The sequence below is a fragment of the Cebus imitator genome, unplaced genomic scaffold, assembly GCF_001604975.1.
Source record: "Cebus imitator isolate Cc_AM_T3 unplaced genomic scaffold, Cebus_imitator-1.0 Scaffold221, whole genome shotgun sequence".
Lineage (NCBI taxonomy): Eukaryota > Metazoa > Chordata > Mammalia > Primates > Cebidae > Cebus > Cebus imitator.
In genome coordinates, this window is record NW_016107536.1 from 2844126 (window position 1) to 2916214 (window position 72089).

General features: G+C 41.7%; 2 protein-coding genes across 3 annotated transcripts; one reads left to right on the forward strand and one right to left on the reverse strand.

Moving 5' to 3' along the window:
- The first annotated feature begins 18900 nt into the window (after nucleotides 1-18900).
- On the forward strand, nucleotides 18901-26482 carry NEFM (neurofilament medium). 2 transcript variants are annotated; one of them, XM_017549768.2, is made up of 3 exons: nucleotides 18901-22358; nucleotides 23085-23209; nucleotides 24633-26482. In XM_017549768.2, the coding sequence occupies exons 1-3, from the start codon at nucleotides 21279-21281 to the stop codon at nucleotides 25987-25989; spliced, it is 2562 nt and encodes an 853-aa protein (XP_017405257.1). In that variant the 5' UTR covers nucleotides 18901-21278; the 3' UTR covers nucleotides 25990-26482. The 2 variants fall into 2 exon arrangements, with proteins under 2 accessions (XP_017405257.1, XP_037602057.1); XM_037746129.1 differs by lacking the exon at nucleotides 18901-22358 and adding an exon at nucleotides 22432-22777.
- A 26361-nt stretch (nucleotides 26483-52843) lies between these two features.
- Nucleotides 52844-58740, reverse strand: NEFL (neurofilament light). Its single transcript, XM_037746130.1, has 3 exons — nucleotides 57332-58740; nucleotides 56102-56226; nucleotides 52844-55702 (listed from the first exon to the last, which is right to left on the reverse strand). Exons 1-3 carry the CDS (start codon nucleotides 58376-58378, stop codon nucleotides 55312-55314), a joined length of 1563 nt encoding a protein of 520 aa, XP_037602058.1. The 5' UTR covers nucleotides 58379-58740; the 3' UTR covers nucleotides 52844-55311.
- Nucleotides 58741-72089: the final 13349 nt, after the last annotated feature.

The following is a 72089-nucleotide window of genomic DNA, read 5'->3' on the forward strand; positions in this document are numbered from 1 at the left end:
ACACTCATCTGCTTTGCTCACCATTTCATCTTCGGTGCTAAGGCAGGTGCCTAGCACATATTGGACATGCAATAAATTATTGCTGTGTGAATGACTGAGCCAGACAACCCTCCTAAAATGCTTTGGTAGCCAGAGCGCTTTGATAAAGATAATAATCTCTCTTCAGTTCCTGAAGATTTGTCCCTGAAGTCAAGTCTTTCTGAAAGATTCATTCTGCAGTTCATTCTGCCCCTGACAAAGGGTAACTTTCCTCTCTGTACCCTCATTTTCTCAGCTCCTAGGATGCACAGATCTACCTGTTTCAAGTACTTGGACAGCATGAACAAGAAAAATCACTCACTTTGTTAATTAACCATTGAGGGTAACTTATGTTTTCACAATCACAGGAAGTATTTTTATGGTGCAAGAAGGCAGGTCATTAACAAAATCATCTAGATTTTTTTTTTCAAAATGCAAATCTCTATCTAACACCCTTCTCCCTTCTCCCCTGACCCCATCACACTGTAATGAACAAAGACAATATCTCTGATACACCCAGGGGAATGAAGCTTATTCAGAATATTCTTTGCAAGTCTGGTGAGTGATTCTGGTGAACATGGGTACACAGACACACACACACACACACACACACACACACACACTCATAAACACACATCCTACCCCTATTTCTAGCACACTGACAGCCATTACTATAAACCAGTGATTCTACCCATTGGAATCACTGGTTTATAGTACACATCAACATCACCCAGGGATATATTTACGATTATACTAATACCCAGGCCAAATCTTAGGCAAATTAAATCACAATGTCTCAGAGTGAGCCTTGGGCCTCAGGGATTCTATTGGACCACCAAGACTAAGAGGCCCCACTGTAGACACTTGGAGAATCCAATGTGAAGAGTCAGCATAGCCCCTGGCCACAGTACCTTCCAACCAAACGTGTAACACAGTAAGATTAACATGAAATTACAACCACCTGAAATGCCCCAGAATGCAGAATTGTGAGAAAAACCTTGGGCCCCCACAGTTTAGGAGAAGCAGCCTTAGATTTCTTACTCTACTGGCCTTGGCACCTTGGTCAAGGCATCATTTAAGGCATCATTTAAGGTCTCTGTGGCTCAGTCTCTTTATCTATGAAACAGAAGTAGTTAACATCACCAAGATGCTGAAAGGACAAAACGAAATAGTCAAGCAAGAATTCTTTGTAAGTTATAAATGATTATGCAATTGGAATGGATTATTACAGGGAAAGAGCAAATACATATTTTTAAACAGTTTTAAATAAGTCATTGTCCCAAAATTGACTCAATATGTTTCATGGCATCTGTCAGAAGATTCCCATTTTCTAGCATTTCAAGCTATTGCCAAGTTCGCAAAGGTTTCTCCAATGTCTTTTTTCCCCAACTGATGTAATCTTAATAATCATCATTACAATAGTCACTGGCATTTTCTCACCGAGCAGACAGAGTATCTGTCTCTTATCACTCTTTCATCCATGTTATCACAAATCCCTCCTGTTTTTCTTTAATAATATTTGCTACTGTTAAGTTGTTAAAGGTCGTTGAAGTACTTTATGCTAATAGCAGGCTTTTGAAGATCCTTTTATGGTCAGTTTCAGACCTCGCTAATGAGCCAGTCGGAAAGCTGTTTTCAAATAAAGATCTGTCCTTGACCTCACAAACAATGTCATTTAGGGAAAGCAAACCACGTACAGGGTAGCGGCTTAAAAAATATGGAATAAGCCGGGTGCAGTGGCTCACACATCTATCCTAGGACTTTGGGAGACTGAGGCAGGTGGATCACAAAGTCTGCGGTTCGAGACCAGCCTGACCAACGTGGTGAAACCCCGTCTCTACTTAAAAATACAAAAATTAGCCAGCCGTGGTGGCACGCGCCTGTAATCCCAGCTACTTGGGAGGCTGAGGGAGGAGAATCACTTGAATCTGGGAGGCAGAGGTTGTGGCGAGCCAAGAGCGTGCCATTGCACTCCAACCTGGATGACAGAGCAAGATTCTATCTCAAAAAAAAAAAAAAGACAGAAAGAAATTTGGAATAGGTCAGGCTTACCACAGAACCCACAGGTTGGCTTTGTCTTAAACAAGTTGCTTAGATTTAATTTTGAGACATTCAATTAATGTAAGCATTAATGAAACCAGCACTGTAAAGGCTTAGGCTATGTTGTACAGGTTTTTATTTCTAAGCTGCGGCTTTGCATAGATCACTTTTGGGGGTCCTGGCTTTCCTTAGTGACATATCAGTAAAATTACGTAAACTATAGGTGTGTAATGAGAAGACAGAAGGTAACTGGTTACTGTCTGCAATATGGGCAGTCAAGATAAAGTTTAGTGTGAACGAAATGAGCTAAGGAACTACTGATAATAAGGGGAATATTTGCCCCTTACATCTTTGACAGAGTCCCACGATGAAGCAAGCAACCTTCATCTCAACCCCTAAGACTCCTTCTGTGCTCTATCCACAAGGAAGAAAACCAATGAATAATTAAAGAGTTGTCTAGGTTGACATTATACACTGAATGTTTGTGCCCCCTAAAATTTATATGTTGAAATCCTAACCCCCAATATGATTGCATTAGGTGGTGAGGCCTTGGGAGGTGAGTAGATCTAAGAGTGGAGTCTTCATAAACGAGATCGGTGTCCTTATAAAACAGACCCCAGAGTAGCTCTCTCTTCCCTTTTGCCATGTGAAGAGATGGCAAGAAGACAGCTGTCTGTGAGCCAGGAAGCAGGCCCTCACCAGAGATCGTGATCTTGAACTTCCCAGCCTCCAGAAGCCACCAAGTCCACGGTATTTTGCTACAGCAGCCCAAACACACTGAGATATTTGGGTTAAGACAGAGAAGACAAGGTTGAAAGATGTTTGTTATCAATTATGTTTACGCTTTGATCTCCTCACAGTTTAAAGATACTCATTTTCTTTTCTTTTTTCTTTGTAATTGGAAGACTACATTTCACCAGAGTCATCCAACTTTCCAATGGTATAATTAAATCAGAAAGTAAATTCATTTGGAAAGTGGAATAAACCCTATCCTTTAAATCTAATTAAGTCTACTATTAAAATTGAGACATAATACAGGCATGTAAATAAGATCCAACTCAATTTCAAGAAACAATCAGGGATAAAGTAAAAAGCTGCAACTCTGCTGAATTAATTGGCAAGATTTAAAATGCAAGTGATTTTACTTTCCAGTGATACATTTTCCAGAGCCATGGTAGACATAAAGGGCATCTCTCTCCTCCAAATGGAATGGAGCCTCTAGGGTGGACGTGGTGACTCACACCTATAATCCCAACACTCTGGGAGACCAAGGCAGGAAGATTACTTGAGGCCAGGAGTTCAAGACCAGCCTGGGCAGCATCGCAAGACGTGGTATCTACAAAAAAATTAAAAATTAGCCAGGTGTGGTGGCATGCACCTGTAGTTTCAGCTATTTGGAAGGCTGAGGTGGAAGGATCTCTTGAGCCAGGAGCTCAAGGCTGCAGTGAACCATGATTATGCCACTGCATTCCAGCCTGGGCGACAGAGCAAGACCCTGTCCTTTAAAAAAAAATAATAAAAGGCATCTCTGGAGATCAAGAGACATCTTATTCACTTTATATCCTGTATAGCTCCTACTATCATCATTATTCAACATAGGCTGCACATTAGAAATTCCTCATGACCTTAAAAACAAAGTACAAACCGTATCCAGACCCCATGAAACTCTGCCTATGGGGACCAGGTGTGGGTTTTTAAGTTTCTCACATGATTTTGCAGTTTCTGAAAACAACTATTCAGCCATTTTCTCAGCCCACTTTGAGGTAAATAGAGTATAATGAAAAAAATCATGCAAGGAGTCAGGAAGCCTGAATTCTAGGTTTGACTCAAATATTAAGAAGCAAATTCTGGCCTTTTGGAAGACTGGAACTTTGCTATGCCCCATTTTTTTACCTATGAAATTATAAAGTTCAGACTAAATAATATATGTTAAAGCCCCTTCCAGCTCCCAGTTGTCATCTGTTCACTAAATGAGGCTTTTCACAAATTAAGATTTGTCTGTCTTCCGTGAGTGTGAGGAGAATGGGGACTAGGCTTTGAATTTTCTAGGGGTTGAGATGACTGTACTCAAGTCTCCAGCTCCAGCTCCTGTCACAGTACCTGGCACAGAGCTGATTCAATAAATATTTGTTAAATAAAGTGTTCCTATGGCTCTGATATTTATAGCCAAAAGAAAACTGAGAAAGCAAGCCTGGCTCTTTCCTTGTTTTTTAATACAAATGAGCAAACTGTCATTGGAGACCGTACTTACAGGGGACTGTACTTATAGCTGGGTGTGTGTAGCAGAAGAATGTGAATTCATACACCTCTGTCTTTCGCCCCACCACATACATGCCAGTTCTCTTCCATCACACACTGCACTGCACTCCCCGCACTGCAACTTAGAAGATAAACAAAAGAGGTGTGTCAGACAAACAAAGTCCCATCTCTGGAATTAGGAGAAAGGCATTTGAATTCCAAAATCAACTGTTCTCTAGGTAAATAAGACCGAACAAGTCATTTAACTTTTCCATTTTTCCATGTACAGACTGAGACCAGATGATCTTGAATCTATTTTCTTAATGCTGCCAAGAGCCTACCATCTGACAAGACAAAGCTAACCACATCTTCCTTGTCATCCAACATTTTTATGACTGACAGCATTCTGTGGGGATCAGAGGCAAAAATAGATAAGCCCTGCTAATATCAAGAAGAGGGATTCCCTGCCAAAAGAAAAAACCAGCAAACTCAGAAAATGTAGGAGAACATCAAGAAGTTGATTATTCAGGCTGTCTTTTGCATAAGGAGACTAGGAGTAGGCAGGTCATTCTCAGTCCCTGTTGACACAGATACTGTGGGTGGACTGTCTGACACACAGTGTGCTGGTCCCAAATCTGCCTTGATGCTGAGAATATTTTTATTATCTGACAGATACATCTTGAATGAAGTCTAGGAAGAAATGTTATCTATGTCATGACGGGACTGGACCACACATTTGGTAGTAGGAAAACTAGAAAGTGAAGCATCAAATATGACACCCAGATTTCAGGCAGGGATGATGGGAAAATGACGGTGGCATGAATAGAGAAAGGGAGAGTGTTGAGAGAAGACAGAGTTAGGTTTCAGATATTTAAGTGCTACTGATCAGCAGATCATCCTGGAGAAATCTTAGGCAGTTCAAGGTCAAATTTTAGTTCCGAGGGTCCATTTATCCATAAAGATGTAAAAACTCTTACAACTTAACGCTTTGAATTTATCATCTTACAAAATCAAAGTAGGCTTTGAGCTAATAAAGTGGATTCCAGAACATGCATTACGCTATGTGCCCTCTGTGTGAATCCTGTCTAACCAGGTACAGGTCTGTATTTTACCCATGTTGGTAGCCTCATCCTTCTCACTCAACATCTTAACCCCTTGATCACCTAAAAAGGAGAAGTCGGAGTGAATAAGTCTCATAGATTTGGGGGCTCATGCAACATAAGTGATTATTAAGCTCATCATGCTTTGGGAATTCTCGATCTCCCAGCCCAGTGACCCTCAGAAAACTAGTATAATCTTAGGACGAGAGAAGCAACATATGAAAATCACCAGATTTTCAGAACAAAACTGACCATGTGGGTCTGTGGCCAAATCACACTAAGCACATCACCCCAGCAGGCACAGGATAATTCCACCCACCAGCCTCCTCACAGCGACTGCAAAAGTGCAAAGGAAAAATGGCTTTGGTGAGGGAGGAATTGACATCCTCCAACAGATGAATGAGTGAAAGTAGCATTCACAGACTAGGGAATATCCCCACACACCTCTCTCCAGCCCACCCGTATATCCGCACCAGCCCCCAAATACACACTCGCCCATCTGATCATGTCACTTGATCCAGATAGAAGACTTGAGCAGGGGGCTGACCAGGGTTACAGGAAGGAACCAGGAAAACACAGCCTGTGTTTTATTTTTGTCATGCTAACTCCAGAGTATTCCCCTGACTGGTGTGAACGGAAGAATCCACAGGAAAAATCATATATGTGAGAAAGATGTGCTCCAGTTCTAGCTCTTTGGTTTACTAGCTGTGCCATGTTTCTTGAAGGTTATTTTCTAATCTATAAAATGGGAACAACAATACTGGCCTTATAACATCAATTGGAGGATTAAAGCAAATCTATATAAAGTGTGTCTCAAACACAATTGACCTTCCTATAGGATGGCTCTCAGCTAGAGTTCTCCACCTAATGATATTACAATGTCTGTCTCCACTGTGGTTTATTCAGAACAGAGGTTCAATGTTATTTGTTTCTGATTTTCCAATGATGACCACAATGTCTAGCATACTGTAAGAGAAAATGGGATAGCAGTTGCTTTGAACTGGAGAAGGGCTCTATACTTAGTCACTGTTACATTCTGAAAAAGAAACAACCCTTCATTCACAATCAGAAACTTGTCTGACGAGATTCAGAGTTGAACTTTTTAACTTCCGGCCCTTCACCCTAAGGCCTATGGGAAAAACCCATAGCTCCTGGCCCAACATATTAACCATTGTAGGACTCCAAGGAATGGTAACCGACTGTTTGATTGAATTAATAAATAAGTGAGTGAATTAAAAAACAACTATGTAAGGCAGTTTAAGATGAAATTGACAAAAATCAAGAAGTGATTTGAGCAAAGTGGTGGCTCAAATTACAAATAATCATAGGTTGGAGATTTTTATTTTAGTAACCTAATTGGTACCAGGCAAAGAAAAGGTTTAGACACTAGAAAAAAATGAGGAAATTTTTTAATTGTGAGAACTACAAGTTATCCCAAAATATTATGAACAATGACCAAAAGTGAAACCAGAGGAATAGTACATGAAAGGAAATAATTATCTTATTATAAACTAGACAGAAAAGAATGGGATAAATAATAGTGCTTTAGGATCTTTCATTAGATTCCAGGAAGAATGGTATCCGTGTTTCTGGGGATGAATTTTCTACATTGAAATTTTTAATGAGGTATTCAGCACTACCCCAAGAGATACTCCTGTATTTTTAGTAGCCTTTTATTCTCCCACTTAAGAAAATGCTTCTTTTTAAATCAAATGTAGACTTCTCCTCTTAATAGAGTGTTTTAGAGCAATGTAATTTTCATCTACCTAGAACCATCTTGTTGCCATTATGCCTAGAGTCAATTAACCTTTCAAAGGCCTTTTCCACATCCTCAGACTCTATAGTTTCTTTCACCCATTGAAGCAGAGCAAATCAGGAGCCAAGAAAAAATAGGACCCATCTGGGCACAGTGGCTCACACCTGTAATCCCAGCACACTGGGAGCCCGAAGTGGGTGGATCATGAGGTCGGGAGTTCAAGACCAGCTTGCCCAACACGGTGAAACCCTGTTTCTACTAAAAATACAAAAAAAAAAAAAAAAAAAAATAAAAAAAAAAAAAAAAGAAAAAAAAAAAAAAAAAAAAAAAAAACAAAAAAAAAAAAAAAAAAAAAAAAAAAGTGGGACCCAAGAGTAGGTTCCAATGCTGCTCACTCAAATCTCTTTAACATAGCATTAAAACACTTTCACCAACAAAAATCTCTTTAAGGTAGTGTTAAAACACTTTCGCCAATATGGCTTACAAAACCACTATCACTGACAACGAATCTGAGTGCTTCCAAATCACTTTAGAAATATAAAATGTGATGTAAATGCTTAATTAGAAAAAGTTACATGTGACACAGTTGCTATTTTTGCTACCTGTCTATCAAGAACCCACACAGATTTGTCTAAAATAACTGAGTTGCAGGCCAAGAAGAAATCAATCAAGATATCAAATGCTGCACTTTGATCTCAGAGGCAGGGCATGATTGGGACCCATTACAACTGCCCTTGACACCCAGGAATGGGGCAGATACCTTGAGGGAAACCACTAATTTTTAAGGCCTCCCTGCTTAGTCTTCCTCTGAAAGCTGAGGTTCAAGTTGCCCACAACAGCTCCCAGCAAACATCAACACTTACCAAAGAACTTCATCCCCTTTTCTCTTCCTCTGTGCAAATCAGCTTGAAGTTGATACAATGCATAATTTCAATTCCAGCTCAGCAGCAAGGGAAAATCAAAAGGGCAATCGATGCAATTGATGGGTACCCTTAATGCCCAGCATGTGGTATATAAAACTCCTCAAGATAACCCAATCCAAAAGGTCAAAGTCAACTGTTTTCTACATACTGATTGGAAAAGATCAATTACTTTCTAGTTTACCATCTGGCCACCAAACACTAATTGGCCATTGACTATGTAAATGAAATGTGGAAATGCATAATCATCCCCATCATTGTTTCCAGTCAAAATGTATTTTATAAAGGTGATGTGGCTGCATACAGCCTTCATAATATGGGGGATAAGCAGAAATACGGAGAGAAGTCAGAAGTGCCATTGTCACCAATTAATCCTAGTGCAAGCCACACACCTGCAGGGCCATAGTTCCTGGCTCTTGCCAACTTGTTTTTAGACTACCTGACCTACACTTTGGGCCTTAGGAAAGAGTTACCAAGTGATGTCATGGAGAAGTCTGATCAGGACATTAGGAGTCCAAAATTTAAACTTAAGCAAACCTAACCATATTATCAATAAAAAACAAGGAAAAGGGTCAAAACCCTTTGTTTCCTCTGAGTCTAGGAAACACAGCTCAGACATGCTCTTTGATTTTGTTTAATTTGAGATGTCTATTTATAAGACATGTTTATCACATGCTGTTGTTCCACACACCAGTGAGAAGAGGAAAGTGGAAAAGGATAAAGCAGCAGTGAGAAGAGTCTTTACCTTTAAAGAGCCTAAAGTTTCTTTGCAGGAACAAGATGTCTTTGCATGTGCAATACAAAACAATAGGAGCTGGGATGATTATCAAATCACGTGATGCCAACTACATGCTGGGAGAATTTATGAGAAGAGAGGAGGCAATGAAGTCTTCCTGAGAAAGCAGAAATGGAGCTGTGGTCGAGTGGGTAGAATTTGGACAGGGGGTAAGTAATGGATGAAACCTTCAGGAAGAACAGTGCCATATTACTGGAATTGTAAGCATGCCCTCTGTCCCAATCAATTCATTAAAATCTCATTTTCTGAACCCAGATACAGTGGATGCATTTCCAACTAGGACCCCAAATGACAACATAGTGCAAAACAGGCTACCTTCCCACCAAGATCAGTACACAGAAGTTTCTTTGTTCTTTTAGCCACTGTGATATTGGGTCTCTCAGCTTAGTCTTTTTACCTAACTAGTGCAAGATCTCACTTATTCTTTGAAAAAGTAGTCTTATTTAAGTAGAATAGATATCATCTCCATTACGCAGGTGAGCAAACTAAGTCCAAGGGAAATTCAAGGTAATCCAACCCTCTGATGTTGTTCTGATATTAGTCTTTGCCTTTGGTAACTTTGCCACGTCTTATTTCTGACACTGTGAACAGAAGAACCGTTTAGATTTAAGTGTTGATGGGAATTTGACAAGGTTGAATTTCACATTTCAAATATAGAATCATGAACCTAGATTTTAAATTAGCTGCACATAACAAGTCGTTTTCATAAGTATTGGTATTACACATTTGTTACCACTGCAAATTTAAAGGAGCACTGAAAGGTATCACTGCAACACACAGTTCTGGAACCCAGGGCAGCAATGGTTGGCATTGGGAGTAATTTACACCCATAATATAATTAAACAGGAGGTAATTTGCATTCAGAATTGCACATTACCATATTTTTTTCTGATTATAAAAATAATGAAAAAAAAACCTCTGGCAAGCACAGGAGGTTTTAGAGTGTTCTGACAACTTGTATTGTAGACAAATGACATTGAGAAAGAGGAATTTCTAATCCTTCTGGATGCTTAGCAGTTTGCCAAGAAAATAATAAACTGTCTGTCAGATATTTTAACATGAAACATGTTGTGATAAATAACTATTTTCCCTTCCACACTATTTTTGCTAAAATGTATTTATCATTTCTCTCTGATTCTCACCTATTGATAGGATCTGCCTATAAATAAGAGATCTGAGCATCAAAATCCTATCCATTTGAATCCTAAGCATTGAAAATGGATAAGAATCTAAGTGTCATATTAGCAAGAAAATTAGGATTTGGGTTATCAAAAAATTCATAGATTATACCCAATGCTGGTTACAGTATAATCTGTTGTCTATATCTTTCTGTAACTTCAGTTTTGTGTTTTGCCAGATCTGTCACTTGTGTCACTGAGACAAAAGAATTCATCTACATTCAAGGCTAAATGCAGATTCACAGTTACATGTTCTGTTCACTTTAAGCCCACATGTAGCTCCTACAAAAGAAAGAATCTGCTACCTGGCAACTTTCTATTTCATTATGTGTGTCTGAATGCAAAATATTGAGCATAGGGGAAAGAAATGGTGTCCTGTTAAATACGTGCACAGACACGGTCTTATGCAAAAATAGTTTTTTTCCTCTTATCTTGATATTGAACTATGTGCTTAAAATCAAGCATCCATTAACATTGTGGCTGAACAGCTCTGTAGTCATCTTCATTCTAACATTTTTACTGCCAAACCTGGTGAGATAAAGCACATCAATTTCCTCCTTTTTACCCTAGGTAAATTCTTATCACTCTGGCACGTCTTTAAACTCTTCATGAAAGGTTATGTGATATATGTCTCGTTAGCACAGTGAAAACCTACCGCAGACCCAGAACAATAGCAACCACTACAGGTGAGGTTTGTGACCATCATAATGATAATAGTAACTACTGTCTATCTGGCACTGTGAAAGGCACAGCAGTGCCTCAAAATCAAATATATACACACTATCCATCTATCTATCTATCTGTTTATTTATTTATTTTATTTTGAGGTGGAGTCTCACCCTGTCACCCAGGCTAGAATGCAGTGACACAATCTCGGCTCACTGCAACCTCTGCCACCCAGGACAAGTGATTCTCCTGCCTCAGCCTCCCGAGTAGCTGGGATTACAGGCACCTGCCACTGGGCCTGGATAATTTTTTGTATCTTTTGTACAGACGGGGTTTTACCATGTTAGTCATGCTGGTCTCGAACTCTTAACCTCAGGTGATCCACCCACCTCGGTGTTCCAAAGTCCTGGGATTACAGGCATGAGCCATCTCACGAGACCTATGCACTCTATTTAATCCCCAAAACCACCTAATGAAGTAGGTACTATTATTATTGCTGTTTCACAAATTAGGAAAATGAGGTTTGGAGTGGTTTAGATACAACAGAGGAACAAGACAACAGCAACAAGGGGCTTGCAATCTAGCTGGGAATCTAGGACCAAATTAAGTAAAAAAATCATTGAAAAATACTGTAATAGGCTGGTGCAAAAATAATTGCAGTTTTTGCTGTTACTTTCAATAGCAAGAACCACAATTACTTTTGCCCCAGCCTAATATATAACTAAGCACTACCTTGTGTGCAATATACAGAGTAGAAAGGAGGGCATAAGTAGGAATTGCCTAAGGAAGAAGAGGAGGGGAGGACAGGCACAGTGTTACCAAAGACCTGCAAGTGACTGGAATAGCAGGGAGCATCACAGAACAGAGAGACGGGGTTATGTAGTACAGGCTGGAAAGAATGGGACACAGAGTCCAGGCTGGAGAGAAGGGGGGGACATTGTAGATCAGGAAAGAAAGGGAACATTTAGCCAAGACTGACAAGACAGAGAATATGTAGCTCTATAGTCAAGGAAATTCAATCACCTGGAAGATTCTTTCCTTGGTTGTTTCGTAGACATCCTGGATTTGGCATGTATCAATTCCAGCATCCAGCCTCTAACCCCTTATCTTGGTTTTTCCCCCGAACTTTATATTTTGCAAGCTGTATTAGGCTGAAAAATGCCCTCTCTCTAAAGATGTACACACCCATTCCTCACACCTATGAATATGTCACTTTGCATGGCAAAGGAGACTTTTTGGATGTGTGAATCCTGTTATGGGCTGAATCGTGTTCACACCCAAATTCATATGCTGAAACCCTAACCCCCAGTGCCTCTGAATATGTATAGGGCCTTTAAGAAGGTGGTGAAGCAGGGTGTGGTGGCTCATGCCAGTAATCCCAGCCCTTTGGAAGACAGAGACGGGCAGTTTACCTGAGGTCAGGAGTTCAAGATAAGCTGACCAGCATGGAGAAACCCGGTCTCTACTAAAAATACAAAATTAGCTGGGCATGGTGGCTCATGCCTGCAATCCCAGCTACTCAGGAGGTTGAGGCAGGAGAATTGCTTGAACCTGGGAGGTGGAGGTTACGGTAAGCTGAGGTCGCACCATTGCACTCCAGCCTGGGCAACAAGAGCAAAACTCTGTCTCAAAAAAAAAAAAAAAACAAAAAAAAAAAAAAAAAAAGAAAAAAAGAAGGTGGTGAAATCAAAATGGGGTCTTTAGGATATGCCCTAATCCAATGACTAGGATTCTTATAAGAAGAGAAAATTATGATGCAGACACATCTTGCAGAAAGACCATGTGAAGACACAGAGAGAAGACAGCACCTATAAACTAAGAAGGCCTCAGAAGAAATCAACGCTGCTGACACCTTGATCTCAGACTTTCAGCCTCCAGAACTATAAAAAAATAATAAACTGTTGTTTAACCGCTGAGTCTATGATGGCAGCCCTAGCAGACTAATGTTGATTATCGGGAGGCCCAGTGTCATCACAAGGATCTTAGAGAAGGCAGGGGGCCAGAGGGAGAGAATGGCATGTGAGATGGAGCAGAGGTCAGTGAGGAGAGAATGTGCGGCGTCGCTAGTTTGGAAAACAGAATGGGCCGTGAGCTAAAGAACACACGTGGCCGCTAGAAACCAGAGAAGGCAAGGCCGGGGAGTCCCTCCCAGAACCCCCGGAAGGAAGCAGCCTGCCTGCTCCTGGGTTTCAGCCCACTGAGACCAACTTTAGACGTCTCACCTCCAGAACTGTAAGACAGTAAATATGTGTTCTTTTAAGCCAGCAGGTGTGTGGCAATTTGTTGCAGCAGAATCAGGAAATAAATGAGGGGGATGACATCACTTTCTCCCTCTGCCTGCAAGCTCTTCCATTCCACTCTAGTACCTGCCTCTTCTCATCCACCTTTCTTAATTTGCATCTTCCTCTAATCTCATCTAGATTCCTGCAATGGTCTCCAAGTTTATTTTCCACCTTCTGATCCCTTTCACCCACCAAAGTATTCCGCTCCCCTCTGCCAAGGTGATTTTTCTAACAAACCAGTCTGACCCACTTAAACGCTTCAACTGCCTCTAATCAGCTGTGGGATGAATGCAAAGGTCCAGTCATGACATAGGAATCCCCTTGTGGCTTCTCCTCTGCTTCCCTATCCAGTCTGGGCTATGTGTTCTTTGTCTTGCCAATCTTGGCTAAATGTTCCCCTTTTCTCCTGGGCTACGATATCCCCCACTTCTCTCCAGCCTGGACTCTGTGCCCCATTCTTCCTAGCCTGTGCTACCCTGTCTCTTTATTCTGGGGTACTCCCTGCTATCCTAGTCACTTGCAGGCCTTTGATAACACTGTGCCTGCTCTCCCCTCCTCTTCCTCCTTAAGCAATTCCTACTTATGCCCTAAAACTTTCATCAGGTGCCGTCTCCTCTAGAAAGCTCTTAGAGGGTCTTTCACTCTTACCAATCCTCTGTGCTCTCATGACACATGTTGTTTACCTCTAGCTATGTAAGAAACAGTTTCCTCAAGGTAACTAGGTCTTTACTTGTCTGAATCCTTCAGTAGACTGTGTCCATCCAAGCTAAGATCCTGCCTTCCATTTTTCCCCAGTGGCCAGCACAGTGGCTGATACTGAAGACATTGTTCATTGAATGAAAGTTTTAGGGGGAAAAAGAATTTCATTTACTCATTCGCACAACAAATATTTATTGGGCAGTCACTATCAGTAAAACACTATGGGATGTACAAAAATAGATAAGACTTAGATCTGCAGTTAGAATTTTGTGGTTAGTCAGTGCCGAGACATTATTTAAATGGCCAGCAGGTGGTAGTACCCAACTGGACCAAAGGCAATCAGGTTCAGGGACTGAGAGGAGGAATGCATGGGTCAAAAATAGGGAAGGGTAAGCAGGGGTTTCCTAGGCCCCAGTCATGGTAGGGTACAAGAGACTGGCTAGCCAGAAGCAGAAGAATTTCACACATATGATATAGGGTCTTCGCTAAACTTCAAATGGCTTGACAGTGACATAAGCGTACCAAGTGTCTCAACCTTAAGAGCTTCCAAAAGTGCAGGTTTCCAAGGTATATAGAGCATGAGAGAAGGAAGGGGCCACAGTTAGTACCAGGAGGCAGGAGAAAACACAACAGATTGTATGAAATGAGGCACATTGGCTGAGGAGGGATTTGTATCATTAGGCAATTCATTCCTTAATAATTTTGTGTAATCTAAATCGAGAAGCTGCTTGCTGCCATGACTAATATAGCACAGATTTTTTTTTTCAAGGTCAATTTTTACTCAGGAAAAATGAGAAATTGTTCTCTTCCTTGACCCTATCTGATAAAGCAGAAACCAAAGTAGATTTATACAAGTGAAAATAAGGTTGAGTCAGAGCACTTTGTCCTATAGATAACAGAAATGGATTAAGGCTGACTGGTCTCCAGGCAACCTATATAAGTACAGTCACATAACCTTGATTTCAGTATATAAAATAGATGATCAAGAGATTCACCGAAAATTATTCATGGCTGGCTCTTCACATTTTAATAGATTTTAAAAACTGCTTCCTTGCCAACCATCCTATTGTAAACCTTCGCTGCTCAAGACTGTGGGCCAAGCTTTTTCTTCTGCCAAGATTCAAAAGGTTCTTATTGGATCTCTCAAAGTAGATTTAAAGAGTTTACAAAAAATTGTGAATACGTGATTAAAAGACTGTCTTTTCAACTGTGTATAAACATACATATTAGTAAATAAATGATGTCATGTTAAAATAATGTATAGTATGTATTAAAATCTCCTAAAAAACAAAAATTGTATATAAATGTGAATGATATATATATACCAGAAAAAATAATAGGTACATGATTAGAGATATTATCCCTAGAGCATGGACTAGTAGAATGAATTTGATGTACTTCAAATTACACAGAAAACTAATTTAGAATACAATATAACAAAGACAAGTAATTCAAAGTTTTTATTTTAAATGTCTTTAATAAAGTCACAAACCATGAAATAATGTTTAGCTCAAAAAATATAAAGATGTTTTGTTTTTATATAAATAGGAAAAATGCACCAAAAGGATGTATAGTGGCTCTTGAATGTTTTTAACGTGACCTAGCAGTTCAACAATTAGCTTTTAAATGAGATTTTTAAGGTGGGCATGGCCTCCTGATGATAGTGCTAAGGACTGCCCTCCAGAGCCAGAGACTCCTAAATTCCTGTCTTCATTCCACCACTTGAAGCTGTGTGTGGTAGTTAGCCTCCCTGTGCCCCTGTGCTCAATTGCTCTTTCCACAAAAGTGTCATCTCAAAGGGTTGTGGTGATGATTAAATGAGGTAACCCAGTAAAGTTTTGGCTCAGTGCCCGGTACTTAGTGAGCACCTAATAAATACCAGTTATTTTTATTGATATGACTATGATCTGCCTACTTTCCCTTACTTTTCATGCTCATTGAGACTGGATTTTATAATCTACAAAAGAAGCTTCTTCCACTGTTAGCACAGGTGTCAGAAAATATGAGTTCTGGCCTAGGCTCCACTGCTTTCCAGATGTATGACCTTGGACAAATCATCAATGTAATCAACTGTAATATGGGAATAACAATTTGTGCACAGCTCAGATGAGATTACATTGTTTTGTTTTGCTTTGCTTGGCTTCTTTGATATAAAGCATTGTCCAAATGTAAAAGTCTGATGTGATGGCGTGGGACGTAGGATATCACTATGTGTAGAGGAACACAGTATTCAGGCCTGACTAGGCCACATTATAAGTTATTACAAGTTACCGCCTCCAGCTGTCACACCACCGCCCTCAGCTTCATGATGACATTCCTCTCAATAACCAGGGAGAGAGAGAGGCAGGCAGAAAGAGAGACAGAAATTAATATCAAACCCGATTAGGCTTTCTTGATCTACTATTGCTATTTAATCGCTATTATCATTTTACCATTCTTGATCTAAAGGGTCTTTACAAATCTTTCTTTAAGAGAAAATGCAAGTTGAATACCCAGCTACAGCCCAGCTTTCATGGCAAACAGGACCATGCTCTTTCCTCTAAAGATAGCAAACTACTTATTCAGATACATTTACTTTACAAAACAGGACATGGGATTATATAAACAGAAAGATCCTATTTATATTTGAATTACAGAGAAAAAGACTAGAAGAAAATACTTAAATGATTGTCTCTCTACATTTCATAAATTTCTACACTACATATACGTATATATGTATATATAAATTTTAACCAACAAAGTAAGTTAAATATTCTAAAACATATGCTCTTCTTGGTAAGCTAAGTGACGAGAGAGCTATGACAGTGGGCCCATTTTCACAGGGTGATTAAAGAATACTGATTTTCAAAATTGCAGAGACAAAAAATATCACCCAGTCCCGGGACAATGAGACTGAATTATTAGGTGGGTTTTCTTTATGACTTCATGTTCTCAGGTTTAGCTCTTCAGAAATTTGCTCCAATGATCATTGATCTGCTCCCGTTTTACATGGCTCATTTTAATTAAGAGTTTCTAATAAAAGAATTATGTTTCTTGCTAAGTCAGGCCTTGGTAAGCTTGGGATAAAATATTTTATAAACATTTCATAGCTGCACTGGTGCAGTTACGTGCAATGCAGGGTTTTCAAAATTCAAGTGCAAATCATCAAGATCTGTTGCTGCTTTATAGGTAAAGCTAATGGGTTCAATTAAAAACATGCTAAAAATTAGTACCGGAGTACTGTTTCATTATGCATCTACTGAACTTTATTTTTAGAATCACTTTTAGCAAGGCTCTATTAAATACTTTTATAAAATTCTAAATCTTTCTCCTCTGACTTTCACAGAACTGATTCAGAGTGAAGAGGTGAAAGCATTACACAGCAAAAAAAAATCAGCAAGCTATGTTAAAAGCGAAAGCTAAATTTTTCCCCACCACACGTGAAATTTCCATATATAAAATTTCAAAGCTGATTAATTTAACATTTGGAATAAAATAAAACGTTTTAAGTTTTGTAAATACTTCATTTAACTTCATAATAACAGTCACAGAAAAATAGAAGGCAACACTCACATGAATAAAATATTTGGCAAGGGAAATAAACACCATTTCAGTGACTTAATGACAGAAAAGAAACACTGTGGTCCAGATGGATTTGTTTTGATTAAAGACAATAGGGACATACATGTACATCCCAATTTCCCTGACAAGAAACAGCCTTTCTCCCCTGGGGACATTTTTATTTTGCTTTCAACTTTTGACAACAACAAAAACAAAAGTCAAACATGCTTTTTTAAAGTGTGACATCCCAAGGCTCAAGTAGAAATATGTAATATGGTTTTTTTCCTTATGTTCCTACTCCAGCAGACTAAGTGACTAGCATTCTACATCAAAAACCCCTTAAATAATTCTCAGAAGACAGGTTGTAAATAATTATTATGAGTTCTAGAACCAGATCCCAGGCAAAAGGATTTGGTTCAAGACACAATAGGTTAAAAGAAAGTACAGATCATCTCATCTTGGATGGATTCAGCCTACCAATTTGACAGTGGCGTCGTCCATCTGGAGTATCTTGCTTGCTATCCAGTTCCTACATCCCATCCTCCTTGCATTTTTGTATATCCAAAAATACTCTTTAAAAGAAGAAATGTAAGGAAACACGGAAAGTTGGGAGAAAATGCCCAACTCCTTATTTTTTTATCTTTATTTTTTGACCCAATAAATATACCCCCTTGGCAAAAGAGATTTTCCCATTATTAGATGACACCCTAAAAAACCTAGTGGCTATCTCTTAGCTACAAAGTTAGCATTTGCACTTTCCCTACTGAAAGAATACATAGATTGGAGCATGCCTTGTATTTCTCTATAAAGTGATTCAAAACAGACTGTAGCTTATGAAACAACAATTCAGAGATAATTTCATTTAAAAGTCTTACATCTAAATCATATGAGTAACTTCTCTATTTAGAATCAATTACAAAAGTATTGTAGTCAAATTCCATGAACGCAGTGTGGTAAATTCAGGTGAATTGCCATGATTGTTTCCTCTCTTTTTAATATTTCGAGATTTCATAGCCTTAGTGTCACTAGAGTTTAAAAAATGCAAAAGCATTTCTTTCTGTGAAAGCTATTAAGGTGGTAAATGTTCTTCAAAACCATGAGACAAAAGTGGAAAACATCTGTTATAGCTTTTCTAACAAAGTTTTTATACTAAATTTACTAATGGGTATAACCTTCAAATCACCTCTAGGAACAGTAAAGTGAAAGGGTTAAACAAAACATTTTGCTAAATGTGAAACTGGATTCATTGTTTTTTAGGCCATGGGAACTGTTTTTTCTTAATAAAGCAACTGTTTTAATTCTTTGCATCGTCCATAGTGCCCAGATTGAACAATACATCATGTGACATTTAAGTTACAATTTTAAGCTATAGGCACGAGATGTAGCCTGAGTAACTGGCTCTTATTTTGTTTGTACGCAACACTTTCCTCCTTCTGTAACCAGTTGGAAGCTGAACAACTTCTGAGCTACTTTAGATACAAGGCAAAACTGGGTAATTGTGAAGTTAGACATGTGTTTCCTTGTAAATGTCTCTCTGCAGAGTCATCTCATTTCCAAAGCCCTAAAGAAAACTAACAGCAGAAGCCTGCCGGTTAACCATGTGCTGTCATTGCAGAGTTTGCAGTGAATGTGTACCATGAAATTGCCAAAGATTTGTATATATTTTAATAAAAGCAGAAAGCAATAAGCAACAAAGGCAAAATGACTGCTTAATTAGCATTTGGCCTTATCTAGATGGCATCCTGCTGAGTTCAACCCTGACATCCGCAGTACTTTACAGAAGGCAGGGAGTTTTCTTTCTCTTTTCCTTTATTTACCTATATAAAACCAGAAAATCCTGTTTTTACAGTATTCACAAGCCAATCACCTCATTCCGTCATCTCTCTGTCTCAACAACTTAAGACATGGATGGGCTCTGCTTGCCTAAGATCTCTCAGCAAACTAGAACATCCTTCTCCTACATGGTCTGTGATGCTGCAGTTCCACATTAATAAACCAAAAGTAACTCCCAAAATTAGCACCTCCTATTTAAAATAGTATTTCTGTTTTAATATAAATGGGGCAAAAGAGCTGATAAAAATAAAAAATTAAACCTCTAGAAACCCACGCCTTTCCTGATTACTCACTGATCAATTTGATCCTGTCATTTAATAAAACAGAAACTTGAGAAAACATGCTGTGAAAAGAAGCTATTTAAGTGTGGAGTCCCTACTTCTTACAAGCAGTAGTTTCTTCTCACCCATAGGAAGCATTTCACATTCTGTCACTTTACCTGTGGCCCCAGCGCTGTTGTTAGTTCTGCAATCTCTTCTTTACTTTGTCTTGTAGTATTCTGAACTTTTTTAACCTGAATTACCCCCAAAGCACTACTCAAAATAAAGGGACATTTTAACAATTAGGAGTACTCCAGACAGCAAGAAGTCTGTGTAGAGTACTTGTTTGCATAAACATGTTTAATGATATAGAAAATCTATTCCAAATCAATCACTAAAATCTAAAAGGAAAAATATATTACATTTTAAATGGAGGGAAAACATCTGGTTTTATTCAAGGTTGTGGTGAATCTGTTCGGCAACTTTTAAATCAATTTAAAGTTAATTCAGATGCCTTTTCAATCATTGCAATTACACATAGAGAATACTGAACCGAAAGATGGCAAGGCAATTGTTTGTGTCCAAACTTATGAAAAACTATATTTCCCTGGACTTTTCATCTCATGAATTTCAAATTCTCCTTTCCAAGGAGTATTTGACCTTCACATTTCAGGCCCTGTATCTCTTCATTTCCTATGTCCATCGTATGTTACAAAACTCAAACTGGGCTACAAGTATAAATTTCTGTTAACTGACATTAATGAATTTTGGATGTTTTCAAAATCTGCGATCTGTTCATTGTGCCAGCCCTGCATTGCAGAGAAGATTAGCCTGAGATTCCAGCTTCGCTCCTGCAAAAAGAGTCACTACAGGCAGGTTTAAATTGTATTTACTCGGAGAGAAGAGGGGGAAGGGAACTCCCTGCCCCTTGCCAACCTGACAGGCCAGGCTGGTTGACAAGCCCCCAGGGTGGCCGCACCTCCCTCTCCCCGGCCTGGGCGCTGTCCTTGGTGCTGCCGCCGCCATAGCGAGCACAAGCGCCTTACCTTCTGCCCCTGCGGAAGCTGCGGTCGTTCCCCAAACGTTAAAAACGCCATATCCCACTTTTAATACAAATAACTACCCCGGCCTGTTCTCTTTAGGCTTCAGGCAGACCGTTCCTCAAAGTCTTTCTTTTTTCTTCTAGACTCAGCTCCTCTGCGCCCATCTCCAGCTGCTTTAAGACAAGGAGTGGGGGAAGGGGAGAGAGGCAAGAACAGAGGACTGTGGGGGAGGGGAAAAGAGGGAATGCAGGGGGAAGGGAGGGAGGAGACGGGGTGAAGGAAAGATTGGAAGAAAAGGGTTCCCCCGAGGAAGGGGCTGAGAGAAGGGCAGGGTGAACGGGACTAAAGAAGACCAGAGTAGGAGGGAGAAGATGGGCCAAAAAAGAATCGGATGGGATTAAGCACAGAAGATGGGTAAAGAAAAAAGTACTGGGGAAATGGCAAAAGAAAAGAAAGCCTTGAGGATAAGAGTGTAGAAGAATAAAGAACAAGGGGACCCCCAGGGTGTCGGGGAAGTGCTGCACGAACAGCGGGACAGTGACAGACAAAGAAAGGGCGCTGATGATACTCGCACCAAGGGTGAGAAACGCAATGGGGAGGTGAGAAATGGGGAGAAGGCGAACCCCTGGAGACAAGTGGCCTGGGACTGAAAAAGGACCTGGAGGGAGGGGCTGAACCCCAGGCAGCAAAGTCCGGGGTCAATGCGGCCCCCGAGCGCGTGGAGAGGGTGCTGAATCACCGCTCAGCCGCCCCCCTCCCCTCCTCCCGACCGGTGCCCGCAGTCCCCGCCTCCTCGGCCGCCGCCTCCACTGGGCGGGGCCCTGGCCCGGGACCAGCTCCGCGGCTATAAATGGGCTGCGGCGAGGCCGGCAGAATGCTGTGACAGCCACCCGCCCCAAGGCCTCCAAGATGAGCTACACGTTGGACTCGCTGGGCAACCCGTCCGCCTACCGGCGGGTAACCGAGACACGCTCGAGCTTCAGCCGCGTTAGCGGCTCCCCGTCCAGCGGCTTCCGCTCGCAGTCATGGTCCCGCGGCTCGCCCAGCACCGTGTCCTCCTCCTACAAACGCAGCATGCTCGCCCCGCGCCTCGCCTACAGCTCGGCCATGCTCAGCTCCGCCGAGAGCAGCCTCGACTTCAGCCAGTCCTCGTCCCTACTCAACGGTGGTTCCGGACCCGGCGGCGACTACAAGCTGTCCCGTTCCAACGAGAAGGAGCAGCTGCAGGGGCTCAACGACCGCTTCGCCGGCTACATCGAAAAGGTGCACTACCTGGAGCAACAGAACAAGGAGATAGAGGCGGAGATCCAGGCGCTGCGGCAGAAGCAGGCCTCGCACGCCCAGCTGGGCGACGCATACGACCAGGAGATCCGCGAGCTGCGCGCCACACTGGAGATGGTGAACCACGAGAAGGCTCAGGTGCAGCTGGACTCTGACCACCTGGAGGAAGACATCCACAGGCTCAAGGAGCGCTTCGAGGAGGAGGCACGGCTGCGCGACGACACCGAGGCGGCCATCCGCGCGCTGCGCAAAGACATCGAGGAGGCGTCGCTGGTCAAGGTGGAGCTGGACAAGAAGGTGCAGTCGCTGCAGGATGAGGTGGCCTTCCTGCGGAGCAACCACGAGGAGGAGGTGGCCGACCTTCTGGCCCAGATCCAGGCCTCGCACATCACAGTGGAGCGCAAAGACTACCTGAAGACAGACATCTCGTCGGCGCTGAAGGAGATCCGCTCCCAGCTCGAGTGCCACTCCGACCAGAATATGCACCAGGCCGAAGAGTGGTTCAAATGCCGCTACGCCAAGCTCACCGAGGCGGCCGAGCAGAACAAGGAGGCCATCCGCTCCGCCAAGGAAGAGATCGCCGAATACCGGCGCCAGCTGCAGTCCAAGAGCATTGAGCTGGAGTCGGTGCGCGGCACCAAGGAGTCCCTGGAGCGGCAGCTCAGCGACATCGAGGAGCGCCACAACCACGACCTCAGCAGCTACCAGGTAGGAACCGCGGCTGCGCGGCCAGCCTGCGCCAGCGCCAGCGCCGCGCGCCCCCGACACTTGGGAGCGTGCCCAGGCGCCCTCTCCGCCGCGCTCCCTGGCGGCCGCTCGCTAGAGCGCGCGCCGCAGACCTAGGCCACTTACCGACCTGCATCCTCGCCCCCTCCTCCTCCACTCTCCGCCCCCACCCACCTGCCCCAGCTGCCTAAGTCTTGACCTTTCTCAAAAACGTGCTTGTTTTCCAGTTATAGTTTTGCACGCTTGCACGTTTAAAGTAGGAGGGACGCACTGATAGTGGATAAAGCAGCAACTTTAGGATAGCTTATGCAGAAACGCATGTATTCTCTACTTTTCCGGCAGTGATCGGAAGAGCTCTCAAAATTGGCTTCAGCCCAAAGGGCTCAGATGGGAATGGCCAGGTCAGCCATGGAGTTTCCCCATGCGTGTTTGTGTCCTGTTGAGACGTGTTCTAAGTCCGCTGGTCTCCGTGCGTGATGTGCCCAGGAAGTTTCCTATTGTCTTATTGATCTTGTTTGTTCCTTTGAGAATCCCTTAGATTTTAAAAGAAAAAGGGGGTGGGGGAGGGGGACTGGGAGCGCTGTCAGCGAGGTTTGCAGAAGTGGAGGGAGGTGGGAGGATGCGAGAGGGAAGGGTTGGCAAGTGGTTTGCCAGGAAAGTTGCTGTTTGCAAGGATGAGTCTAGGGAGACTCTCTGTGTCTGTTTCAGGACACCATCCAGCAACTGGAAAATGAGCTTCGGGGCACAAAGTGGGAAATGGCTCGTCATTTGCGCGAATACCAGGACCTCCTCAACGTCAAGATGGCTCTGGATATAGAAATTGCTGCGTACAGGTACGGTGCTCACTGTGTGCGTGGCCCGAACACTAACCGCAGTGCAGAGGCTGTTCGGGCAGAGCCTTCACCACTTAAGTTAAAGCAGGCAGGGTGCAGGCATCAACTAGGTGCCTGGTTTTCTTGCTTACTTAAAAAGAAATTATTCTAAGGAATTGCAAGTGTGGTTTTATCTCTTTTTATGCAGCTTTAAAAGAATGAATGCTAGTAGAAACAAAAGGTTTTTGAATGACACAAAGGAGGTACAGATTAATCTCAATGCATATGGTTAAACTTTTTATGGAAAAATGTTTTCAAATGCTGGAAGCACGAACAGAGTTCTGGTTTTTAATATTTCATCTCTGTGGTTTCACCTTTTCAAATGTATAATGTCAAGGACAAACACCAGGACATTCTATTTCTCTGTTTCTCTGTTATATAGCTTACTATTGCCATCATCTGGCTGAGAATAGATATAGATTGATATATTAGAATATAGATACAGTTATTTTATATATGTAAATAATTTATATGTATTATATTTTATACTAGTCTATAGTATAAATTCTCTATACATTGTGTATGATATTAATCTAGATCTAGAGATACATATATGTGCATATGTATATAAATCTAGATATAGAGACACAATTATATATGATCTTTTTATACATAGAGAGATAGGTTATAGGTCTACTAACTGATGTGACCTTGCTGTTGACTAAGCTCAAAGGACAAAATCGTTGATTAAAGTTTTCCTATTACCAATAAGGTGGTTATAATATAACAAGAATAAATTACACTTACAGAGCTATCTCTGTTTTCAGGAAAGCTGAATAACTATATTAAATAGACACTTCATGATTAAAAAAATATCCACCAATTTATAACTTAATACACCCATATTAACACCTGGCTAAGTTCTGAAATATGCTTAACAGTAAGATTTTTATGAAAGTTACATTTGCTTTAAAAATAGTACGTATCCTAAAAATCTAAATGTTTAAGAAAGTCACTAATCTCAGAAAGGCTGTTTGGCTTTGGAGTCTGGGGTTTCTGTTTGTTTGTTTGTTTGTTTTGGGGGGGTTCTTTTTGGTTTTTTTATTTGGCCACTAATGAGTTTTTCAGCATATTCATGCTGCACCTAATGGATCTCTACTGCAGGGCCAAGACTTAGCAGCTGGGTGTGGTCAGCGGACAATTGGGCAAGGTTAGTTATGGCAGGGGACAACTGTCTGGCAGTCCAGGAGAATCCTTCTCTATCACTGAGTAGGACATAATATGCCAATAAGTAATAGCAGATATTATACTGAACTGATAGAATATTTTACTTGTGTAATTCTATTTATTCAAAGGTAGCTACTGCAATACGCAGACTGTAATGAAGCTCAGAAGGCCCAATGAAATTTTTACTATGTTTTATGTTCTTTGATTTTCTCCATAGAAAACTCTTGGAGGGTGAAGAGACCAGATTTAGCACATTTGCAGGAAGCATCACTGGGCCACTGTACACACACCGACAGCCCTCAGTCACAATATCCAGTAAGATCCAGAAAGCCAAGGTCGAAGCTCCCAAGCTCAAGGTCCAACACAAATTTGTTGAGGAGATCATAGAAGAAACCAAAGTGGAAGATGAGAAGTCAGAAATGGAAGAAGCCCTGGCAGCCATTACAGAGGAATTGGCCATTTCCATGAAGGAAGTGAAGGAGGAAGAAGCAGAAGAAAAGGAAGAGGAACCAGAAGCTGAAGAAGAGGAAGTGGCTGCCAAAAAGTCTCCAGTGAAAGCTACTGCACCTGAAGTTAAAGGAGAGGAAGAAGGGGAAAAGGAAGCAGAAGAAGGCCAGGAAGAAGAAGAGGAGGAAGAAGACGAGGGCACTAAGTCAGACCAAGCTGAAGAGGGAGGATCCGAGAAGGAAGGCTCTAGTGAAAAAGAAGAAGGTGAGCAGGAAGAAGGAGAAACAGAGGCTGAAGGGGAAGGAGAAGAAGCTGAAGCTAAAGAGGAAAAGAAAGTGGAGGAAAAGAGTGAGGAAGTGGCCACCAAGGAGGAGCTGGTGGTAGACGCCAAGGTGGAAAAGCCAGAAAAAGCCAAGTCTCCTGTGCCAAAATCACCAGTGGAAGAGGCAAAATCAAAAGCAGAAGTGGGGAAAGGTGAACAGAAAGAGGAAGAAAGAAAGGAAGTCAAGGAAGCTCCCAAGGAGGAGAAGGTAGAGAAAAAGGAAGAGAAACCAAAGGATGTGCCAGAGAAGAAGAAAGCTGAGTCCCCAGTAAAGGAGGAAGCTGTGGAGGAGGTGGTCACCATCACCAAATCGGTCAAGGTGCACTTAGAGGAGACTAAAGAAGAGGGGAAGCCACAGCAGCAGGAGAAGGAGAAGGAGAAAGCGGGAGGAGAGGGACGGAGCGAGAAGGAAGGGAGTGATAAAGGTTCCAAGGAATCCAGGAAGGAAGACATAGCTGTCAATGGGGAGGTAGAAGGAAAAGAGGAGGAGGAGCAGGAGACCAAGGAAAAGGGCAGTGGGAGGGAAGAGGAGAAAGGCGTTGTCACCAATGGCCTAGACTTGAGCCCAGCAGATGAAAAGAAGGGGGCTGATAAAAGTGAGGAGAAAGTAGTGGTGACCAAAACGGTAGAAAAAATCACCAGTGAGGGGGGAGATGGTGCTACCAAATACATCACTAAATCTGTAACCGTCACTCAAAAGGTCGAAGAGCATGAAGAGACCTTTGAGGAGAAACTAGTGTCTACTAAAAAGGTAGAAAAAGTCACTTCACACGCCATAGTAAAGGAAGTCACCCAGAGTGACTAAGATTTGAGTCCATTGCAGAAGGTTAAGCCATATGACAATTTCAAAATGCATGTGATTGGCAGCTTCAAAACAGAACGGGTTCTCCCATGGGGGCTCCAGACATTGTATTTACTTTGTGCAATATGAGGGGTTTGCATGCAAGCTCAGGGTGCTCCCTCCTCAGTCTTTGGGGGATTCAAATGCATGATATTGTATGTACCTGGGAAATTGGCCAATTTCCTAAGCTGTTGGAAGGGGGTCACTGGGGGGGATGTCTTGGGATGTATTATGCAAAGTACCAACTGAGCCAAATACAATAAATGAAGCAGAGAACTCTCTTAGCCTTAAGAAAGCTATATATGAATAACTACGTTTACCTCACTGGTGAGTTTAAAATGGACTTTTGTTCATGGGAGAACCTCGTTGACATGCACAGTTTGCAATCTTATGTTGATCGATGTTAAACGTCACAGCAGTACTTGCTCAATAAAGGTCATATTGGAAACATAGTCAATTGCTGGGTCTTATGTCATTTCTCTTTTTATAATTTTTATTCATTTTTATTTAGAGAGAGGGGTCTTGCTATGTTGGCCAGATTGGTCTCTAATTCTTGGCCTCAAGCGTCCTCCCGCCTCAGCCACCCAAAGTGCTAGGATTATAGGCATGTGCCACCGCACCCAGCCTATTACGCCATTTCAAAGTGAAATCTCCACTACCTGAAGCTTTCCTGCCCTAAATTAGATTATTGGGGGGAACTGTAAATGACCTGCTCTTATTGCTAATTTCCCTAAGAGTGATTACTTGGAAAACGTAATTGCTGAAGATATTTTCAGGTGTCAACATAGTCACAGAGCCCAGTTTTCATCCTGAAGTGTTAAAATCATATTTTTGAAATAAAAATAAAAACATCAGATACAAATAGGAATCTGGTGGGACAGAAATCTTCAGTATCTCTATCCCAAACTGGAACTCAAAGAACCTCTAGGTAAGAGGACCAATAAAGGAGGTGTTCCTAACTTGTGCCTTGGAGTTGGGACAGAGGCAGAGGAGCTCATGGCATTTATGACGACGTGTGCAAAGGAGACAGAGCTGACATCACTAACACTCCCACCAGGAAATACCCAGCCTCAGAGGCATGCCTCCTGTGCACAAACACACACACGCACATTGTCGGCATCACTCATTCTTGATTTGGTTGACAGAGATTTGTACCTTTAGTATTTTACTAATTGGGGAAAATAATATAAAAAATAAAATACCTTATTTGAGAAAAGAAAAATGAGATTCTGTAGTAAGGCTGTAAGTGTTTTTAAATAAAAATACCTGATCTTGACCAAGGAAAGAATGTCATTCCCTTTTCAAAACTTGTTTTAGCCCTTGAAGACCATTCATATATTAATTAGCACATTATCTTTTCCAAGTCCATGTTTTTTCATTAATAAGATCAGCCCAATAATCCTTGTTGATATTTTGAATGATTTTTCAAGATAACTCCAATTTTAATGCCTAAACATACCCAGGAAGCTCATTGTTAATGGCAGTTTTTTATCGTGTTTACCAGTCATGAGCCATTTGCCAATCCTCACAATTTTGGCTACATCTGAGTATCGTCTGTACAATTATGTATTCAGATTTTTTTCTTTAAAACAATTTATATTTTAAAGATGTTAATTTTTCTGAAGCAAAAAATATCCATGACACACAGAGTGAAACAAGATTATTTAAAAATAATCAGTAAGAAAACCCTGATCTAGTGATTCAGAATTTAAAAATAAAAGAGTATATTGGAAGGATACAGAGTAACTCCTAGAGTGGAAACATCAGCAGGAGAAGAAGGTTTGGGGAGAGAGGAGCTGGGACAGCCCCAGGGACAGACGTCACAGGAATCATCACACAGTCACAGGGCAGATTAAACTGAAAACTCAGTGTCACTTCATTGGTATTCCAGGAACAAAGCATCATCTATTTGCCACACACCTTGGCCAGCAAAGAGGAGCACCTTGATTGATAGTCCCATCCAAACTGACTCCAATGGCAGAACAATGACTCTTCACAGAAAAGTCTGGGAGCTGTTGTCAGAAATAGAAATAGAGGCTGGATTTATATGATACAATCTATGTGAATTTTTTTTTTTTTAAGACGAAGTCTCATACCATCTCCCAAACTGGAGTGTGCCAATCTATGTAAATTTTTTAAATGCCTACTAAATATACAGTTATTAAAATACTCATTTGCACCTAAAATTATCTCACCTACAAGCACCGGTCCTTGGGGCTTAGGAGGTTCTTTCTGGTAGCATATATTGTTTAAAAATGACATGGGGAAAAATGCTGGATATAGTACACACCTAATACAAAATTTAAAAAATAAAAACAAAATTTTTAAAATGACAGAATCAATCAGCAAAACTCTCCAGCCCAGGTGCCAGGAACTTAACTCTTCAGCTCTAACTTTGTTTTCAAGCACTTTGTTTTCTTTCCTAAGAAGGTAAGACATTCAGTAATACTGCCACATATTCCATAAAGCAAAATCGCTATTTTGTATTCTTTCAAAATGATAGAACACCTCTGGCTGCAGTGGCACAGCCCAATAGTCACAGCTGTTCCAGAGGCTGAGACATGAGGATCACTCAATCCCAGGAGTTTGAGTCCAGTCCTGGCAACATAGTGAGAACCCATCTATAAAAAATAAAAATAAGGACAGGTGTGGTGACTCAGGCCTGTAATCCCAGCACTTTGGGAGGATGAGGCAGATGGATCATGAGGTCAGGAGCTTGAGACCATCCTGGCTAACAAAGTAAAACCCCATCTCTACTTAAAATTCAAAAAATTAGCCGGGCATAGTGGCACGTGCCTGTAATCTCAGCTACTTGGGAGGCTGAGGCAGGAGAATCTCTTGAACCCAAGGTGGAGGTTGCAGTGAGCCAAGATCTTGTCACTGCACTCCAGCCTGGGCAACAGAGTAAAACTCTGTCTCAAAAATTAATTAATTAATTTTTAAAAATAAAAATAAATAGAACAACATACCTTTGATAACCCATGCAAGTATTTCTAAGTCAATTGATTGCCTGGCTGATTCATTAATTCAATAAATGTGAACTGAGGACTAGAGCCTGGAGGTACAATGGTCTTCTCATATAAAATTACTTAATTTGTATCACTGCCAGTCACTACATTGTTATTGAAAGAGAAGCAATTTGAAGTTCACGTTTCCAAATATGTTCAGTAACAGCAAGAAACATTTAAACTAAGTGCAAATCTCCCAATGTTTCGAATATAAGGGCACCTTTCCTCTGACTACAATCGGTCTCTGAGCATAATGAAATTAAGCCATTGAAAAACAGAATTTCTACTTTGTCAGTAGATTGTCTTTGAGATACTATTTTATTTTAAATATTATGAGGATTATCGAAGTTCATTTATTCTCAATCTTCAAACATATAAGAACAGATTTTTTTTTAAAGAAAAAAACTTCCTCTGGATCACATACTAGTAGATGATAGAACTGGAATTTAACTCAGATAACACAGGTCCAGAGTATATACTTTTTCTTGCTTGTTTGTTTTTGAGACAGGATCTCACTTTGTCACCCAGGCTGGAGTACGGTGGCATGACCATGACTTACTGCAGCCTGGGCCACCTGGGCTCAGGTGATCCTCCCACCTCAGCCTCCTGAGTAGCGGGGACTACAGGCATATGCCACAATGCCCAGCTATTTTTATGTTTTTGGTTTTTTTTTTTTTTTAATAAGGTTCATGATGTTGCCCAGGCTGGTCTCGAACCCCTGGACTCAAGCAATCTGCCCACTTCAGCCTCTCAAAATGCTAGCATTACAGACATGAAACACCATGTCCAGCCCAGAGCATATACTCTTAACCCCTCTCCTATAGTAACCCTCAAATCCATCCATTGTGGCCATCTCCCTTTATAAGGATGTTAAGCTATGGTCATTTCTTTCTTTTTGAATTGAAAAAAAATCCAACAGAACCCTGCCATAAATCATTCACATAATATACTTGCATATCTCTTTACATTTTAAAAAAAGATATAATATTACTTCTCTATGGCACTGTGTTTGTATCATGAGGAAAAGAAAAAATCAAATTAAATGTAAGTGGTGATTACATCTATCAAAACAGTTTGCAAGTCCCAAATACTTTTTTCATAGTAACTTTCATATCCAATAGACAAAGAGCTATTTCTAGCGCATTTCCTTCTATTCCCAGTCAGTGCAGACAGAGATATTAGGATATTCAATTAAAACATTAGGATATTCATTTCCACAACAAATAGGTTGGTTGTTCCAGTCTGGAACAAGTTCTTTCTTTCTTGATGTTTTATATAATTTGTCCGAAGGGAACCAGGAGCTATTTTTAAGTGAATCATTTTATTAGATCTGCATAAAATGTGTCTATTTTTAGGGCCCCTCAACTCTTAGAGCTTGGCAAAAGTATTACATTAGAGTTCAAATCCCAGGCTGTAGATAGCAAAATTGTGTGTTTTGGGTCCATTATATTTACCCTCTAAGACACTACTTCTGTATCTGTAAAACAAGGCTGCTGAAGTGATGGGATGTTACCTACGAAAACGCTCTGCACTGTAGCAGGCATATGGTAGCCAATCAAAACCATTTGTTAAAGATAGAGAATTTTAAATTGGATCACAACTATAGGTACAGAATTTTTTATTTAAAGAGAAGAAATTAATTGATACATTAATTTTCTTATATATAATTTCAATACAGATTCCAATGATGAGTTTACCGCAATAAGTATATGGTATGAATATAAATACACTGCTGTGCACATATATTTCTTCATCAGTGTACACATAATTTCATTACCCATATAGAGAATTTGGGCGGAAAATCACTGCATTTTTCATTGCATTAATCTATATAGGCTGCTTAGACACCCAAGAATTCATCTACATAATCACAGGGCTTAAAAGTTTCTTGATGTAAATTATTTAAAACCGTAATGAGTAAGAGAGAGAAATATTTTTGTGCTTGGACTCTAAATACAGTATGAAATCCCCAAATCCGTGTTAACTGTGTGCTCAACACCATAAGGGAGGGCTTTCAGGATTCTCTTTGACTTCTTATTTGAGGTATTTTGAAAAGTTACCACATCATACCTTCAATAAGGTATTCATCTTAAATAATACTCCTTAAATCATTCCCTAACTCTAGCTGGCATTCTTATCTTAGAAGAGAACAGAGTCAAAAAAAAATTAACAGTTGACTACAAAAAAGGCTTTTTCATTCGGTTTATGAAAAGCGTCATCATTCCAATGGCCTAAGTAGGAAGGACCACGACACAGGCCCAGGCACAGTCTTGTTTTGTATGTGTGTGGGTGAGGTGAGTAGGGGGTGGAGAGCACAGAAGCAAGGGCCCCAGAATTTGAGTGACAACATTGTGTGCAGAAGGCAAACACCAGGAATTTTTGATTCTGCATTGAGGTCACAAGATCACAAGGGCCAACTTCAAGTATCACAGGCCCTGCTTTTGGTGTTCTCCCATCCCTAAGAGAGTAAGCCCTGACAACGAAGAGAGATAACGGCTGAAAAGGCCTCCTTTTCCCATTGGTTCTCAGATTTCAAACAAATTTCGGTAAGGAGGGTGAAATTACTGGTTTGCATTAGTGCTCTGGAATATCCTTAATTTTAACTGTTCATGATCTCTTCTGGAAAATCACAGATTAGCTGATACTACGGAGTACAACACAAAGAGCTTTCTTTGCCCTGGAACCTAGGAGGCTGGGCCCTCCATACAATCACAACACTTCCACACCTCCCATTTTTACTTGGAAAATTCAAGCGTATGTCGAATTTTGTGATGATGCTTTTATATCTTCCTCAGTTCATATGTCAAAAATTTACTTTTAGCCAAAAACAGTGATTCAGAGTAAGAAGAATTTGCACTTGAAATATTGTGCTAATATTTGGAAGAACAAAAAGGTAAAGGTTATTAACTTTTGGGCTGGGAACAGTGGCTCAGCCCATTGTGAGTGTGAGGCGGGAGAAGATCTCTTGAGCCCAGGAGTTCAAGATCAGCCTGGGCAACATAGGGAAACCTGGTCTTTGCAAAAAATAAACATAAAACTAATTTAGCCAAACATGACGCCGTGTACCTGTGTCCTAGCTACGCAGGAGACTGAGGTGAGAGAACTACTTGAGCCTGGGAAGTTGAGGCTGCAGTAAGGGATGATCGTGCCACTGCACTCCAGCCTGGGTGACAGAGCAAGGCCCTGTCTCAAAATAAAATAAAATAAAAGTCATTTATTTTTATCTATGTAAGTATATAATGTATGAATATCAGAAAGATAAATGGAAAACTGACCTCCTCTTTCCTGAAATTGCTTTCTAACTATGGCTGCCTAGTTGCTTCTGAACTGGACTTCTCAGTGGTCCCAAATAAAATTACAAATATAAGACACAGAATAACGATGTCTGACAAATAGTAGGTGTTTAATAAATGGTAAATTTTCTTTTTTTGTGTTTTTGTTTTGTTTTTGTTTTTGTTTTTGTTTTTTGAGACAGAGTCTTAATCTGTCTCCCAGGCTGGAGTGTAGTGGTATGATCTCAGCTCACTGCCACCTGTACCTCCCAGGTTCAAGCTATTCTCCTGCCTCAGTCTCCTGAGCAGCTGGGATTACAGGCACATGCCACCATGCCTGGCTCATTTTTTTATTTTTAGTAGAGATGGGGTTTCACCATGTTGGCCAGACTGGTCTCAAACTCCTGACCTCGTGATCCACCTGCCTTGACCTCCTAGAGTGCTGGGATTACAAGCGTGAGCCACCGCACCTGGCCAATAAATGGTAAATTTTCATTGTCATCGTTAATATTAGTTTTAAAAGAAATAACCAAATTCTTCAGTTATTAACGTGTATTAATTACCATGTCAATACGAGATACACACAAAAATTCAACCTGTAGCAAAGCTTCAAGAAGTAGAAGAGTAGATACCTTTGCACTAAACTTTACTTATTATGCACTACTCAGAATCTAAACTCTCTAATAATATTTAACCCACTTTCTCAAGCCTAAAAAGCAGCTGCCTAACCTGTAGTTGAATATCTACAGTGACAGGGAAGTTTTGCTGCAAGCCATCCCAACAGGTAACCTGGACTGTTTGTAAAACCTTCTTTACATTTTTCTAATCTCTGATCCCCTATAACATTCACCCACTGATGCATGCTCCACGGAGTCATATAAATCCCACTTCCCCTTTCCCCAGAATGGACTTTCAGAGAGATGAAGGTGGTATAGTTTGGATATCTGTCCCCTCATGATAGGAGGTGTTTGGGTAATAGGGGTGAATCGGTCATGAATAACTTGTTGCTGTATCCTTGAGACAGTGAGCAAGTTCTCATGAGATCTCGTTGTTTAAAATGTTGTGGCATCTCCTCCCTTTCTCTTACTCAAGAAATCTCACGTAATATGTTGGCTACTGGTTGCCTTCCAACGTGATTGTAAGCTTCCTGAAGCCTCTCCAGAAGCAGATGCCAGCACAAATGCTGCTTGTACAGCCTGCAGAACTGTCAGCCATTTAAACCATTTCTCTTCGTAATTTACCCAACCTCAGGTATTTCTTTAATGAACTGGACTAAAACAGAAGTCCATGCCCACATCCAAGGATCTCCTAACAGTAATGACCCCTGTTGAGTTTACTACCTCCCACATATTCCGTAAGCACATCATCTGTAATAAATCCATGAGTTCTCATAACAAACATACATGCAGGTATTCTTTTTATCACCATTTTTTGCAGAGGTTTGGGCGTAATAAACCTAGGCACTTTTTATATCAAACCCATAACTTTTCTACTTCACACTTTAAGGGATAAGACAGCAAACCTGTGTAACTATATGTGTTCACCCTTGGAACGAACCTTCTACCTGTTGAGCCTAGTCCATCTCAACTAGTCCCCATTCTCTGGTTTTAGTGAAATTAACTGTTTTGGGGGAGTGTCACTTTAAAATCCATTGCTATATAGATGACAGGAATTTTAAACTCAACAATGAGTTCTCCCAGGTTGCAGTCTACGTCCAACGCATCTGTGCCTGGACATATAACACTATTTTGTGGTATCTTTTTTTTTTTTTTTGAGACAGAGTTTCACTCTTGTTGTCCAGGCTGGAGTGCAATGGCACGATCTCAGCAGACCACAACCTCTGCCTCCCTGGTTCAAGCAATTCTCCTGCCTCAGCCCCCTGAGTAGCTGGGATTACAGGCATGTGCCACCACGCCCAGCTAATTTTTGTATTTTCAGTAGAGACTGGGTTTCTCCATGTTGGTCAGGCTGGTCTTGAACTCCTGACCTCAGGCCATCTCCCCGACTCGGCCTCGCGAAGTGCTGGTATTACAGGCGTGAGCCACCATGCCTGGCCAATATCTTCTTTACAAAATAAAATATATTAAAATTCTGATCAGTGCATGAGCTATTTCATGTCTCTATTTTTCCATTTCTCAGATTCGTAAGGAGGCAAGAACCTAACAAATAATTTTTTTTTTTTCTAGTAGTGGTTCACCTATAACACGTAAGAGTTCCATAGGGAACAGCAACATGTATCTGCCTTTCATCTTTAATTAACACTTTGTCCTTCGGTGAGAGCAATTAAAGAAGTATTTAGGTTGGATTAAAGCGATTAAGCATCAAGTGAAATAATTTCTATGCATCAGCAATTAGACAGATTTGGACAGTTCTAATAAAGCATGCCTTGAATGTCACATGTTAGAAATTTCGACAAATTCATATGGCGCTTTCACATCCCATGCACTGTCAACTGTTACTGTCATAGTTTGAGATTAAATTTCCTTTGCTGGGCATTATTGATTATGAAGCTTAATAATCACTATGTTCCTGGGAAAGCAGTTGACCATGTCCACCCACTGAGTTCATTTCCCTTGGCATATTCGAATGAACATTACCATTAGAAGGAAATCATGTGTCCATGACATTTGGAGAGCTAATGCTAATCTCCATTCTTCATCACTCACTCGTTAAATAAGCCATAAATGATTCTAAAGTAACACTTTCTCATTGGCAATTAGCAAACTGCTTTGCCAATTCTTCGTCAGGGATTTGCTTACAAGATTTGCTCAAGAAAACACATGAATTTCAAAATCCCCATCAAGACACACAAAAAAATAAGGCCAAGGAAGGAAAAGTGAATGAAGTCACCCAAAGTACATGCTTCCACCTCAAATTTGGTGGACAGAAGTGTTAGAGGAAAAGGAGCATATTTCCGTCTGATATTTCCATGTGCACAAATTTGATATGGCTGTGATCATTTCTGATAATTTCATTTAATAAATCATTTGAAGACCATGCTATCAGTGCATAATTAACAGATGTTTATTGAGCATCCAGTTTCTGAAGGAGAAATAGCTGTAAGAGTAAGGGAGCTGTTATTTGACTCATCCCACCTAAATCTGAGTCAGCATGAGCAATCTGTGGCGGGATTTTATTAGTGGTTCACAAATTTGTGTTAGACAAAATAAACATCGGAGGCAAAGGTCAAGATGTGACATAATAATATAGTTGGGATATTTGTTCCCCCAAATCTCATGTTGAAATGTAATTCCCAACATCAGAGGTAAGGCCTCGTAGGAGGTGTTTGAGTCATGGGGGCGGATCTCTCTTGGCTTGGTGCTGTTCTCAAGATAGTGAGTGAGTTCTCATGAGATGTAGTTGTTAAAAGCATGTGGCATCTCCCCCAACCCACCCTGCCACCACTTCTCTTGTTCCCACTCTGGCCATGTGAAACACCTGCTCCCTCTTCATCTTCCACCATAATTGAAAGTTTCCTGAGTCCTCACCAGAAGCAGATGCTGGCACTATGCTTCCTGCACAGCCTGCAGAACCATGAGCCAAATAAACATATTTTCTTATAAGCTGACCTGTCTCAAGTATTTCTTTATAGCACCAGAAGAACAGCCTAATATTCTTAGGTTTGAGAAAAAAATTCAAGGTAAAAAAATTCAAGATAAAGAGCAATTTTAGAGACCAAGGGAGGATCAGGAGAATTGGACATCTTACCAGAACTAAAGAAGGAAGCCTAAAGGAATAGAACAATTTATTTGTCAGGAAAAACATAATCCAACAAATAGTCAAAAAGTTCATTCACATCCTGGTTGGCTTTTGGCCCACAGATCCTCAGAATCCAGAGGTTGGAAGAGACACGTTAGTGCTTGGCCCTTTCTTGAAGACCATGCTACCAACGCACAATCAACAGAAGTTTATTGAGCATCCAGATTATGCAGGAAACACACCAGCTGTAGGAGTGAGATAGGAGGAAGCATGTAGCTAATGTTTGCCACATATTTCTTAAGTGTCAGGAACCAGGCTGAACATTTTACCTGTTTTCTCTTGTTTATACTATGTTGTTTCATTTCATCATCATAACCACACTATGAAATAGAAAGCATAAAATCCCTTCCAACAGATAAAGAAACGAAGATTAGGAGAGTTAAATAAATTATCCAATGTCACAGAAGGACTATCAAAGAAAAAATTCAAATCACTTATCTCTGACACATGCTCTCAACCTGAGAGTATGCTGCTGTCCTTAAAGGACATCTAGCTTAGTCCAACCCTTCAGATCATTAGATGCATTTTATAACCTGCTACCAGTATTGGAAAACCCCCAGTGATGTGGTCTACTATCATCCAAGGAGGCCATTCTGTCTTTGGATGGCTCTGAATTCATCAACTTACTCATGAAACTAGTATCAGTAAGCACAAAAACTGTAAGAGGCAGGCATAGCTCAAGGTTCTGGCAATACAGTAGTGAACAAAGTAAGTCCCTGTCTTTGCAGAATTTGTATTCCTGTAGAAGGAAGTAGGAAAAAAGCAAAAGAAAAATATAAAGGATTCAGAGGGTGATAATTCTTTTGGATAAAAAAATGATTAAAAGATTAGGAAGGGTTGAAAGGGGAAAAAAGGGTTGGTCTTTGATTTAGGGAGGTACAATCTCTGTAATAAATATATAAGCTATTTATGAGCCACATATATGCAGGTATCTATGAAAGATACATGGATATATATGAGAGAATTCATTCCAGGCAGAAAGAATAAGTACAAAAGCCCTAAGACAAAAATTCTACTGGGAAATTATAGAATAACATCTAGGCCAGGTTTATAGGAGGGAAATGGACAAGAGGGAGCCTGTGGGGCTCACTCATGGAGGGCCTTGTAGGCCACAGTAGATACAAGGTTTTGGGTGGGTTCTTAGCAAAAAAAAAAAAAAAGTGAGACAGGTAAATCTGGGAAGGAGTCCTCTAGCTACTCCATTGAGTGTCTACTGCAGGACAGGAAGAGTTGAGGATGACAGAGTTAGCTATAAAGTTATGGCAATAATCTAGGTAAGAGATTTTGGTGTCTAGGACCAAAATAGTAGCATTGGAGATTACGAGAACTGCTAGGCAGCATTTTGAGCATATTTTGAAAGTGAAGTTCATGAGATTTGCTAGTGATGTGTAGAGAATAAAAGAGAAATCAAACAAAGATGACCCGAGAATGTGTGTCTTGAAGAAGAGAAAGGATAGAGTTTCCATCTATTGATATAAAAATGAGTGAGAAGTCTTTAGAAGTGGACAGGGTTAAGGAAGAGAAAGGGAAACAGAGACATTGGCTTAGCTATGAGAAGTTGACTGCCCATGAGACATTAAAGTGGAGATGGCATCTCAAGAGAGACCAGTTGCCAGACCCTGTGCTTCTTACTCCACCTGTAAAATGTGTGGAATATGTGTCCTCCTGCTTCGCTGCTTTGTGGAGAGAGGATGAGAGTGCTTCCAAAAACAAAACACACCATCACACTCAAACCTGATGATGATGGTAATTTTTATTATCATTGAAATTAAAATCTCAACTGTGAAGAATAAAAGGAATGGACAGATGGGGAATTGGTCCCCATATGGATAGTAGGTTGGGACAGAGGAGAAAACAAGTCTGATCACACAGATGTGAAATGAATTTATTGGCTTTAACAGTGTAATGTGACTTTGGAGATGATGTGTTGGGTTGCTAGCCCATGTGATTTTCAAGTCTTTCAAAGTAATTATCCCTTATTTTGATGTTTCACAATCAGATTGTTACTGGTCAGAAAAATCTGCTTTCATTCCTTAGGAATTATGACTAGCAATTTGATTGCTTAAGGAAGACATTACTGGCTTTATCTAATGGTACTTTAGCCCCATTCAATAACATGTCCCATGTTTGGGTCTTGAGGGAAGGGAACTCTTACAACAGGCAGAGCTCCAGGCTTGGTGTCACTGGAGTGACCACTCCATCCTTCCCAAGATCACCCAGTGCATGTACTCAACTTGTCCTCATCACTGTCTATCCTGGAATGTCAGGATTCTCTTCTTCTGTAGGAAACAGCACAAAATGAATCCCAATGTGTGAAGTCTGATTTACTTAACCAGTTAATTGAATTCAAAACCAATTAGTTAAATTCAGGTCGATTATTTCCAAAGCAAGCATCCATTAAAAAGAAGAAAATTTCAAGTGGTTTCTTGAACTGAGCATTTTGTTGTTGAGATGGAGTTTCACTCTTGCTGCCCAGGCTGGAGTGCAATGGCACAATCTTGGCTCACTGCAACCTCCACCTCCTGGGTTCAAGCGATTTTCCTACCTCAACCTCCCAAGTACCTGGGATTACAGGCATGTGCCACCACACCCAGCTAATTTTGCATTTTTAGTAGAGACAGAGTTTCACCATGTTGGTCAGGCTTGTCTCAAACTCCTGACTTCAAGTGATTCACCTGCTTCAGCCTCCCAAAGTGCTGGGATTACAGGTGTGAGCCACTGTACCCAGCCTCAACATTTCTTTTACATGAACAATTCATTGTTGATCTGAAGAACAAAATAAAAAAAAAAAAAATCAGGCTCACAACTGATATGGTTTGGCTGTGTCCCCACCCAAATCTCATCTCGAACTAATTCCCATTATCCCCATGTGTCATGGATGGGACTCAGTGGTAAACAATTGAATCATGGGGGCAGTTACCCACATGCTGCTGTTCTCAGTGAGTGAGTTCTCAAGAGATCTGATGGTTTTATAAGGGGCTTTTTCCCCTTTTGCTCAGCACTTGTCCTTGCTGCCACTATGTGAAGAAGGACGTGTTTGCTTACACTTGAGCCATGATTGTAAGTTTCTTGGGGCCTCCCCAGTCCCGAGGAATGGTGATTCAATTAAATCCGTTTTCTTTATAAATTATTCTGTCTAGGGTATGTCTTTATTAGCAGCCTGAGAATGGACTAATATAACAATACTCAGTGTTTTTCTGATTTGTACATTTACTTCCAAGTCAATAAGTGAACTTTGATGGAACTTTTTCATGGAGTAGCTACCAAATTATCAATAATAAAGCATACAATTCAAGAAAGAAACACAGAATTGTAAGATAGAAGGGAAGATAAAGAGAAAGACAAAGAGAGAGAGAAAGAGAGAGAAAGGAAGGGAGGGAGGGAAGAGGGAGGGAGGGAGGGAGGAAGGAAGGAAGGAAGGAAGGAAGGAAGGAAGGAAGGAAGGAAGGAAGGAAGAAAAGGGGAGGAAGAAAGGAAGGGAGGGAGGGAAAGAGGGAAGGAGGGAGAGAAAAAGAGAGGGAGGAAGGATGGGAAGGAGGATGGGGGAAGGAAGTGAGGGAAGGAAAAGGGAGAGAGAAAGAGATGGGAAAGGGAAAGAGAGAGAGAGATAGGGAAGGGGGAGGGAGGGAGGAAAAGCTCCATGTTAAATTGTACAGACTGCGCATTGTTATACCAATGTTGTTGTAACTGAACAAGACTATCTTTCACTACACAGTGTACTTGATCTTGGCTACCAAAGAAAGAGCAGGAATAATAACAACATAATTTCTTGGGAGGTAGTGCTGTCTAGAGCAGAGAAAATGCACTCAGTTTTAGAATCTAGTCCCAGTTCTGTTATTATCAGTTACATCACATTCGGCAAGTCACTTGAACCTCCCCCTGCCCAGAATCTCACTGTCCTCATATGTAAAATTTAAAAATTATTTCTTTTTTTTTTTTTTTTTTTTNTCTCCTGCCTCAGCCTCCTGAGTAGCTGGGATTACAGGCACGCACCACCATGCCCAGCTAATTTTTTGTATTTTTAGTAGAGACGGGGTTTCACTGTGTTGACCAGGATGGTTTCGATCTCTTGACCTCGTGATCCACCCGCCTCGGCCTCCCAAAGTGCTGGGATTACAGGCTTGAGCCACCGTGCCCGGCCAAAAATTATTTCTTAAGTAGCTTCTATAATTTTGGAATTCTCTAATTCTATGGCACTTTGCATTCATGGAGAACTTTCTTATAAGGGCTTAGAGTGTTGAGGGAGAGAACTTTAAAACACTGTTGAGATTTGTATCTCCTGCCACACACATCTGCCTCAAATGTAACTTGGACAAAATCTGACCTCTGATGTGCCCCCCAACTCTGCAACTCCTACAACCTGTTACAGCCTCTGTCTTCCCCATTTTATTACATGGACACTTCATTCTTTCAGTTTCTCAGATCAAAATCTTTGGAGTCATCCTTGACTCTGTTCATTCTCCCATATCCAGTTTCCCAGCAAATTCCAGTGGCTTCAAATACATGCAGAGTCGTACAATCACCCAGCTTCCCCACCACAATCACCCAAGAACAAATCAACGTCATTTCTCACTTCGATCAGGAGCCTTCTATTGGCCTTCCAGCCTCCACACTTATCCTCAACACAGCAGCCAGAATGATCTTTGTAAAATGTAAGTCACTTCTTGCCACACCATGGCTGGAAACCCTCCCAGGGCTTCCCACGGTGTTCGATCTCACACACAGTAAAATCCAAAGCCTTGCCAAGCTTGCAAGGCCCCAGCTGATCTACTCACTTTCTCCCTGACCTCATCTCCCCTCACTTCTCACCATGTCTATATTGTTCTGGGCACACCAGCCTCTTCATTCTTATTCCAACATATTAAGCATGCTCCCACCTCAGAGTCCCTGGGCTGGACTTAACCCATTGTCTGCATGGCTTTCCTCCTTCCTTGTTCCAGGTCTCTGTCCAAATGTCAACACAGAAAGTTTCCCTGACCAACCAAAATAATTGCACCTTCCTGCCAACTCCATCCCATTTACCCAACTTTATTTTTCATTATAGACCATAGACCATATCACCTAACATAGCATGTGTGTATGTGCGTGCGTGCGTGCGTGCGTGCGTGTGTGTGTGTGTGTATATAATTTTATATGTACTGTGCAAAACAGGCACCTAGAGATATGGATGTGCATTGTTAAATTTATAAATATTATTAAAAGATTAATTTGTATGTATTTGAGACAGGGTCTCACTCTATCACATAGACTGGAGTACAGTGGTACAATCACAGCTCACAGCAGCCTGGACCTCCCCATTTCCAGTGATCCTGCCACTCAGCCTCTTGAGTAGCTGGGACCACACAGGCAAGCGATACCACATCTGGCTAATTTTTCGAATTTTTTGTAGAGATGGGGTTTCATTATGTTGCCAGTGCATTTAAAAAAAAAAATCATCTGCCACTGTGAAAACGGAAAACTAGTATTGTAAATGCTGCATCCCTAGATGGTACCTGGCCCATAATACGTCGTACTCAGAAAGTATCTGCTGAATGAATAAATTGTAAAATAAAAGTTAAATCCAACTCCCCCCCACCTTCAAAAGATTACAAGGAACCCTCTTGGCCAAGGAGATCTTAGAAAAACTTTAACTTTCCCAGATATGACAAGACAGGAGGTCGGTCATGCCTCACTATGCCATCTTCCTTACTAATCTTTACCAGATTATTTCCTAACAGTTAAACAGAAACTGGCGCAGGACAAACAAAGAATGGAAACTTTGCTCCATCCCTGACTTCAGCCAATTGCTAGATAGATACCACAGCCCAACTCCCCTCCCTTCTTGTGTTTTTGACACAGCAGGTAACTGGTTTCACCATGCATTCCTTTCAGATAAAATTATTCTTTCTGTGCACTAGTTTACAGAGGCTGTACACAAGACGCTGTGTCCTTTGCTTCTCTTTTTGACTTATAGACCCTAATTTTAATGCATTTAAATGTTGTCTCCACTTCAAAGTGAACATGGGACATGTGTAACATGTGTTTGCTTACAACGCATGTTCACGATCCTCTATTCATGAATATTCATAGCTCCTCCTGTAACCTGATGAATATTATATTATATTCAACCCATTCAGTGTAAAACTCCTGTCCCATCCTTGTTCTGACAGAGTGCCTCCTGTTAGTCTGTACAGGAGGCTCTGCTTCTCAGCCTGCAAGTTGCAATGTTTTTAAGAAATAAAACTCTACTTTGCAAATTTATGGATGTTTTGATATTTAAGTCTACAGGAAAAATGTTATAAGTTTACTGGCATCCTTACTGGCAGATATACAGTAAGCCTCCAAGCCTGGCATTCAGTTCCAGAGAAAGCGTTCAAGTGAAACTCGACAAAAATGACCAGCTCGTGGGCTCTTAGGCCCTGAGCTCTGTTTCCCATCTTGTCTTCCTTTTAGGCTTGCGCCTTCCAATCACCAGGTCTGCTTGGCCTCGGGGCCAGGCTAACGCTCTCCCTGGGGTAGATTTAGGGTCCAGATATCTGGTGCACGTTTTCCAACCATCACCAACCCAACCTGGTGGAAAGGCAGAGATGATATTACACAGGTGAAAGTTGCTTGAAGAGATGAGTGAGGCCCGTCTTACACAAGTATCTGGCAAGGAGCTTTATAGAAGGCAAAAGGAAGCCAGATAGGATTTGCACCTGGGGTGGGGGGAACATTGCCCTGTCCATCAAGGTACATTTTCTGTCCTACCCTACCCCTTGCCCCCATGAGTTTACACTTCTCCTGCACGAGGGCTTGGGCAGCCTTAGCAGGTCAGGGAGCTGAGGGTCCTGCAACATCACATAAGGCAGTGCCCAATGGCCTGACCTCAGCAGGCCTCCAAATGCAAGCCAAGTGCTGGCCCCTCAAGGGTTCTTTACCAAAAGCTCCTTTACTAAATTGTATCCAGGAAAGAAGACGGACAGGAATGAGTTCTTCCCTTGGCCAGGGCTTCCCCTTGCTTATTAATTATTTATTATGATTATTATTGATAAAGGATCGTGCTCTGTCTCCCAGGCTGGAGTACAATGGCTCTGTTATAGCTCTCTGCAGCCTCAACCTCCTGGGCTCTATGAATCCTTCTGCCTCGGTCTCCCAAGTAGCTGGAACTACAGGCGCCACCACATCTGGCTAATTTTTAATTTTTTGTAGAGACTGGATCTACGTTGCCCAGGGTGCTCTGGAACTCCTGGGCTCAAGTGACGTGACCCTCCCTCCTACGCCTCCAAATGCTCTTAGATTACAGGTGTGAACCACCGCGCGCCAGCCCCTCCCTTAGCTTGTAAAGCAAAGGGAGAAGCTGCGCCTCCTCTCCTCTCTCTTCTGTTATGAAAAGCAGCCTTCTGCCTCCTCTGCCTCCCCTCTCCACACCCTAGTGTAAGAGTGGGCTGCAGATAAGCCTTACATGTTTACAAGGGCGTCTCACACTGAATGTGCACAGGAATCGCCTGGGTGTCTGCATAAAATGCAGATTCTAGTTGGGTGCCCTGGCGGGGGAGTAGGAGGGCCAAGACTCCGCATTTCCAACCAGCGCTCAATGGATGCAAACGCTGCTAGTCCACACTCCACCCAAGAACCCGTAGGAAGCCTCGGCACTGCTGCCCGTGGCCTGGTGCTGAGCTGCCCTCCGCCTCCTCCTTCCTCTCCCACCTCCTTTCCCGTCCTTACCCTTCCTCCCTTCCCCCCTCCCTCCTTTCTGCCCATTTCCCTCCCCCTCTCTTCCCCATCCCAACGGCGGCCTCGCTGCACCCTTTTAGTCCAGCTTCTTTACATTAAACTCAGACTCCAGAGCAGCTGGGGCTCTGCTCTCGGGGCCAGGCGTCGATGGGGAGGGGTACTGCCCAGAGTTACCGCGGATGTCCCCTCCCCAACCCCCTGCTGGAGTCTGGAGTCCCAGAACCCGCCTGGCAGGGGCAGAAGTTCCCTAAGAGGACCCCCCACCACCTCCGCCGCGCTGCCCACCCCGTCCTCCGGCCAGTGGGTTTCCGGACGCCAATCGCGCTGCTGCCTCCTCCGGGCGCGGCCACCTGGAATAAGATCCAGCAAAACCCAGATTCCCGCGCCTCCTCCCACCTCCGCCCCGCTCCATCTCCACTGGCCGAGCTTTCTGCAAAGGCGCGTCCCTACCCCAGCTCTAAAGTATTTCAAAAGTCTCAGAACCTGCTCGTTTGCGAGGTGGGGGTCTTCATGGCGAAGGAATTGAAAGCTGCCCTGTTTGCACCTTAGGGGGAGGGGCTGCCCCCGGCACAGGTTTCGCCCCCGGGAGGCACCCTGGGGTCGGGCCCACCCACTGAGGAGACGCGAGCGGCTTCTTAAGCTCCGGTCTCAGCCCTGGTCCCCCTTCCCAGCCCCCCGATCCCCCTCCCCCTGCTCCCCCTCCCCCGACCACAATCTGTGCTCGTAGGGCGGAAAGAAACAAAGAGCAGCTGTGACCCGCGGCGTTGCGAGCCTGGGTGGCGCCCGCAGAGCTGCAGGTGCGGGAGCCCAAGGGGGCGACTCCGGGCAACAGTGGGGATCCCGGCAGTGAAACCAGAAAAAGTGATATCTGCCGTTTTGATTTTTCTTTTTCTTTTTTTTTTTTTTTTTTTGAGTCGGAGTCTCGCTCTGTCTCCCAGACTGGAGTGCAATGGCGCGACCTCGGCTCACTGCAACCTCTGCCTCCCCTACCTCAGCCTCCCGAGTCTCAGCTCATTAGATTCTCGCGGGTTAGGGAGGCCTGTTGAGGTTACTTTTAAAAACCATATTCGAATGATCCGTATGTTCAGTGTAACCCTAAACACCCTCTGATGCGCTCGGCCCTGGGTTGTCCGGGAGCACAACCCAGCCGCTCCAAAGGGACCCAGAGGCGCTGTCAGGAGGTCCGGGGAAGACAGAACTAGGGGCTGGGCCTGGAGCGGTGGCTCAGGCCTGTAATCCCAGCACTTTGGGAGGCCGAAGCGCTTGGATCACCTGGGGTCGACAGACCAGCCTGACCGACATGGTGAAATCCCCTCTTACTAAAAATACAAAAAATAGTAGCCAGGCGTGGTGGCGGGCGACTGTAGTCCCAGCTACTTGGGAGGCTGAGGCAGAGTGAAGTGATTGAACCCAGGAGGCAGAGAGAGGTTGCTGGGAGCCAAGATCGCGCCTCTGCACTCCAGGCTGGGCAACAGAGCAAGACTCTATCTCAGAAAAAAAAAAAAAAAAAAAAAGACAAAAGAAATAGGGCTGAGGTCCTGTAGACCCTTCCTCATTCTTCACACCAATTTGGGGGAGGTGAAGAGCGATAATCAGGGCAAGACAGCCTCCTCTTACGGGGTCTGCCCAGGGAAGGCAGGAAAGATTCCTTAATCCACAAACAGGCCTTCATCCCTTTGGGAAACCTGCTGCCACTGGGTGAAAGCAAATATTTTTTTTTCTTTTCTTTTTTTTTTTTTTTTGAGGCAGCATCTCACTTGTTACCTAGGCTGGAGTGTAGTGGCCTGATCTCGCTTCACTACAACCTCCACCTCCTGGGTTCAAGTGATTCTCCTGCCACAGCCTCCCAAGTAGCTGGGACTACAGGCATCCACCACTATGCCCAGCTAATTTTTGTACTTTCAGTAGACATGGGGTTTCACCATGTTGACCAGGCTGGTCTCAAACTCTTGACCTTATGATCCGACCCAGCCTCGGGCTCCCAAAGTGCTGGGATTACAAATGTGAGCCAAAGCTCCATGCCTAAAGGAAGTATGTTGCTATTCATTTTGCTTAAATTATGCATAAGCTTGAAAAGCATTGTTGCCTAAGCCGGCTGGAGAGAGCTGAAAGGCTGCAAACTCAGGCTTCTACTCCCTGAACAACAAGATGCCCCTCTGTTCCCTCTTACACAAAAACAAGCTAAGGACACAGTGTCTAAACAACACACACTCACCTGCGCACACACTAACACATCAGGTCGCTTACTTTGGCTGAGGAGGGGTCACTTGTTTCAGGGCTGTGCGCCACCCCAGGAAAACTACACCAGGGCTGTACATGCTGAAAACAACTTCCAATCCCTCCTTCCTGGAGGCTTCAGCTTACTTCTCAGAAGTCACTCTTGCCTCTTCTAGTTTCCACTGCTCAGGTGGGACTGGGAGGACCTACAGGCAGGTGTCACTGTTCAGAGGGAAATGAAGAACAAGCTGAATCCCAGGTGCTCCTATTCAGTCACTAAAGTGGCTCTTTGGGAACTTAGTTCACACTCAGAAATCACTTCCACAGACCACTCAAGGGAAAGTCACTGTCTGGTTAAGTGCCCCATAACCAGAGTCCTGAGTGCATACTGGGATCCTGCTGACCATAGGGGCCAATGGACAAACCCACTGGGGAAGGAGTTGCATTTTACTCTCACCCTGACGGTGGTGAAGGTGGCTCACACTTATAATCTCAGCACTATAGAAGGCCAATCAGGGAGGATCACATGGGCCCAGGAGTTTCCTATCAGCTTGGGTAATATAGGGAGGCCCCTATCCCTACAAAAAGTAAAATTAGTCAGGCTGGTGGTGTGGGCTGAGGTCAAAGGATTGCTTGAGCCCAGGAGGTTGACGCTGCAGAGAGCCATGATCACACTGCTGCACTCCAACCTGGGTGACAGAGCCAGACCCTGTCTAAAAATTTAAAAAAAAAAAAAAAAAAGAAAAAAAATTCTTATTTTCACATGTCTGATGCCATTTTTTCTGCCTTAAACTGTGTGAATGATGTGTGGCTCCCAGGTGAGATTCTCTCTCACATATATTATCCTTTGTGTGTATCTAGGATGCAATGGAGGAGAGAGAAAGCCACTGATTCTCTCTCTGTGTGTGTGTGCGTGCGTGTGCGTGTGTGTGCGCATGTGCATGCATGTTAAAAAGACAGAATTCTCCAGTGAATAAATGATTCAAAATGAACTAATAGAGTTTTTAATGTAGGATTTCTGTCTTTACTGGTGGGAGTAGATACAGAGCAAAAGAGAGCATTAATTTCACTGCATCAAAGCATCCTGCTAGTTGCTATTTGTCTTTTTTCTAATGATCATGTCAGGAAACAGCCTATACTCCATATGAAGGTATAAGGATGCGGGGTGGTTACAAACTGAAAGAATGACATTTACCTAAGGGTAAAGGGATTCGTGGCCACCAGTGCACAAATGAAAGTGTGTTTAAATAGCTACAAGAAGCTTGAATCTCATCTGCAGAATCTCATGTTTTTTGTTTAATATGTTTCTTGTTTTATCATTTTATATTAAGACCACTTGTAATTAACATAAATTTTCATTTATTAAAAATCTCCCATTTAAAATCATGGGCAAATATAAAGTATTTTTAAAAATTGATAGTTTAATCTTTCTGAGTAGCTAGAACTACAGGCATGTGCCACCTTACCCAACTAATTGGTTTTTTTTTAATTAGTTTTTATACAGACAGGGACTCGCTATGTTGCCCAAACTGGTCGCAAATTTTTGGCTTCAAACAACCTTCCCACTGCAGTCTCCCCAAGTGCAGAAGTTACAGGCATGAGCCATCATGCCAAGCCCTAAAAATAAATTTACAATGTCAACTGATACGAGTTTGATCACCCAGTAAAACAATAAACACTTTTATTTTTCTGTCACAATTTACCTTGTCACATATTAGCTGCCCCCATATTCCAATTAACTAGAGTAATATACATTTTATTTCAAACGAGTGAATGCAGAAAGTAAAGATCTTAAAATAAAGCTATCACCCTTTGTAGACTACAAATGTGGGATTACACATCAGGTGCTATTAAAATGGACATGATACCTCTTGAATACAAAAATCCACTGAGGGAATTATTAAAGCAATACTTCGCTAGAAGGGTGAACATGAATACATACGTTGGATTTTTATTGCCATGCTATCCAGAATTTTTATGAACATGTTTTTAAACTTAAATTGGGACACACAAACACATAAGAATGAGTATACTTGTAAAATTAGAGCAGAAGAATATTTGAAACTGGAATTATTTCAGAATCTGTGGAATGCATGCCTGTTGTTCATAAAAGAAACATCCATATGCCCAGCTACCTTGTGGTAGCCTCTAAGGATCTTCCCCTCTTGCTATTTGCCCTTGGTATATGCCCTTGCATAGATCTCTCCCACACTGAATCGGGCAGACTAGTCTCTGTGACCAACAGTACACAGTGTTAGTGTGTGATTTTCAAGCCTTGGTCAAGAAGACATTGCAACTACTGCCTGGGTTTCTTGGAGGCTTTGCTCTGGGGAAGTCCAGCTACCATGTTGTAAGGATATTCAAGCAGCTCCTTGGAGAGGCCCACATGGAGAAGAAATTGCCAACCAAATTGATAAGCCACTTTGAAAGGGATCCTGCATCCCAAATCAAGCCCCTGAATTAATAGTACTCTCAGTCAACATCTGACTGCAAGTCTGTGAGGAGCCAAGAGCCAGAAAAACCCAACGGAGCCACTCCCACATTAATGACCTGCAGAAACTAAGAAAGAATGAGTAACTGAAGTGTTCAAAGCAACTTAGCATTGGAATGATTTGTTGTGCAGCAGCAAATAACTAATACATACTACATATTTATTTGTCGAAATATTATGTTATCAAAAGATACTGTTTACAACTTTCCTTCTTCATTCATTTATTCTGTCAGTAAGAAATACCTTAAGAATTTCTTGGCCAGGCACAATGGCTCACGCCTGTAATCCCAGCACTTTGGAAGGCCAAGGTGGACAGATTGAGACCGGCCTGACCAACATGGAAAAACCTCGTCTTTACTAAAAGTACAAAATTAGCCAGACATGGTGGCACATGCCTATAATCCCAGCTACTTGGGAGGCTGAGACAGAACAATCACTTGAACCCGCGAGGCAGAGGTTGCCGTGAGCGGAGATCGAGCCATTGCACGCCACCTGGGCAATGAGAGCGAAACTCCATCTCAGAAAAAAAAAAAAAAAAAGATTCTTGAATCATACCATGTAGTGCCATGTCTAATGTCACTGCCTATTCTTACCAGAGTAAAACAGTCTCTTAGTCTTGTCACTTTGATTCTTGTTTTTCTAGAGTCTCTTCTCTACACAAGAGCCACAGTAGTCTTTATAAAGCTTATCAAGATAATATCACCCCTCCCCTGAGTAACCTCTTCAAAAGTTTCTAATTGCCCAAGAAATAAAATCTAAATTCTTTGGCCTTCAAGCCCATGCATAACCTGGCCTTTGCCTATGTTTCTAAGCCGTGTCTTCTGCTCACATTTATAATCTCACTTGTGTCTCGTTTATAAGACTGAGCAATGAGCTTAATGCATGTTTCTGGATTCAAAGAAGCCAAGCTTGCTGTACTTGTAATTCCTGCCACCTGCAGCACTAATACCCCAGATCCTTACATGCCTGACTCTCATCAGAGACTACCTACGTGTTAACCTGCTTACTTGTTCACTGTCTGTTTACACACACACACACACACACACACACACACAAATGCACACCATTATTAAGTCACTGAAAGTAGGAACATTTTCTGCTTTATTTCTTGTACCTTGAACAGCATCTGGCACTTACTATGTGATTAATTTTGTGGACTGAATGAGTGTAAAAATATACATAAATAAGAGCAAGAACTAAAACAGAACATATAGATAAAAATAACTGAGATAAATGGAGGAAATGTGTTTTATTTTCAAATTTGTTTTTAATATCATTGTTATATATTTTTTAAACCCTCATATGCAAATAATTACCTATGTAAAGTAGAATTAAAAAACTAGTTTAAAAAAACTACTTGTAGTTACCTTCTGGGGCTGCTAAGGGTTTTTTCTTCTCATGTTGCCTTATCTTTTGACTTTCTAGATCTTATTTAAGACTCTTCATTGAGAATTTTCTAGAAGACCTGAAACTGAAAATGGTCCTCACTGCCTAGCTTGTATAACTCACTGCACTTCACTCTGATGGACATTTTCCTAAGAGATAAACGTTCTGAATTTGCCACTGGGAGCCCCTTGCAAATGAATCACGGCTGAACCAATTGTGACATCTGACGCTCTGTCCCCAAGAGAGAAAGAAGGAATTCTCTATGCTGTTCATGTTTATGGAAATCCCTCACAAGTATTAAACCTTTGCCATTCCAGAAACATATGCCCACTCAACCCAAGATGCTTTGTTGGGTGTCGTGAGGGGAAACAAAGACATTTATTTATTCAGTCAATCTTTATTGCCCTCCCCTCTCAAAATGATTTGAAATTATTTGCAGTAAGAAGACATGCAAGAAGAAGGAAGAGGAAAAGGAAGAAGACACATTAAAAAAGGTGAAGAGTAAAGGGAGGAAAAGAAGAAGAAAAATTTGAGGACTACTAAAATGTCAACAGTACTACAAAATTGTGGCCAGGTAGAAGAATAACACCATAAGAAACAGTATCTTGATGTTGGTAATCCTTGAAGATAAATGTCAAACTCATCTCTGTTTGTAAGATCTGATTCCTGCCCTCTGAAAGCTTATATTAGCAGAGGAATTAAAACATGGACATAAATAATCAAAGGGGTGAAAGAAAACCTTGATCCTAACTACAATGGAACACTGTGAGTGTATATGTGGCTCTTGAATGGTACAGGACTGCCTTGTAAGGATTCTGACTATTGTGTAAGAGCCTTGTAAGAATTCTGACTATTGTGTGAATTCCACAACCACTGTCACCAAACATGCCTGTGGAAACATACTCTGATGACACAAGTGTGCCTTACAAGCCGGACCACAAAGGAGAGGCAGTGAGGTGGGTGTGTTGGAGTCCCAGCTCTGCCACCAACCAGCTACATGACCTTTGTCGAGTGCCTTAACGTTAGTTTCTCATCTGTAAAATGCAGATGATAGGCTGCTCGCTGTGGCTCACACCTTTAATCCCAGCACTTTGGGAGGCCAAGGTAGGCAGACGGCTTGAGCCCAGGAGTTCAAAACCAATCTTGGCAATATAGTGAGACCCTGTCACTATTTTTAAATAATACAGTTTTTTGGGTTTTTTTTTTTTTTTGAGACAGAGTCTTATTCTGTCACTCAGGCTGGAGTGCAGTGATGTGATCTCAGCTCACTGCAAACTGTACCTCCTAGGTTCAAGCGATTCTTCTGCCTCAGCCTCCTGAGTAGCTGGAACTACAGGTGTGCACCACCACGCCTGGCTAATTTTTGTATTTTTAGTAGAAACAGGGTTTTATCATATGGCCAGGCTGGTCTCGAACTCCTGACCTCGTGATCCACCCATGTTAGCCTCCCAAAGTGCTGGGATTACAGGAGTGAGCCACCGTACCTGGCCATAATTTTTTAAATAACAATAAAATGGGGAATGACAATCATACTGGACTCGGAACATTATTGTACATAAGGAAGAAATGAGTTAATACAGAATATGTACTTAGAACAGCATCATAGGACACAGCAACCCCTCCGACAGCACTGGAATCTCCACATGGGGAAAAAAGTGACCAAGTTAATTGCTTACCAATTTGAGCAATTAAATTGCTAGCAATGAAAGTTCACACTAAGTTTAGCAATTCCCTTTAGGGAATGGATTTTTAGTGAGGACACGAGTGTCATATATGTGTTTTCCATTCAGCCATTTAGCCTGGACTTCTAAAATAAAGCAGTGAAGGTATTTCGGGAGATTTTGAATTATGAATCTAGAAAGGATCTGAGATGTCCACCACTGAGCCCTTGTGTAAATAAGCAAATTGAAGATGGACAGAAATGGCCAATGTTCCATAATAGTGCAAAGCTAGAACCCAGGATGGACTCTTGATTCTTGGTTCTCTGCTCTTCCCATGAGAAGGTATGGACTAGACGGGGACTGATTATTGAACACTCTTCACTTGCCAGTTATCTTGAAGGCATTTTAATTGATGGGAACTTTACTAAATAAATATGCATTGTGCTTCTACTATGGCAGGAACTATGCTGGGTGCTGGGGATAAATTAATGAGCAACAGAGATCTGATTCTAATATTTCTGTAGATCTCACTACAGAAGTGGAGGAGGCAGACATTCATCAAATGATCACATAAATAGATGCCAATGGAAATAATTAAAAAGTCTACAAAGTCTTATGAACATATTTCATAGAATTTGACCCACTAGAAGAGGTCAGGGGAGGCTTCCTTTAGGGAATGATGTTTAAGCCTAAATCTGAATGATCAGTAGGAACTGGCTGGGCAAGGTTGAGGGAAGCAGAGAAAAGATGAATACTCCAGACTGAGGAATCACCAAAAGTCCTGTGACAGATGGGAGAACAGAATACCAGGGTGGCTGGAGTACTGGAAGTGGAGGGAAAAGGGTGTACAATGAAATAAGCTTAGAGAAGTAGGCAGGGGTCAGCGCTATGCAGGCCTTGAAGATCACATTTGAGATTTCGGTTTTCATATTAAAAGCAGGAAGCTATTAGAGGATTTCATTCAGGGGGGGTCCGTGATCAAAATCTGCTTCTTAAAAGATTAGCATGCTGTAGGGTGCTAACTGAGGGATACCAAGAGTAGGCCCTGGGAGAAGGTTAGAGTGGAGACCATGTAAATTGAAAGGATTGGAAGGATTTGAAACGTGGAGGTGTTATCACTATAACTTGGTGATAGGTTATTCTAGAGGGGCTGAGGAGGCTGCCATTCAAGGTGTCTGTTTAATAGAATCAGATGATTAGGGAGAGGGGATCATTCTCTAGGAGAGGAGATACTGAAAGAGAACTGCAGATTTAAGGGGAGCAGAGGGAAAAGGGACACTAACCACAGCACAAAATTTGGGGAAATGTTAAAAAAGACTTCAAATTCAATTTAGGTTTTTTAGTATTTTATTATGGCACACAGGGTAGAGTATGGTACAGTGTTCTTATTTCAACGAAGTAATTCTCAGAGCATCCAGCGATTTTCATTTGGCTAAAGTTACTTTTGCATGTAGCCTGCAACTGTTTGAGACTTGCCATGTACATCATCCCATGTCTAGGAAGCATAAATATGAAAAGCTTGGTTTCTGAGGAGATGCCTCCTCTGTACAGAAGCCAATACATTGAGAGCATTCATAGTTCCAGTCCATACCATCATGGCAAAGAAACAGTTTATCTATTTGCATAGTAACACATATTTAACTAGAAATAGGTGGTACAAAGGGATTAAGTAACTTTAAATGGAGACCAATTTGGTTTCAGGTTAAATCCATAACTTACAAAGATTGTCTAAAAAACAAATATTGAATGAAATTAGCTGACAAAGCAATTGTTTCAGAATAAAGGCAGAACAGCAGATAATCAATAATATCTATATTTATTCCACATCAAATGCAAGTGCAAGAGCGTTCATAACTTTATGATGGACAGAGAGGACATATGGGGTGTGTATTTGATGCAGTGTCCAACCAGTCAAGCTATCATTGAAATCCAAGTATTTTCCAAGAGTCATGCAGAGCAATGTCAATGTAACATACAAGCATATTACCTCCCCCCTTAAGTGACTCATAATTTCATTACCTGTATCTGTAGTTTTTAAAGGTTTCAAAGTGTGTGGGATTAAATGCTATTTACTTGAGGAAACAGAATTACGCTTAACAACATACTAAATCATGAGCTCAGAATTGCAGGCAATATGTTTGCAGTGGAGTGGCAAATAACCTTTGATAGTCCCTTCTCCTGAAATTATATATAGATAAGTCATTCCTTCTGATTTTACCATGTTCTCAGGTTTCAACCTCTGCCCATGATATTTAGACTATATTTTAAAATACAGTTATAGGGATGAATGTATGGGATTCATATTCTATCCATATTGCATTATGACATATCAGTTTGAAATGACCTGTTTATCCTGGTTCCATGGTGTAATGGTTAGCACTCTGGACTCTGAAATGACCTATTTACCATAACGAGTATATCTGGCAAATATTTTCACAATCGCTCCCTAGGAAGCCATTCCAAAATCTAACACAATATGTGCTATGGGGCAAAGTCTATTGTTATTTATAGACTTTCTCATTTACTCATGTTTATTATCAGTAACATTTTTGAGGGGAGAGATTTTATGAGTAGTTATGACCTAACTATATCCCTCGGAATTTCCAATGAGGGAACAAAAAGAAAAGTATTGGTAATTGTTACAATTTTGAGTTCTTAAAAAAATTGGAGGTCAATAGTCCACTGGCATATGCTTTATACCAGTGCCATCTTTAAAGTATTTTAATTAATTAACAACCACAGCAAAAAATACACCATTCGGTATAACTTTATTTACTATTTATTGCACATAACTCAAGGTCTTTAACTGCTAACCACCAAAGGTTCAAAGGACTATTTTTCCACGAAGTTTAACATTAACATTAGTGAATTTATTTACTCGTGGTGTTTTTTATTGTAAACATCTGAATGATTCACAATGCCATAATTCCTGAACTCATAAGCGTGGACCATGCACAGGCTGGCAGCAAGCCAGAAAGCCACTCTGCAAGCAAACAGATACTCTGCATAAAGAGGAAATTCATAGCACAACATTGAATGTCCAACCTAAGTCATCTCAGAATTATACATATATTGACTTTTTAATTCACATAGGATCTGGAACTCAACTGGTTGATCGGTTGGTGATGGGGTTGACCTGATTTCGGGAGAATTGTTCCTGAAATAATTAAGGAAATGGGGGTTCAATCTTTCTTCTTAGTTGCTTGTTCCTCCCCAGAACCTTCAACTTTCTTCTCCTCCTCTTCAGCTTCTTTGGTTTCCTCTCCTTCTTCAACTTCACCTCCTTCTTCTTCCTTTGCTTCTTCAGACTCTTCCTTGGCAGCTTGAACATAAAAAGAAAGTGTACAAAATCCAAATCCTAGGTAAGTCCAGTCAAAACATGTTCTGCTAAGGTTTAATCTGTAAACACAGATAAAACCGTCAGAATGCTCACCAAAGCCTCCCAGCTCCACTCTCTCCAAAAGCACATGTAACAGACAACGCTTGCCATGAATAATCTGCTACTGAACACATATTTAAATAGAATGAGACCACTTCTAGGCATGGAAAGCTCTGCTCCTCCCAAAGATTTAACCTCACTATTTTTTATGTGTCTGGTATCTATTTTTGTTCTTTAGGACACCAAGCTGATGTGTTAAATGAATATATTTTAAAATGAAATTTTTGACCAATTGACCAATGAGGTCAATTTTGACCTCATTCAGAGTAGGTACTTAGGAAAGGTTTGTTGAACAAGCAGAAAAATTATTTATGATTCTAAAATCATATATGAATAAATAAGCGAGGCTTCATTTGTCTTATCCACCTCCTAACAAATACCCACTCCCAGTTTGCACTTGAAGCTGCAGGGGTTTGTTTCTTATCATACCTTCTTCCTCTTCGGCTGCCTCCTCTTCCTCAGCCTCTTCCTTGTCCTTCTCCTCCTCCTCAGCTTCTCCTTCAGAGGGAGGCTCATCCTTGGCTTCCTCAGCCTTAGCAGCCTCAATGGTTTCCTCCACTTCAATCTGCTCCTCTTGGACATGGCTCGTGTAGTAGGAAGGGAAGGAGCGGGTGGACATCAGATAGGAGCTGGTCTGTAAACCGCCATAGGCAGATCGGCCAAAGACCTGGGAGCTCTGGGAGTAGCCACTGGTTATGCTTCCTACGCTGGTGAAACTGAGCCGGGTCTCCTCGCCTTCCAAGAGTTTCCTGGGGATGCAGATGGAAGGTGAGGTTAAAAGAAACTTGTGGTTCACAACTTGCTCTGAGCACCCTAAAGGCAAAGGGAAGCAGGAGCAGGGCTGGGATTTATCAAAACTTAATGCCTGCGGATTTTGTGATGGAGACCAGAAAGCAGTAACAACAACAACAGAAACACGTTAAATCGTCCTATCAGACTTAAAATGTAATGGGAAGCTAAAAACAAGACTCCTAATTACAGGGTTAAATTCTTATATGTCTAAATACTTTCTTGGAAGAAGCCAAAAACTAACATTTCATTATTTCAAAGGACTATTCTTGAAGGTTTCTGATCCAACATAACTTTAAATGGGATCTGATTTTCTTCCTAAGGTTTAATGGCTGCTGCTTCTGCCCCTCTATTTTCACCTGTAAGCTGCAATCTCAATATCCAAAGCCATCTTCACGTTGAGGAGGTCTTGGTATTCTTTTAGGTATCGTGCCATTTCACTCTTTGTGGTCCTCAATTCATTTTCTAATTTGTTGATCGTGTCCTGTTTGAAGACAAAAACAAAACAAAACAAAACAAAAAATCCAAGCATAAATATCTTCTATTATTTTACTGTAGTGTAGTTGTAGAGGCCTAATTTCAATTAAAATCAAGGTGCACACCTTTGATAAAATCCCACCTAAAATAATTTCCTGTATCTTTTAAAAAACCTTCTTGCCTAAAATACCCAAGTTCATGAAGCCTGAGATGAAAAACAAAATGGAAGAAAATTCTTTTCTTCTGTTTCTTTACTTAATACAGCTTAATGATCATCAGAAAATGTCTGCAAGGAAACTAAGATGATAGAAAAACTGTTTCTCACTCACTGATTAAATCTTCTTTAGCTGGGTTACATGCCAAGAAACTAATGCCTTTATAGAATAAAATAGCCAGATGAGAAAAAATTATTTTCTCTAAAATATTTCCTATGTATCTAAATCATTTTTCTACTCCCCAGAAGAAAAAAAAATCTACTCCCCAGAAGATGGAGATCTTTTAAAATGGAGATCTTTTTAAATTTTACTTTTTCTACTCCCCAGAAGATGGAGAGGTTTTAAATAGAAATGTTGTACAAAGAAAAAGAAAAGAGTAAAAAGAAATGAACATTACTAGTTAACTACCTAAAACAATGTTAACTATTTTCTTGTCTACCTACTAAATAAAGGAAGGGAGTGGTTGGTATAACTAGTCATAAAGCATGCGGGTCACAGTAACCTTTCAGAATTACTTGGGAGTTATTCACTCTACTATTTATTAACAAGATGATCTGATAGTTGCTGCAAAGTAACTGGTGGTTAATGCAGGTCAGTAGAGAGCAGGCCAGAGGCAACGCCCAGTTCCCACGTCTTCCCCTCCCCCACCCAACACGGGCTGGGCAGCTTTAATGCGGAACTCGGGTGCAGCCGCACGGAGCACATTCCCAGACTACAGTGGCGCCCTCACTCAGGCCCTCCAAGTGCCCCACCCCTCCCACACAGTCGCCCAGGAGCCAAGCCTTATCCCCAAGAGCTGCCAGCAGCCGCACCATCCCTGGTCTCCACTTTCTGGGCGCACCAGCTCTCCCCAGTGCTCGAGTCCCCCGCCCCCCTGTGTTTCGGGCGGTGCCGCACCTGCATAGCGCTGATGTCTGCGTTCTGCTTGTCCTCCAGCTCCTGCAGCTGCTTCTCCAGCGCTTCGTTCATGCCCCGGCATGCTTCGATCTCTAGGGTCTTGGCCTTGAGCAGGCGGCGGCTCTCGGACACCTCGTCCTTGGCGGCGCGCACTGCGTCGGTGTTCTTGGCGGCGCTCTCGGTCAGCACGGTGAAGCGGCTCTTGAACCACTCCTCAGCGTTCTGCATGTTCTTGGCAGCCAGCTTCTCGTACTGAGCGCGGATGTCCTTGAGCGCGGCGGAGAGGTCGGGCTTGGTGGACACGTCCATCTCCACGGAGATCTGCGCGTACTGGATCTGCGCCTGCAGCTCGGCGATCTCCTCTTCGTGCACTTTCTTCAGAAAAGCGATTTCGTCCATCAGGCTGTCGATGCGCTTTTCGAGCTCCGCGCGGGCGAGCGCCGCCTCGTCTGCGCCTTTGCGCGCTTCCATCAGCCGGCCCTCGGCGTCCTCGCGGCTCAGCACCTCCTCTTCATAGCGCGCCTGCAGGTTGCGCAGGGTCTCCTCGAGCCCTTCGCGCTCGCCCTGGAGCGCCTGCTTCTCGTTGGTGGCGTCTTCCGCCGCCAGGCGCAGGTCGCGGATCTCCTGCTCGTACAGCGCCCGGAAGCGGGACGGCTCCGAGTGCTTCTGGCGCAGCACCAGCAGCTCCGCTTCCAGGACCTTGTTCTGCTGCTCCAGCTCGTGCACGCGCTCGATGAAGCTGGCGAAGCGGTCGTTGAGGTCCTGGAGCTGCGCCTTCTCCTGCGTGCGGATCGACTTGAGGTCGTTGCTGATGGCGGCTACCTGGCTCAGATCGAGGTTCTCCAGGCTGTGCATCAACGAGCCGGAGCCGGACGAGTAGCTGCGGCGCACGGACAGCGAGGAAGAAACCGGCGCCGAGTAGCTGGAGTAAGCGGAGCGCGCGGTGCTGTAGCCGCTGCGCACGCTGGAGATGTGCACCCGGGGCGTCTCCACGTAGCGCCGCTTGTAGGAGGTCGAGTAGTACGGCTCGAAGCTGAAGGAACTCATGGTGGCGGCCGGTGGCTCCCCGGCCCGCGGCGGCGGTGGGAGCCTGGAGAGAGAGGGCAGGGTAGAGAGGGAAGGGGGAGAATGGATGGCTGTGTGCGGCTCGGCGCCGTCCTGCCACCCCTATTTATACGCCGGGACGATCCTGACGCAGCCTGCGATCGATCACAGCGCGCCGGCCAGTGGGGGCAGCGCGCTGCTGCAGCCAAGGCGAGGATTCTGCGCAAAAGGGAAGGCGGGGGCGAGCGGCGGGCCGGGGAGCTGCGGCGCTCGTCCTTTACACTCTGCTCAGAGGCCCCTGATTTTCTCTGAGATCCCATGCCCCCTCATTTCCCTTCTGTATCCACCCACGCACCCCCTCCTATCCTGCACCGCCCAGACCCCTTATCACTTGGATCTCTAAGTGTCCCCAAAACAGGTTCTTGCTCTCTTTTGACACCCTGGTTTTCCGTATCCCGGTACCTCGTATGTAGACACCCTGCCGCCCCCACTCCCACCCCCAACTCGCCCTTTTCCCACCAGGGACCTCCTTAACGATCCCCCTTGGTGTTTATGGTGACGGTGCCGCTAGGGGATTTTAGGTACAAATAAATAGGTTAGGTTGTGTGTCTGCAGTATGTATGCAGAAGAGTTTTAATTTCTTTCTAGCTATTTCTGGCACTTTCTGCAATTCATCTTCCTTTTTCCTCGTTATTTTTCTTTTTCTTTAATGCGCTGCTTCTCAACACATAGGGAATGTGCGGACGCGCCCGCACACACACACACACTCGTGAAACTGCGGCACTACTGCAGGTGTTGGTTTAGCATTTCCAAACCTTTAGAGCAGTTGATCTGACTGTTAGTGTTTCTAGATTTTCACATTTCTTTACTGGGAATGAAGCCGCGGATGCTTTTAACGTGTTTCAGTGTGTGGGTGGCGAAGAGCAGAGAATGAGTTGGAAACTAACACGGAGATTGACTTGCTGAGGCCGCTGCGCGCTAGGCAGCGGGGAGCTTCAAGCTGCCTGGACCCTCACCAAACTAAATTCCTGCTTGATACCACCAACCGCAGCACATTTACCGCCCGCTTCCCTCTTTTTACACATGTGTAGCCACAACCTGATGATTCAACAAGCCTTGCAAGTGGTTGATTTTCAGGGAAGCTGCTGCAGCCAGCCGGGAGCGCTGGGCGTGGTCTCTGGGGAGGAGAACTCGGCACCCAGCCTTCTTTAGGAAAGGATAGAAAATAGCCCAGTGATTCTTCCCCGATACATTGTAATAACCCGAAAGCAAATGCAGTCAGGAGTCCATGGGTTTCCTTCAGGAAGCACCCAGACACCCGAAACTCGCGCACGCCGTAGCGCACGTGGACACGGCCCTGCGGTTTGCAGGATATTTTCACACGCGTGATGTTAGGAGTCCCCACGGATTCATGAAGGGATTGCAGAGATTTCCGCGAAATACCTAAGATTTATGTGAGCAAGCATTTAGTTTTTGTTTTATTTGTATATTACAGCATTTGATGTGCCACTTACGGTTTTTTTAAGAGGCAAACTAAGGGAGAATATGGTAACTATTTTCAAATGGAGAAGCCGGAATGGCTTTTCCTGTGATACTCCGAGGGTGAACTATTTGCAGCGGTGCAGTTGTTTCCGGAGACACTTAACTCCTCTCCCAAGGAAAGGATGGGATGAGGCTTATCCTCTGAGGTCCTTTCTGACCCCAAACCTGTGATTGTGATAGCCCATCGTCTTCATGATAGAAAGACTGCAGCAGATAATTTTCCTCGGGTTTCTAAACTATGTTTGTTGTCGCAAATAATGCAAATTCAGAAACATTGAAATTAGTAGTTTAAATCTATCAAGACTAAGTGATCTCAGAGGAACATCCCTGCCCGGATATTCTACATTTCAAGCCTAAGGTCATGAGACTGTCCTGAATATTGTTCGTCCCTGGCAGACTTGATAAAGTACTTACTCCTCTGTTGACTTTTCATAGCCTACCTACCCTTGGTCTTTTCACTCAAGAAATTCAAGAGTGGTATAGGCTTCTGTGGGGACGGAGGGTGGAGCAAGAACCTGGATAAGCCATAGAGTTGTCTCCTCCCAATTACCCCTATGTTGATGAAGCGTGGGAGAATGGATTATTTTGTTAACCTGATCCATGCAAACCACACTGTTTCACATTGAGTGTGTGTGAGTCTGCACACAACACACTCTCAGGTATTTACGAATTCATTTCCTTTGTGCCAGCTCTCTTTCCCGGGAGCTTCAGGTCACCCTCAGATCTTAAGTCCATCAGCTTTTTTTTTTTTTCTTTTTTCCACAGCTCCTCCCTGAAGCCTTTGACTGCAGAGAAGGCTGCCTAGAAAGGAGAGGGGCGGCGGGCGCTGCAGGGGATGCTTCGGAGAGAAGAAACCAGTGGGGCAACTGGTGCCTGCTGCCCCTTGGGTAGCCAGAAAAAAGAGGAATACGGGAGCAAAGGGTGAGAATGGGACCCTTCCTGTGCTGAATCTGGCCCGCAGAGTGGGGGAAGGGGCAGATCCGCTGCGTTTAGGCATGTCGATCTGTGACCTTTTTTAATAGCTCCTGGCCTGGCCACCTCATACTCCACTTGCTTTCCTGGGCTCCTGAACCCAACCTGGGTCTAGGTTTTGATTCTTCTACCTTCAGCCTTCCTCTGCCAGGTGCCTGCCTCTTCTTTAATATTCTGTCCAGTCATTCTCCTTTTTGAATTCTCTTCCCAGCATTTTGCTCTAAAAGCCCACATGGCGTTGCTTTGTGTGGCAAAGCAAAGTGAGCAACTTTAGAAAACCTATTTAAGAAAATACATATGTTGTCTCTGCCTTCCCCTCACCATCATGTTTCTGGTTAGTGCTGTTTGTAGTAGAGTCGCTATCTCTTTAGAAGGAGGCTTTTGGGTCTTGCCACACCCTTATGCATTTATTTCCCTTTAAACATCCTCTGCTAACCTGAACTTAGTGAGGGCTGTCAACAAAACATGCTGCTAGGAGATTAAAAATATAGAATTATGTGGATGACCCCTTTAACAGAAATCCTACCACTCTGGTTATCCCTAATACCTCTGTAACCCTCCAAAGAACTGTCTGAGGTCATTTAGTTAAAAAGTAAATATCTTCACATTAACATGAAACTCATAAGGTATGTTTCCTTTAAAACCACTGAAAATGTTTTACTACTTCTCCAGTGCCAGCAGAGTGTGAAAGCTTCAGATAGATGGGACCCGGTGACAGATGACTTTTCATTTTATTATTCTCAAGCCATATGGGACAGCAGGTTCTATATTAGCATCTGTTTTGAAAAACTCAGCCTTAGCGTAGGGCCCATGAAAAGTCTCAGTCCAGGGGTCAGGAGAGCCAAGTTCTCCTACCACCAATAAGCTCTGGCATCAGTTCTGGAGTAGAATGGCAGATGAATCTCCATCCATCTCACCATCAGGTAGATACATCAGTGTCACCAAAGCTGGCATCAGTATGTGGATGCAAGGAAACATAGTAAATAAACACATGCAAGATACCTACCATATGACAGGCATTTGCTATCTCATACTGAATAATGACAAAATCACCTGGAGATGGTTACTGTTATTCAGAGCAAACAGCTGAGGCCCAGAGGAGTAAGTAATTTGCCAACTCACACAGATCCTTCAAACCTAAGCTCTACCTGCATCCAGATTGAGGGTTCTACTCATTCCATAAGCTGCAGTCTTTCGCATTTACTGCTTCCTTATGTCTGTATGGAATTTGTTGAGTGATGTCTGCTGTCTGCAGAGTTTAGCGTGCATATCAAAAACCTCTCCTCCTTTGGGGACACTAATTTGAACTCCTCTGTACCATGAGGAAACCGTTAATGAGCATGGTCCATTTGGACAGCTAGTGGCAGCAAAAAAACGACATGATTCTTGTAGGTTTCTCGAATATCCCAATGTGAAATAAAATGGGTGTGGCCAGTGGAACATGGTACATAACTGGCATTGTAACATTTTAGATACAAATCTAAACATCAATTTAGAAAACATCCTTTTAGGAATTAATAAGCTAAAATGAAAATTAGCTTACCTAACTCTTTAAAATAACCACACCATGACTTTCACTTTTTTTCTAATTATAGTATCTTCATTTTCCACCCTTGTAAATGGGTTTTCTTTTAAAAGGTGACCTTAAACATTGCTCTAAGGAATAAAAGAAAAAAATACTGGCACTGAACACCTCATTATTGGAGTTAGCAATGCTTTCTGCAAGTCTTTAACTTTCTCAAAAACAACATGAATAACGTCAACAGAAATGTATGGCTTGTTGAAGCCACAATGATCTTTCATCTCTGTTTCTTGTAGCAAGTTTATTTCTGTATATATTTTGCTCACCACAGGAATCATGCATGAATCTCTTTCATCTCTTGGGAAATATGTTTGTTTGGAAAAAAAAAAACCTTTCCCATTTTAATATCAAGAATGCCTATCTTACAGCACCACATTTTGAAATGATGCATCATAAAGCATGCTACATGGCTATATAAAATTTAGATTGCAGCAGGAAGGAGTGTCATTTGAATAGATTAAGGATGCAAAGCACGTTTATATTCAGAACACATGCAGTATGAGAAATGATGGGAACTCAGTGCTGTCCAAGCAGAAATGATGGTGATAGGTTCAAACCCCTAAATGCTCGCTCCAGAAAACTAGCCAAGGTAATGTGTTTTCTTCCCAGAGGCCTGCTCTACTATGCCTTGTCCTTAATCACAGTCACCAGACTCAGAGGTAAGAGAGCTGCACTGGGGATAGCCATTTCAGGCAGGTCACAGGGATATCGGTCAGAGCCGACGATACTCACCCTGTTTGTTCGGTTGTGCTTTCCCGAATGCAAGGAAATACATGCTGCTTCTACAATGTGGGCACTAACCAGCTACAGAAAAAAAAATATTCCACACGGCTCCTGAGTTTCTTTGCTGACCTTTACAGTGGTTTTTAATAAATCAATGGGAAGAATGTGAGATTTAATGTTTTCAAAGACAGAGGATAAGCATTTCCATCTGCAACAGACAAAGCTCCGAGGCTGGCTCTTTCACAGCCCTGCTGGATGCTGTCCAGGGCAGGAGTTCACTTTCTCGCCAGTACTTCACTGCTGCATGAATGCAGCAAAGCCTGCAGAATGGCATATGGGCGGATCCCTGGATTCCTACAGTAAAGCAGGCAGGCTTCTGAAGCCAGGATATGTAACACCGGTGTTTGGTAAGTTGAACATGTAAAAGACTCTCCGGATAGGAAAAGCAAAACTTGATTGTGTCTAAATGGCTTGTGATTGATTATTTTACTTAAATGTTCATTCATCCATTGAGTCGCCAAATGTCAACTGAACACTTACAAGGCACAGGATTCTGTACAAGTGTCATGGGAGACGCAGGGAGTTTTAGCCCATTCCCAGTCTTCACAGCCCTTGAAAAATACCTGAATACAATAAAAAGAAACCAACTACCACTACATACAACATGGATAAATTTCAAAAATGCTATACTGATACTGAGTGAAAGGAGGCTTAAAGTATACATATTGTATAATTACATTTCTATAAAATTCTAGGACAGGCAAACTAATGTATCGTGGAAAAAATATCAGAACAGTGGTTTCCTCAGGGAGGGTGGAGTAGGGAATGACTGGGAGGAGGCACATGGGAACTTTCTGGAGCGATGGTATTTCTATGTGTCTTGAGAACTTTGAATTGTGCAGATGTATGCATTTGTCAAGATGCAGAGAATGTACCAGGATTTGTGCATTTCATTAAATGTAAAATTTTCCATCAAAAGAAGAAAACTAAACCAAATGTGTATATACACATTAATATATTACATATAATTATCAAAATGAATATAACAATTAAAAATTTTATAAATATAAATATATAACAAATCATGTTAAAAAGCTAAGCAGAAAAAAATTTTAAAAAACATATACATGGAATTTCAAAGAATTATGCCAAAGTTAAATAATAGAAGAATTCTAGCAGATGTCAGAAGGAAGAAGAAAATGGTACAAGCAATAACTGCTACGATTTCAGACAAGGGAGAGGTGACTGTGGGCTTGAATCAGCATTTCTGTGTCTGTGGCTGGTTACCATGCCAGATGCTCTGAAGGTATCGTATTTATTTGCTCTGAAAGTATCGTATTTAATCCTCACAGCTGCATTATGAAGTTGATGTTCTTATTTTTGCTCTAAAGATGAGTAGTTACAGTATCACTATTTCTATTAGTTCATCCTCATAATGTATTAAAAAATTTTAGCACTCTTACATTGCTGCCTCATATGAATATGCATCAACTTTTATAAAACAGTGAAAATGATTTATACTGTGGCTTTCTAAAAAAAACCTAAAATATAACTTTTCTTGATCTTTAATATAAATACTTCAAGTCCGTTGTTCAAACCTGCTGAAATCATTTTAAAATCTGTCAACTTTAGGTAAAATCTGATAATGAACAAATGTGCCAATTTTTTTAACTTAGTACTATCAGAAATGTGCTTTATATGCTGTGTGTCATAGACTCTCAGGATTGGAAAGTATTTAAATGTCTTCCAGGCAAGACCTCCACTTGCTTCTTTGTCTGTGTCAGGTCTTAACCTTTGACGGCTTTGGTTATCCTTCTGTAGAGGGGATTATCTTCTTTCCATACCCTGCACTGCAGCCATTGCGCACCACTTCTGAACAGAGCCCAAATTTCTAGGGAAACAGAGGCACTGATATCCAGAAATGAGCTTTGGTTTTTCACTTTCTATTCGTCATTACACTTAAATTTCTTTACCATGTGATTCCTGTGGTATCCTCGCATAACAGACATGATATCGTGATATTTAAATGGGGAGTTGAAGTTTCCCAAGCATTCATGAGTTACATCACTGGTTCCCTGCAGCAATCCCGTGAGGCTTCTGCAGACCTTGCTGGTGTCACCATCCTCACTGGATCTATAAGGATGGTGAGAGGGCTGGAGAGGTCAGGGATGCACCTCAAACCCAATCTCCTGTAAGCAATGGAGCCACAACCATAATCCAGCTTTCATGTCATCAAATTCTTTAGGAATTTTCCCCCTATATCTTTCTGTTTTATAAGTACATGTACAAGCCCAGTCCTTTTCCAGATCCTTTCGTGGTTCAGTTTCACAAAGACAGGGAAGTCCCTGTTGCTGTTTAGTTTCTGATCAGATACTTGATGTACAACTACTCTAATTAGAGCTTCATCCCTTTACCCTTAATACTGTTAAAATGCCAATATCAGTGGAAGAGGTAAGGGCTAAATCTGACATACCTAAGCTTTCCACTTAAGATCGACTATGAAGCTTATAATAGTTTTGAGAAAAAAAAAAGAGGGAAAAGCTTGAGGACCTTGAGCAGTGAGCACAGGGCAAGAAGGGAAAAAGGAGATTCAACACTTCCGGGATGAAGTGGATAGTCAGAGAAGAAGGCAGAATGGTGATGGGGCTGGAAACAGAATATTCCTCATAGGCTTTGAGTTTGCCATTCTTGAAGCAAAGGCCTCTGCTTCTGTGGTATGATTGACTAAGCTATAATTCATATGTCAGTCAATTAATCCTGGGTGTATTTAAATCAAGGAAGAATACTAAAGCTTTATTTTGGGGTGCCTTTTCCCACCTGACGTTTGGCCCAAAAAAAATCTGTACAAAAGCCTGGCATGGTGGCCCTCATGCCTTCTTCCTAGCTACTCTTAAGGCAGGAAGATTGCTTGAGCTCAGGAGTTTGAGGCTGCAGTGAGCTTGAATGTGCCACTGCATTCCAGCCTGGGAAACAGAGTGAGACCTTGTATCTTAGGGGGGAAAAAAAAATCTGTACATTGACAGGCATTCATTCAAGCTTCTAGGTGTTGGGCAACCAGGAAAAGGCCAAAGGGAGTAGGAAATAGAAAGAGGAGAAGCAAAATGGCAGGATAACCCACATTTCAGGTAATCAAACCTAAGGAGGATTGATGGAAAATGAAATCATAATCCTGTAAGTTAAGAGGATAAAGGAAGGGGGAATTTGCATTCGTTAAGCATAATTATGTGCAATAATATTAATAGTATCTTTATGTCAAGCACCGTGCAAAGTCATTTACTTGGATAATTTCATTTAATCATCTCAAAATCCCAATGAATTGGGTATTAAAACCATGTTCATTTCAAAGATGTAATAATGAAGGTTTAGACTAAGTATGCCAAAGGAAATCAGCCATATTACATCATTAAGCCCTCACAGAACCCTGCTAAGGGAAGCATTATTTTCATTTTACAATGAGAAAAATGGAAGTCAGAGAGTTTATGAATATTGGTCAAAGTCAGCTAGGTGAAGGTCCAGCTGAATTCTCACACTTCCTGCTATGACTGAAGTGCAAGCCTCTTGAGAGGTGGTATGCAAACAAGATCTCTCACTCTTTTTTATTTCTCCTACAAAATTTAAATTTGTATATTAATGCAAAAAAACCCACTGCAATAATCAGAGTCAGGAACGCTGAAATCATATCACTCATCCATATAATTGTCTTTTGGGAAGAGTACCACAGACACAAGCCAAGTAAGTCCACGCTCTGCTTTATTAGTAGCCTGCAAAAATAGACATCCATCAGTAAAATAACTTGTAAGAGCCAAATTGCATTACAGCATCTCTCTCCAGATACAAGTTCAATGTCTTATTACTAACTGGCAATTCCTTTTGTTATTACATTATCTGGAAGAGAAAAAAAAACACACACACACACTAACAAAGATTCCCTGCACCTTTCAGGATCACTTCAACCTACAAATTTAATAAACTGAACTACCAAATCACATTAGGATAACAGATGTGCTTTTGAATAGGCCTTAGATATTTCAATTTGCAAAGTGCTTTTCCTTTCTCCTGCCAAAACAGTTTTTGCCCATTACACTGATGAATACTTACTTTAGAAGTTATCCAAATTAAAATTGCCTTCCAAATTAGTTCCCAAATGAAATTTAGAAAGATTACTTAAGTAAAGCCCATAGCTCTGTTTTAACATGATTCTGTGTACAAATGGTTGTAAGCTATCGGGAGAGAAGGCTCAGCTGCATGTAACATTCCGAGCTGTCCAAAGGTGGAAGGAACTGCTCCAAGCACGAGGCAAGAGCAATTTAGAAGAAAAAAGAAGAAAAAACTGACCCTAAATGGCCTCTCTGACTGTCTGCCAAGCTGAGAGTCTCTGATTCAAAAGGACGAAAAAGATTTAAAGTACTGAACGAGCTAGGGCCAAGGAGCATTCCCATCTTACAGTGATCATGAATGAGAGCTTAAAAGCATAACATTTGTCCCCAAACTGAGACTTGCCAATGTCTTAGTTTGCAGATGAGTCAAAAAGATTAAATTATGAGCAAAAGCGGCAGAATGAGGGAAGAAAGAGAGCAACCAGTTGAAGTTCTGGAGAACATATATTTGCTTATTTGCATTAAACTCATCTTTCCTACAGAATAAGGCTAAGTAATAAACAGCTGAATGTTAATTAGTTGTACTGGTTTCCATTCATGTAACACAATAATACTTTCCTTCTTCCAATTCTTGTTTTCTTTTCATGGGTTCATTGTGAATGAAAAGGGAGGAAAGAGGATGGTTCTCTCTGGCTTTGAGATTAAGTGTGGAAAGGAGCATGCATTCATATCCATTCACCTTTCTCATCTAAGACTCAAACAGAAGCATGAGGAATTGAATAGTCTCTCTCCCAATCCCTACTCTCTAAGTCTTTGGTTCTTTAGTTCTTCCTAAAATTTGTGTATTACTGATTTCCCTTTGAAGAAAGTAACCTATAAACTTGTCCCCAAAGTCCAGGCAATAGCGAACGGTGGAGCCTGGGGTTTAGAGAGAGGGCATGCCAACAGTCTCTAGGTGTTACTATGGCAACACATCCTAGAGGGTGAGTGATGAGCCTGCTGTTACTTCGAAAAAGAAAAAGTGTCACTGAAGCCAGCCAAATGCAGCAGCATCTTTTCCTGACAACTAAATATTAATGGATATCATGTTGCTCTGTGTATAGTTGTGAAAGTCTTTATAGATTTGGGAATAGCATGAAGGGTAGAAACGATACTGGATTTGATGTTGAGCTGTCCATTCTAGACCTAGTTCTGCCACTAAGCAAGGGCAACTGTCTTCAAACTGGGCCATATGTTTCCCTGGGGAGACTGAAGGTCTTTCTAAGGGGTTCACAGGCATACAGAGTACAAAGGGAATCTATTTCTAGATCTCCAATTGTCATATGCAGGTTTTCATAAAATCAATCTGCTTTCAAACTTGTACACATTCTCCTTCCCTCTTCTACCCTAAAGTGGAGGAGGTAAATCTTCAGCAGTAAGGTTTTGACAAAAATGCATTTAAGTCACATAACAAAATAATTTTTTACTATTGCACTGATAAAGATGCATTGAAATTAAAAGTATTCTTATTCCAATCTTTTTAAGTCTAATGGATTAAATAAACTGTCTTTAAGAGAAAAAAATGAATAGGCATAACTAAGAATCATTTGATGAAACTTGGTAAAGCCTCTTTTGGTGTATTTCCCAGAAATGGATTAACTTACTTTAATCATCTAGAGAGAAATTCCTTTGCAAGCTAAACGCTTCCCAATTCTCAGCTTCTAACAAACTCAAAGGAGTCGTTAATCAATTAATCTTCCGATCATGGAAGTATTTTTATAGGGCTGAGCATGATGGCTCATGTCTGTAATCCCAGCACTTTGGGAGGCTTAGGCAGGTAGATCACTTGAGGTCTGGAGTTTGAGACCAGCCTATGCAATATAGCAAGACCCCATCTGTAAAACAAAAAAATGAATAGCCAAATGTTGTGGCATAGTCCCAGCTACCCAGGAGGCTGAGGTGAGAGAATGGATTGAGCCCAGGAGTTTGAAGCTGCAGTGAGCTATGATTGTGCCGCTGTACTGTACCCTGGGTAACAGTGCCACCCTATCTCTAAAATAAATAAATTTAAATAAATACATAAATAAATTTTATAATAGGTCAACATGTGCTTTTTGATTTAACATTTGGAGATATTTCAAATATTGAGTGACATTGCTATAACTTAATGTAAAACTTTTAATGTAAAACTTGTATTCCGGTATACTTATATACTTGTTTGTTTACTTGAATACGTATATACTTATTTAGGTAAACTATGTGTCTCAGCAATTTTATAGTACATGTGGATGTGGGAATATCATGAAAAAAAGGGAAGTTTATTTTTATTTTAATAATTGCTTAATAAAATGTATAAGGTCCTGTTTTGAGCAAAAAGATTCACAAATGTAAAATATATTAAAGGTAAAACTAAAGGGAAGAGTAATCGAAATAAGAGTTCAAGGAGGAAAGGAATCATAAAATTGGTGAAGGTTAAAGAAGAGCTTGTTCATGTATGTGTCAACTGGGTGATAGGTGAATGTTGGCATTATATTTAGGTTCCATTTAATATGTTGAAAAGAGTAATTTCACATTTTTCGAGACAGGGTCTCGCTCTGTCACCCAGGCTGAAATGCAGTGGCATGAACATAGTTCACTGGAACCTCAAACTCCTGGGCTTAAGGGATCCTCCCACCTCAGCCTCCCAAGTAGCTGGGACTATAGGCATGCACCACCAGCCTGACTAATATTTTTATTTTTTGTAGAGAAGGGGGTCTCACTATATTTTCCAGGCTGGTCACAAACTCCTGGCCTCAAGCAATACTACTGCCTCAGCCTCCCAGTGTTGGGATTACAGGCATGAGCCACCACTCCAAGCCTAATTTCACAATTTTATTTTAGAATTCCTATATTTAAAACACACTGGAGTCAGGTATGGTGACTCATGCCTGTAATCCCAGCACTTTGAGAGGCCAAGGCAGGCAGATCATTTGAGCCTAGGACTTGAGACCAGGTGGGACAACCCACCTCCACCAAAAAATACTAAAATTAGCCAGACATGATGACACATGCCTGTAGTCCCAGCTACTCAGGAGTCTGAGGCAGGAGGATCGCCAGAGCCCGGGAGGCAAAAGTTGCAGTGAGTCATGATCATGCCACTAATAGTGCCGCTGCACTCCAGTCTGGGCGACAGAGCCAGACTCTGTCTCGAGATAAAATAATAAAATAAACTGGAAGTTACATCTTTTGCAACTATCTAAACTTAAATCAAGAAAAGAGTCAAAAAGATTTTCAACATTCTTCTAGGGTATATATGAGCAAAAAATGTTTGAAGAACACAGACTTGGGCAAAAGATTTGAATAGACATTTCCACAAAGAAGATATATCTATGAAATGTAAGTTCACAAAAATATGTCTAACATAGTCGTTAACAAAATGCAAACCAAAAGCACGATGAGGGACCACTTCACAACCCCTTAAATTAACATAACATAAAAAAAAATAGTAACAAGTATTAACAAGAATGTGGAGAAATTGAAACCTTCAGACATTGCCGGTGGGAATGTAAAATAGTACAGCTACCTCGAAAAACAGTTTGACAGTTTCTCAAAACATTAAACATAGAGTTACCATATGATCCAACAATTCCACTTCTAGGTATCTACCCAAAAGAAATGAAACATATGTACACACAACGACTTGTGTATCAATGTTTGTAGCAGCATTGTTCTTTTTTATAGATACATAACAGTTGTACATATTTATGGGGCACATGATATTTTGATACATGCATACAGTGTGTAATGATCAAATCAGGGTAATTAGAATGTCCATCACCTCAAACATTTATCTTTTCTGTGTGTGGAAAACATTGCGATTCTTTTCTTCTAGCTATTTTGAAACATACAATAAATTAATAACTATAATCACCCTACCGTGCCATTGAACAGTAGAACTTATTTCTTTTATTTAACTGTATTTTCATATCCACTAATAAAATCCTCTTGATCTCCTCCTTCCCTCTACCCTTCCCAGCCTCCAGTAACCACCATTCTACTCTCTACCTCCATTACATCTGCTTTTTAAGCTTCCACATATAAGGGAGAGCATAACGATATTTGCCTTTCTGTGCCTGGCTTATTTCACTTAACACACTGACCTCCAGTTTTAACCATGTTGCTGCATATGACAGGATCTCATTCTTTATATGGCTGAATAATATTCCATCGTGTATTATTACATTTTCTTTACTCATTTATCCACTGATGGAGACTTAGATTAATTCCGTATCTTCGCTATTGTGACAAGTACTGCAAAAAAACATGAGGCGCACATATCTCTTTGACATACTGAATTCCTTTTTTTTTTTTTTGGATGTATACTCAGCAATGGAATTGCTTGATCATATGGATTCTATTTTCAGGTTTTTTAATGAGAGTCCATATTGTTCTCTTTAGTGGCTCCACTACTTAACATTACCACAAATAGTGTTCAAGTTGTTCCCTGTTTCTCCATATCCTTGCTAGCATCTGTTATTTTCTGTCTTTTTGATAATAGACATTCTAACTGGGGTGAGGTGACATCTCATTGTGACTTTGATTTGCATTTCCCTGATGATTAGTGAGGTCAAACATTTTTTTCATATACCTGTTGACCATTTGTATGTCTTCTTTTGAAAAACGTCTAGTCAGGTCTTTTGCCTATTATTAAATCAGATTATTTGTGGTTCTTTTGCTGTTTTGTTGTTTGAGTTTCTTATATATTCTGATTATTAAACCCTTGTCAGATGAATAGTGTATTAGTTTGTTTCCACACTGTTATAAAGAACTACCTGAGACT

Excerpts from the sequence above, each read along its gene's own strand:
- NEFM (XM_017549768.2), top strand. The coding sequence starts at position 21,279 with ATGAGCTACACGTTGGACTCGCTGGGCAACCCGTCCGCCTACCGGCGG. Across the intron at positions 22,359-23,084 it reads ACGACCTCAGCAGCTACCAG|GACACCATCCAGCAACTGGA; the intron begins GTAGGAACCGCG and ends TGTCTGTTTCAG. Across the intron at positions 23,210-24,632 it reads ATAGAAATTGCTGCGTACAG|AAAACTCTTGGAGGGTGAAG; the intron begins GTACGGTGCTCA and ends TTTTCTCCATAG.
- NEFL (XM_037746130.1), bottom strand. The coding sequence starts at position 58,378 with ATGAGTTCCTTCAGCTTCGAGCCGTACTACTCGACCTCCTACAAGCGG. Across the intron at positions 56,227-57,331 it reads CAGACATCAGCGCTATGCAG|GACACGATCAACAAATTAGA; the intron begins GTGCGGCACCGC and ends GTCTTCAAACAG. Across the intron at positions 55,703-56,101 it reads ATTGAGATTGCAGCTTACAG|GAAACTCTTGGAAGGCGAGG; the intron begins GTGAAAATAGAG and ends CTGCATCCCCAG.